This window comes from Triticum aestivum, chromosome 1D (assembly GCF_018294505.1).
Source record: "Triticum aestivum cultivar Chinese Spring chromosome 1D, IWGSC CS RefSeq v2.1, whole genome shotgun sequence".
NCBI lineage: Eukaryota > Viridiplantae > Streptophyta > Magnoliopsida > Poales > Poaceae > Triticum > Triticum aestivum.
In genome coordinates, this window is record NC_057796.1 from 465,024,344 (window position 1) to 465,095,094 (window position 70,751).

At 44.8% G+C, this 70,751-nt stretch overlaps 3 protein-coding genes, 7 non-coding genes and 2 pseudogenes across 11 annotated transcripts; 6 read left to right on the forward strand and 6 right to left on the reverse strand.

Moving 5' to 3' along the window:
* Positions 1-2,989: 2,989 nt before the first annotated feature.
* TRNAM-CAU (transfer RNA methionine (anticodon CAU)) lies at positions 2,990-3,076 on the forward strand. Its single transcript is given in 2 exon segments — positions 2,990-3,027; positions 3,041-3,076. It is a non-coding gene; the product is annotated as a tRNA-Met (tRNA).
* Positions 3,077-23,826: 20,750 nt separating this feature from the next.
* On the forward strand, positions 23,827-26,751 carry LOC123175958 (DNA replication complex GINS protein PSF2). The gene is made up of 8 exons (XM_044590401.1): positions 23,827-24,126; positions 24,241-24,315; positions 24,749-24,863; positions 25,120-25,219; positions 25,329-25,359; positions 25,447-25,539; positions 25,992-26,144; positions 26,468-26,751. The coding sequence occupies exons 1-8, from the start codon at positions 24,079-24,081 to the stop codon at positions 26,486-26,488; spliced, it is 636 nt and encodes a 211-aa protein (XP_044446336.1). The 5' UTR covers positions 23,827-24,078; the 3' UTR covers positions 26,489-26,751.
* Positions 26,752-27,249: 498 nt separating this feature from the next.
* Positions 27,250-27,336, reverse strand: TRNAM-CAU (transfer RNA methionine (anticodon CAU)). The gene is given in 2 exon segments: positions 27,250-27,285; positions 27,299-27,336. It is a non-coding gene; the product is annotated as a tRNA-Met (tRNA).
* A 2,103-nt stretch (positions 27,337-29,439) lies between these two features.
* On the forward strand, positions 29,440-29,513 carry TRNAV-AAC (transfer RNA valine (anticodon AAC)). Its single transcript has one exon. It is a non-coding gene; the product is annotated as a tRNA-Val (tRNA).
* Positions 29,514-29,570: 57 nt separating this feature from the next.
* TRNAI-AAU (transfer RNA isoleucine (anticodon AAU)) lies at positions 29,571-29,644 on the reverse strand. The gene has a single exon. It is a non-coding gene; the product is annotated as a tRNA-Ile (tRNA).
* Positions 29,645-33,059: 3,415 nt separating this feature from the next.
* Positions 33,060-33,146, reverse strand: TRNAM-CAU (transfer RNA methionine (anticodon CAU)). Its single transcript is given in 2 exon segments — positions 33,060-33,095; positions 33,109-33,146. It is a non-coding gene; the product is annotated as a tRNA-Met (tRNA).
* Positions 33,147-34,034: 888 nt separating this feature from the next.
* Positions 34,035-34,108, forward strand: TRNAV-AAC (transfer RNA valine (anticodon AAC)). The gene has a single exon. It is a non-coding gene; the product is annotated as a tRNA-Val (tRNA).
* A 54-nt stretch (positions 34,109-34,162) lies between these two features.
* On the reverse strand, positions 34,163-34,236 carry TRNAI-AAU (transfer RNA isoleucine (anticodon AAU)). The gene has a single exon. It is a non-coding gene; the product is annotated as a tRNA-Ile (tRNA).
* A 2,853-nt stretch (positions 34,237-37,089) lies between these two features.
* On the forward strand, positions 37,090-40,619 carry LOC123175967 (probable 1-deoxy-D-xylulose-5-phosphate synthase 2, chloroplastic). Its single transcript, XM_044590408.1, has 4 exons — positions 37,090-37,281; positions 37,451-37,633; positions 37,926-39,662; positions 40,048-40,619. The coding sequence occupies exons 1-4, from the start codon at positions 37,207-37,209 to the stop codon at positions 40,192-40,194; spliced, it is 2,142 nt and encodes a 713-aa protein (XP_044446343.1). The 5' UTR covers positions 37,090-37,206; the 3' UTR covers positions 40,195-40,619.
* Positions 40,620-48,539: 7,920 nt separating this feature from the next.
* On the forward strand, positions 48,540-51,085 carry LOC123183005 (F-box protein At5g49610). Of its 2 annotated transcripts, XM_044595726.1 has the most exons (3): positions 48,540-48,768; positions 49,046-49,119; positions 49,305-51,085. In XM_044595726.1, the coding sequence occupies exon 3, from the start codon at positions 49,359-49,361 to the stop codon at positions 50,757-50,759; it is 1,401 nt and encodes a 466-aa protein (XP_044451661.1). In that variant the 5' UTR covers positions 48,540-48,768; positions 49,046-49,119; positions 49,305-49,358; the 3' UTR covers positions 50,760-51,085. The 2 variants fall into 2 exon arrangements, with proteins under 2 accessions (XP_044451661.1, XP_044451660.1); XM_044595725.1 differs by lacking the exon at positions 49,046-49,119.
* Positions 51,086-53,022: 1,937 nt separating this feature from the next.
* On the reverse strand, positions 53,023-54,266 carry LOC123160782 (ATP-dependent RNA helicase DEAH13-like; annotated as a pseudogene).
* A 31-nt stretch (positions 54,267-54,297) lies between these two features.
* LOC123160792 (ATP-dependent RNA helicase DEAH13-like) lies at positions 54,298-55,695 on the reverse strand (annotated as a pseudogene).
* Positions 55,696-70,751: the final 15,056 nt, after the last annotated feature.

Here is a 70,751-nt window from a genome sequence, read left to right on the forward strand (position 1 = left end):
TGTGCAAGCCACTTGGCACTTACCCTTGTTGTCTCTGTACTAATAGGGCAAGTGTGCTTAATTCTCATCTTCTTAATTACAAAAGTAGTTTCACCTTTTATAACTGCTGCCACCATAAAGAAGTTGCAATGTTTTTGGTTGCATTCTACAATTATTCTTTGATCTGAGTTCCTATGATATCTGAAGTTTCTGCCTTGAGTGATGTGTAAGTTCAACAAAGCCTCTCTGAATTGATGTTGATCCAAGAAACACATCTTTAGACATAATTGCTCATGTGGTGCCTCCATTTTCTCATTGTACCATTTTTTAGGAGGCCTCTGCTTTGCCCTGCTCTTCCTTTTCTTTGGCAGCACAAATGACAATGGCTCATAACCATCATCATCAGCCTCCTTCAACAATCCTTTCTCTTCTTCATCAGATGAAGGTTTGAAATCAGGTTCCTCCTCTTGAACTACACTTGAATGTGTCCTTGTTGTAGGCCCTTTCCTAACTGGAAGCTTCTGTTTCTTCTTCTTCTCTTCATGTACAATTACAGTTTCTTCATCCTGTGAAACAACTTTGTCATCTTCATCATTTGAAAAGGTTCCTCAACCTCTGTGTCACCCTCATAATGCACCACTTCTTCCTCCTCAGATTCTTCATCATTTGTTTCTTCCTCTTCTATTTCATCATACTCTCTCTGTTTCTTTCCCTCATACATTTCTATATCACCAGCATCACCCATATAAAAAGGGTTTACATCACTGTCATCTTCACCTTCAAAATCAGAACCACCACTGCCATCATATCCCTCTTCTTCTTCTATTTCCAAAACAGCTTTCAGTTTTCCTTTTACATTCTTGCTCTCTTGTGTGCAAACACCAGTACCATGAGCTACACTGCAGCTGCTACTCTGAATTTCAAAGGCAACTCCTTCTTCATCAACAGCATAGATGGGTGGCTCACTGAGATCATATAATACAGACTCTTCATACACAACAGTGGACAATTCTTGCCTCTCAAACTGGCTGCAAGGAGGTGGACATGCCCTCACTAGCAAATTTATAACCCTACACTCCTCAACCTGCCTCTTTACTAGTTGCAACTCAGCATTACTCTCTACCATCTCCAATCCTTTCTCCCCTAAATCTGGATTCTCAATGTGAAACAGCATATCATATTCACTAAATCCTTGGGTTTCCATCACTGCAATCATATTCAGGTATGTTACATCTGAACTGCAGAGCTTCAGCTCAAACATTTCTGAAGCATCAAAATGGAACCTAACATCCAAAATGTCATCATACAAACTGCAAAATGAAATAACAGACAAAATTGGTTAATAAACAATTTTGCTTAACAGATAGGCTAACATATAAACAAAGCTTTGTTTAAGTTAACATATAAACAAAGCTTTGTTTATGTTAACATATAAACAAAGCTTTTATTTACCCTTGCAATATGAATAAACTAAACAATTACTACAAAATCAAACAATGTAAACAACTATCTCAATGCAACCCTAATTACAGAGTGGGTACTTAACTCACAGCAAACTAATGTTTTGTATTTTCAGATAAGTAGTTAACAGAATTGTCCACTAATGGTGATGTACTCTAGTTAGGACTCATTTAATCCACTATGCTTCTCTGCTCTGCTCTGCTCTAGCTAGGTAACACCTAATGCTGCTCTGACAATTTGGACTAAGAAATAACAATGTAATCCACTAATGCTGCTCTGCTCTGCTCCAGTTAGGTAACACATAATGCTGCTCTGACAATTTGGACTAAGAAATAACAATGTAATCCATTTGGACTAGTTAGGACTCATGTAATCCACTATACTTCTCTGCTCTAGTTAGGACTAGCAATTAGAGTGCTAAACATGCAGGCAGTAAACCCTAACCCTAATCCCCAATTTCAGTGAGCAAGAATGGAACAGTGGAGCACTTACAGAACACCACCGAAGCCATGAGTCCAGTGATGGGCGGTGCTAGGGTTGGCCACCCAAATTCGCGCCATCCGCAGCCTCTGCTCCATCGACAACGTTGGCTCCGCAAAATCTTCGTCCTCGCTACTGTACTCCGAGCTGGAGTAGCCGCCACTGCCATCGAGGCCTAAGCGGGGGAGGCCGCCGCCGCTCGCATCGCCCCGGCCATCGCCGCCTGCCAGAGTCGCCGAGGCCATCGTCGCCTAGGGAGGCACAGCAGCCGCGGGGGAGAGGAGGGCGCGAGGGAGGAGCAGCCACGGGGGAGGTGACAACGCCTAAGCAGTTCGATCCATGGCTACGGCGGCGTGGTGTGGCGGGCGGCGGGGCGGGCGGGGAGGCAGCCGCCGGCGAGGGTGCGAGGAGAAGGAAGAGGGCAGAGCGGGGTCGGGGTCTGGCTCGGTCGCACCAGCGAGACCTAAACGGTGCGAGCCGGCCTCGTCCTAGTCAGCGCGCGGGCACGCGCGGACTGGCCAGCGTGGCGCCTGACGGGCGGGCCCAACCGGTCAGCTTTTCTGTCAATACGTACAAAACGCACTTTTAGTCTTTTTTGCAACGGCTCGCCCCAATCTTGGTACTGACACGTAAAAATTACCAATCTTGGTACCAATCTGCTTCCAATGCCCCAATTGTGGTACTTCTCTGCAATTAACTCGGACAAACGAAACGTTATTTTCACTTAGCGGTGGCAACTCTTCGTAAATTTCATCAATTCCCGATCGAACGGCTACAGACTGCTAGGCTATACTGTATCAACGGCTGGAAGAATTCGGATGATGTGGCTTCATGAGGAGCCAGGAAAATAAGCTAGTGGGGTACCCCTATTTAGATATAGAAGAAACGGCTGGAAGAATTCGGGTGATGTGGCTTCATGAGGAGCCAGGAAAATAAGCTAGTGGGGTGCCCCTACTTAGATATAGAAGATTTGAGAGGAAGAACTCCCAAGGAGAAAACAAACACATAAATTGGAAAAATAGAATGTCCCCATGGAATAGAAGTAGTTGTTCCGATTTTCAGTCACATTGGGGTGGTGGCGCAGTTGGCTAGCGCGTAGGTCTCATAGCTAAAGCGAGTGATCCTGAGGTCGAGAGTTCGAGCCTCTCTCACCCCAGCCTTTTTTTCCCTCGGCCATTCCTGAATTTATTATTCCACCGACTAGTGGTTTTTCTCCGTGCTGCTGATGCAGTCATTGTTTCATCAACGAAAAATCGATGGAACGTGTAAATTTCACAACTCACAGCTCGCATTGTTCATCCGCCCGGTCGTGCAGGACACTGACGGAGGACGGGAAGCATGCAATGTGCAGCACCCATGGCCATGACGAACGAGCGCGTCTCTGGTCCTTTCAGCTCGCCCTGGGCATCGCCGCGTGCTAGGACGGATCCCAGGACCAGGAGGGTGCGCCTTGGCTCCATGCTGCTTGCGCTCGACTGCTCGTCGCTCCCCTTGGCCGCCTCGACCTGCGCGCGCGTATCGGGGGATGTTCTGCTGATCCTGTGGATTGCGTGGAAGAGCAGGAACTCGCGTAGCTTCGACTTGGAGACTCGCTCGCTCTCCAATCCTCGCAAGGTGCCACCCGCTGCAATCCTGCTCGTTCGTTTGCTGTGGCCGTTCCCTCTGTACCGGAACTCTGTTTTACGTTTCCCCACAACAAAAAAAGAAAAAGAAAGAAGACGAACTCTGTTTTACGTGCTATGAAGCTCACGTTTTTATTTGATGATCGCTCAAAAGAAGAACACGGGAAACCTCATGGGATCGGAGCGGCATAGGTTCACTCTATTTATGTGGACTGAAAAGGTGTCATTTTTAGTCAAGATCCATCCCAAGAAATCATCCATGTCATTACGTGGGCGGTGGTCTTGCAAGGAGTACATTAATATATATGCCAGAACGTTTGCTTTTCCAAATCTAAATCCCACTGGCTAGAACTAGGTCAATTAGATCATCAACTTTTCAAAGAAAAAAAAATAGTTCCACGAGCGGTTAAAATCTTTCGGCTAGAGCAATTAGGAATCCAATGACCCCTCTTGGTGGTGGCCGGCGGTCACAATTTGTTGGGTGGTCAGTGGCCTTCACCTGTCGGGCGGCACTGTCGTCCGGCTCGGGCCCTCTGCAGCTCTTCTCCCTCGGTCGATGGCTCGCAGCTGTCTACCTTGGATCATAGCTGCAGGGGTATTGTTGTTGGCGTCAGTGTTCGATGTCACATGCACTGGTTACTGGTAGATGGCGGCGGAGAGCCCGTGTGATCCAACCGTCGGTGGTGGCGGTTTGTCGCCTCGGTTATGGGGGCCGAGGCGATGAGCATGCCACGTTCGGTGATGAACACAAGGTGTGCGGCAATGGTGCGGGTGTGGCACATGGTTGCTCGGCTATGTGCATGATGGCGGAGGACATGAGGTATGCGATGACAGTTAGATGATGTGAGTGTCGCACATGGCGACGGACGGCGGGTGATAGGGTCATGCGAGGTTTCTCTGCCTGTTCTGTCTGCGTGCGTGCTCGGCAACCTGTCATGACCCGTCGTCATATGACTTGTGAAGATGGAGCGGGGTTTTGCCAAATGGCACCATGGTGGGTTCTTGGCGGTACTAACAGTCTTTGTACGCATCCTGCGTCAAATCACTGTCGAATAATTGGGGATGCTGGATGGCTCATTGAGTGGGATCTTGGTGGCTAAGATTGTTGATGCCGGTGGGGGTGGCAATACTTGGTGAATAAAGTTTGGTTGTGCTATTGAGCACAAGGCCTCGAGCTCCTTAGTGAAAACTCTAAGTGACCTTTACTGGTTGGACGTGGCAATGTGGTGTTCCACACCATAATTTGTTGGAGTCATTATTTGTAGTTTGCTCAGACTTTTTTTTTGAGAACCAAGCATACAAGTCATGCGTTGGTAGTGATGAGCTCAGATACCATAGTCTGCCTGACGTTTACATGCACGTTGGCTATCAGCATATGATCGCATGAAGCTCTGGCCACCGCTGCAATCTCATGCGCCAATTTGTTCTGAGTGCGCCTGACGACACTGACCTCCACACTGGGGAAGGTGGGTAGCATCATTTTTATGTTCAACAGCACAGCGGACCATGCCGATCTGCATGTCCCCTCGTTCAGTAGTTCCCGCCCAACTGTGTTGCAGTCAACTTCGACAATTATTGGTCCTCTGTAAAACATCGATAGTTCTGTCAGGCCAAGCTGAATCGCTGAAGTTTCAGCCTCCTCCACTGACGCACATTGCTCGAGACGGCGCCCAGTGGAAAGGAAAACGAAACCACGGTGATCCCGAGCAACTGCTCCCCCCCCCCCCCCCCCCCCAGCGTCTCCAGTCTCTGACAGGAAGGCAACAGCTTCGCCATGCCCGCCGGTGGTGCTACCCAATAATTGGGGACTGGGCGGCTTGGCCTGCATATCCTGTCAGCGTACAATGCCATGTGTTGTTTCCTTTCTGAGGTGTCATTTGCAAGCGCGACAACTGCCAGATCATCTCCCAGTCTAACTAATTGTTGCACCGCACCCGAAACTGTCTCCTTTCCATCCCCATGTATCACATTGTTTCTAAGTTGCCAAGCCTTCCAGAGGACCATCAGAATCTGGTTTCTGACCTCCTCGGGAAGTGGGATCAGGAGCATTTGCAACCAATCAGTACCAGTATTCTGAAAAGCTGGTTCTTTTGGGAGATCCCACGAACCCCTCATGGCACCTCTGAGGGCCTTACTTCTGGCGCATGAAATCACAGCATGGAATTCATCCTCCCTCTCCATACCACATATGTCATAGACATTTTCCTTAACTATTGTCCTTCTAAAAGTGCTATGTTTTGTCGCTAGGGTCTGGGTTGCCACTCTCCATCCGAAGATTTTTATCTTTCCCGGGATGTTTGCTTTCCAAATCACATCCCAAATACTTCTATCTCCCGGGTGAGGGAGTCCTCGACTAAGGGGTCCTCGGGCGTCCGGCCTGTTAGCTAGCCATGGGCCGGACTGATGGGCCGTGAAGAAACGAAGATCGAAGACTGCACCCATGTCCGGATAGGACTCTCCTTGGCGTGGAAGGCAAGCTTGGCGGCCAAACATGAAGATTCCTTTCTCTGTAACCGACCTCATGTAACCCTAAATCTCTCCGGTGTCTATATAAACCGGAGAGCTTAGTCCGGAGGAGAGACAGATAACCATAGTCATACAGGCTAGACTTCTAGGGTTTAGCCATTGCGATCTCGTGGTAGATCAACTCTTGTAATACTCATATTCATCAAGATCAATCAAGCAGGAGGTAGGGTATTACCTGCATAGAGAGGGCCCGAACCTGGGTAAACATTGTGTCCCCTGTCTCCTATTACCATCGACCTTAGACGCACAGTTCGGGACCCCCTACCCGAGATCCGCCGCTTTTGACACCGGCATTGGTGCTTTCATTGAGAGTTCTACTGTGCCGTCCCTTAAAGTTTGATGGCCCCTTCAATCATCAGCGACGATGTTGTCCAAGGCGAGACCTTTCTCCCCGGACAGCTCTTCGTGTTTGGCGGCTTCGCACTGAAGGAAATATTCCCTAGAGGCAATAATAAAGTTATTATTTATTTCCTCATATCATGATAAATGTTTATTATTCATGCTAGAATTGTATTAACCGGAAACATAATATATGTGTGAATACATAGACAAACATAGTGTCACTAGTATGCCTCTACTTGACTAGCTCGTTAGTCGAAGATGGTTGAGTTTCCTAGCCATGGACATGAGTTGTCATTTGATTAACGGGATCACATCATTAGGAGAATGATGTGATTGACTTGAACCATTCCGTTAGCTTAGCACTTGATCGTTTAGTATGTTGCTATTGCTTTCTTCATGACTTATACATGTTCCTATAACTATGAGATTATGCAACTCCCGTTTACCGGAGGAACACTTTGTGTGCTACCAAACATCACAACGTAACTGGGTGATTATAAAGGTGCTCTACAGGTGTCTCCGAAGGTACTTGGTGAGTTGGCGTATTTCGAGATTAGGATTTGTCACTCCGATTGCCGGAGAGGTATCTCTGGGCCCTCTCGGTAATGCACATCCCTATAAGCCTTGCAAGCAATGTGACTAATGAGTTAGTTGCGGGATGATGCATTACGGAACGAGTAAAGAGACTTGCCGGTAACGAGATTGAACTAGGTATTGAGATACCGACGATCGAATCTCGGGCAAGTAACATACCGATGACAAAGGGAACAACGTATGTCGTTATGTGGTTTGACCGATAAATATCTTCGTAGAATATGTGGGAGCCAATATGAGCATCCAGGTTACGCTATTAGTTATTGACCGGAGACGTGTCTCGGTCATGTCTGCATAGTTCTCGAACCCGTAGGGTCCGCACGCTTAAAGTTTGGTGACGATCGGTATTATGAGCTTTTGTGTTTTGATGTACTGAAGGTAGTTCGGAGTCCCGGATATGACCACAGACATGACGAGGAGTGTCGAAATGGTCAAGACGTAAAGATCGATATATTGGATGACTATGTTCGGACACCGGAAGTGTTTCAGGAGGTTTCGGACATTTACCGGAGTACCGGGGGGTTACCGGAACCGCCCCCCCCCGGAGTATATTGGGCCTAATGGGCCTTAGTGGGAGAAGAGGAGGGCGGCCAGGGCAGCAGCGCGCCCCCTCCCCCTCTAGTCCGAATTGGACAAGGAGGGGGGGCGGCGCCCCCCTTTTTCCTTCTCCTCCTCTCTCCCTTCCTTCCCTTCTCCTACTCCAACAAGTAAAGGAGGAGTCCTACTCCCGGTGGGGGTAGGACTCCCCCCTTGGCACGCCCTCCTTGGCCGGCCGCCTCTCCCCCCTTGCTCCTTTATATACGGGGGCAGGGGGCACCTCTAAACACACAAGTTGATCTGTTGATCTCTCCCGGCCGTGTGCGGTGCCCCCCTCCACCATATTCCACCTCGGTCATATCGTAGCGGTGCTTAGGCGAAGCCCTGCGTCGGTAGCAACATCATCACCTTCATCACGCCGTCGTGCTGACGGAACTCTCCCGTGAAGCTCTGCTGGATCGGAGTTCGCGGGACGTCATCGAGCTGAACGTGTGCTGAACTCGGAGGTGCCGTACTTAGGTACTTGGATCGGTCGGATCGTGAAGACGTACAACTACATCAACCGCGTTGTGCTAACGCTTCCGCTTTCGGTCTACAAGGTTACGTGGACAACACTCTCCCCTCTCGTTGCTATGCATCACCATGATCTTGCGTGTGTGTAGGAATTTTTTTGAAATTACTACGTTCCCCAACAGTAGCATCCGAGCCAAGTTTTGTGCGTAGATGTTATATGCATGAGTAGACCAGAAGTGAGTTGTGGGCGATACAAGTCATACTGCTTACCAGCATGTCATACTTTGGTTCGGCGGTATTGTTGGATGAAGCAGTCCGGACCGACATTACGCGTACGCTTACGCGAGACTGGTTCTACCGACGTGCTTTGCACATAGGTGGCTGGCGGGTGTCAGTTTCTCCAACTTTAGTTGAACCGAGTGTGGCTACGCCCGGTCCTTGAGAAGGTTAAAACAACACTAACTTGACGAACTATCGTTCTGGTTTTGATGCGTAGGTAAGAACGGTTCTTGCTCATCCCGTAGCAGCCACGTAAAACTTGCAACAACAAAGTAGAGGACGTCTAACTTGTTTTTGCAGGGCATGTTGTGATGTGATATGGTCAAGGCATGATGCTATATTTTATTGTATGAGATGATCATGTTTTGTAACCGAGTTATCGGCAACTGGCAGGAGCCATATGGTTGTCGCTTTATTGTATGCAATGCAATCGCCCTGTAATTGCTTTACTTTATCACTAAGCGGTAGCGATAGTCGTAGAAGCAATAGTTGGCGAGACGACAACGATGCTACGATGGAGATCAAGGTGTCGCGCCGGTGACGATGGTGATCATGACGGTGCTTCGGAGATGGAGATCACAAGCACAAGATGATGATGGCCATATCATATCACTTATATTGATTGCATGTGATGTTTATCCTTTATGCATCTTATTTTGCTTTGATTGACGGTAGCATTATAAGATGATCTCTCACTAAATTTCAAGATAAAAGTGTTCTCCATGAGTATGCACCATTGCTAAAGTTTGTCGTGCCGAGACACCACGTGATGATCGGGTGTGATAAGCTCTACGTTCATCTACAACGGGTGCAAGCCAGTTTTGCACACGCAGAATACTCGGGTTAAACTTGACGAGCCTAGCATATGCAGATATGGCCTCGGAACACTGAGACCGAAAGGTCGAGCGTGAATCATATAGTAGATATGATCAACACATAGTGATGTTCACCATTGAAAACTACTCCATCTCACGTGATGATCGGACATGGTTTAGTTGATTTGGATCACGTGATCACTTAGATGATTAGAGGGATGTCTATCTAAGTGGGAGTTCTTAAGTAATATGATTAATTGAACTTAAATTTGTCATGAACTTAGTACCTGATAGTATTTTGCTTGTCTATGTTGTTGTAGATAGATGGCCCTTGTTGTTGTTCCGTTGAATTTTAATGCGTTCCTTGAGAAAGCAAAGTTGAAAGATGATGGTAGCAATTACACGGACTGGGTCCGTAACTTGAGGATTATCCTCATTGCTGCACAGAAGAATTACGTCCTGGAAGCACCGCTGGGTGCCAGGCCTGCTGCAGATGCAACTGACGACGTTAAGAACGTCTGGCAGAGCAAAGTTGATGACTACTCGATAGTTCAGTGTGCCATGCTTTACGGCTTAGAACCAGGACTTCAACGACGTTTTGAACGTCATGGAGCATATGAGATGTTCCAGGAGTTGAAGCTAATATTTCAAGCAAATGCCCGGATTGAGAGATATGAAGTCTCCAATAAGTTCTACAGCTGCAAGATTGAGGAGAATAGTTCTGTCAGTGAACATATACTCAAAATGTCTGGGTATAACAATCACTTGATTCAACTGGGAGTTAATCTTCCGGATGATAGTGTCATTGACAGAATTCTTCAATCACTGCCACCAAGCTACAAGAGCTTCGTGATGAACTATAATATGCAAGGGATGGATAAGACAATTCCCGAGCTCTTCGCAATGCTAAAGGCTGCGGAGGTAGAAATCAAGAAGGAGCATCAAGTGTTGATGGTCAACAAGACCACCAGTTTCAAGAAAAAGGGTAAAGGGAAGAAGAAGGGGTGATACGTCTCCAACGTATCTATAATTTTTGATTGCTTCATACTATATTATATTCTGTTTTAGATGATTAACGGGCTTTGTTATACACTTTTATATTATTTTTGGGGCTAACCTATTAACCGGAGGCCCAGCCCAAATTGCTGTTTTTTGCCTATTTCAGAGTTTCGCAGAAAAAGAATATCAAACGGAGTCCAAACGGACTGAAACCTTCGGGAACGTGATTTTCGAAACAAACGTGATCCAGAGGACTTGGAGTCCACGTCAAGACATCAACCAGGAGAGCACGAGGCAGGGGGGCGCGCCTATCCCCCCTGGGCGCGCCCTCCACCCTCATGGGGCCCATGTTGCTCCACCGACGTACTTCTTCCTCCTATATATACCTACGTACCCCCAAACCAACAGAAGCATCCACGAAAACCTAATTCCACTGCCGCAACCTTCTGTACCCGTGAGATCCCATCTTGGGGCCTTTTCCGGCGTCCTGCCGGAGGGGGCATTGATCACGGAGGGCTTCTACATCAACACCATAGCCTCTCCGTTGATGTGTGAGTAGTTTACCTAAGACCTTCGGGTCCATAGTTATTAGCTAGATGGCTTCTTCTCTCTTTTTGGATCTCAATACAAAGTTCTCCACGATTCTCGTGGAGATCTATTCGATGTAATCTTCTTTTGCGGTGTGTTTGTTGAGACCGATGAATTGTGGGTTTATGATCAAGTTTATCTATGAACAATATTTGAATCTCCTCTGAATTCTTTTATGTATGATTGGTTATCTTTGCAAGTCTCTTCGAATTATCAGTTTGGTTTGGCCTACTAGATTGATCTTTCTTGCAATGGGAGAAGTGCTTAGCTTTGGGTTCAATCTTGCGGTGTCCTTTCCCAGTGACAGCAGGGGCAGCAAGGCACGTATTGTATTGTTGCCATCGAGGATAACAAGATGGGGTTTATATCATATTGCATGAGTTTATCCCTCTACATCATGTCATCTTACTTAAAGCGTTACTCTGTTCTTTTGAACTTAATACTCTAGATGCATGCTGGATAGCGGTCGATGTGTGGAGTAATGGTAGTAGATGCAGGCAGGAGTCGGTCTACTTGTCACGGGCGTGATGCCTATATACATGATCATACCTAGATATTCTCATAACTATGCTCAATTCTATCAATTGCTCAACAGTAATTTGTTCACCCACCGTAATACTTATGCTCTTGAGAGAGGCCACTAGTGAAACCTATGGCCCCCGGGTCTATTTTCCATCATATTAATCTTCCAACACTTAGCTATTTTTATTGCCTTTTATTTTACTTTGCATCTTTTTTATAAAAATACCAAAAATATTATCTTATCATATCTACCAGATCTCACTTTCGTAAGTGACTGTGAAGGGATTGACAACCCCTTTATTGTGTTGGTTGCGAGGTTTGTATTTTTTTGTGTAGGTGCGAGGGACTTGGGCGTGGCCTCCTACTGGATTGATACCTTGGTTCTCAAAAACTGAGGGAAATACTTATGCTACTTTACTGCATCACCCTTTCCTCTTCAAGGGAAAACCAACGCAGTGCTCAAGAGGTAGCAAGAAGGATTTCTGGCGCCGTTGCCGGGGAGTCTACGCAATAGTCAACATACCAAGTACCCATCACAAACTCTTATCCCTCGCATTACATTATTTGCCATTTGCCTCTCGTTTTCCTCTCCCCCACTTCACCTTTGCCGTTCTAGTCGCCCTTCTTCCGTTCGATCTTTTGTTTGCTTGTGTTACCATGTACCTTCTTTTTGCTTGCATCTTCGCTTGCTAAAAGTTTATGGATCCTCATCCACTTGCTAATCTCTTTAAGAGATCCAATTATCATGAACCTATTGCTAGTGAATTGAGTGCACTAGATTATCTTTATGAGGTTTTGCTTGAAATTCGTGAATCTAAAAATTATGATGAAGTACTTTATGAAACGATTCACGATAGATCTTTGAATAAAAAGCATGATTGCAATGATTTTACTATAAATTCTATTGATGTCAATTGTGCTAAAAATATGCAAAACCCTAAGCTTGGGGATGCTAGTTTTGCTATGTCCGCTACTTGTTGCAATGATCATGATTGGGGTGATAGTTCTTCTTATGATCTTGAAAATTTATTTAAGCCCCATGATGAATATGAGATTGATAATAGTGTTTGCAATATTATTGAAAGTGGGTTTGGAAGAGTGTCAACTTTAGATCCCACATATTTGGAGAATGTTCAATCTTATGATTTTTTTTATAAAAGTGAGTTTGGAGAGGTCATGACTTTAGTTAATGTTAATCCCACTATGTTGGAAGAGTGTCAACTTTGCATGCATGTGGATCGTGTTGAGAATATGTTATGTGATAGCTATATTGTTGAATTTTCTTATGATCCTACATGTAATTATTATGAGAGAGGAAAATTTGGTTGTAGAAGTTTTTATGTTACTAAATTACCTCTCTTCATGTTGAGATTACTATCGTCACTTTCTTCTTCCTTGCATATGCTAGTTTTTGCTTGCCTTGAAATTTTGTTTGCTTATAATTTGCCTATGCATAGGAAGTATGTTAGACTTAGATGTTTTTGTCACATGTGTTATGATGCTCTCTTTGCGCTTCAATTCTTGTCTTTCATGTGAGCATCATTAAAATTATCAATGCCTAGCTAGGGGCGTTAAATGATACCGCTTGTTGTGAGGCAACCCAATTTTATTTTAGTTTTTTTGCTTTTTGCTTCTGTTTAGGAATAAATCTTTGATCTAGCCTCTGGTTAGATTTGTTTTTATGTTTTAATTAGTGTTTGTGCCAAGTTAAACCTATATGATCTTCTTGGATGATAGTTATTTGATCTTGCTGAAAATTCCAGAAACTTTCTGTTCACGAAAACAATTGTTAAAAATAACCAGAACGTGATAAAATATTGATTCCAATTGCATAAGATCAATAAACAAATTGTCTAGGTCTTCCTATTTTGGTAGATTTTTTTGAGTTCCAGAAGTTTGCGTTAGTTACAGATTACTACAGACTATTCTGTTTTTGACAGATTCTGTTTTTCGTGTGTTGTTTGCTTATTTTGATGAATCTATGGCTAATAAAATAGTTTATAAACCATATAGAAGTTGGAATACAGTAGGTTTAACACCCATATAAATAAATAATGAGTTCATTACAGTACCTTGAAGTGGTGTTTTGTTTTCTTTCGCTAACGGAGCTCACGAGATTTTCTGTTAAGTTTTGTGTTGTGAAGTTTTCAAGTTTTGGGTAAAAGATTTGATGGATTATGGAACCAGGAGTGGCAAGAGCCTAAGCTTGGGGATGCCCATGGCACCCAAGATAATCTAAGGACACCAAAAAGCCAAAGCTTGGGGATGCCCCGGAAGGCATCCCCTCTTTCGTCTACTTCCATCGGTAACTTTACTTGGAGCTATATTTTTATTCACCACATGATATGTGTTTTGCTTGGAGCTTCTTGTATGATTTGAGTATTTGATTTTTAGTTTACCACAATCATCTTTGCTGTACACACCTTTTGAGAGAGACACACATGATTCGGAATTTATTAGAATACTCTATGCGCTTCGCTTATCTTTTGAGCTATATAGTTTTTGCTCTAGTGCTTCACTTATATCTTTTAGAACACGGCGGTGGTTTTGTTTTATAGAAACTATTATTCTCTCATGCTTCACTTATATTATTATGAGAGTCTTAAACAGCATGGTAATTTGCTTAAATTGGGAAATTAATCCTAATATGCTAGGTATTAAAGACTAGTAAAAACTTTCTTATGAGTGTGCTGAATGCTAGGAGAAGTTTGATGCTTGATGATTGTTTTGAGATATGGAGGTAGTGATATTAAAGTTGTGCTAGTTGAGTAGTTGTGGAATTGAGAAATACTTGTGTTGAAGTTTGCAAGTCCCGTAGCATGCACGTATGGTAAACGTTATGCAACAAATTTGAAACATGAGGTGTTCTTTGATTGTCTTCCTTATGAGTGGCGGTCGGGGACGAGCGATGGTCTTTTCCTACCAATCTATCCCCCTAGGAGCATGCGTGTAGTGCTTGGTTTTTGATGACTTGTAGATTTTTGCAATAAGTATGTGAGTTCTTTATGACTAATGTTGAGTCCATGGATTATACGCACTCTTACCCTTCCATCATTGCTAGCCTCTTCGGTACCGTGCATTGCCCTTTCTCACATTGAGAGTTGGTGCAAACTTCGCCGGTGCATCCAAACCCCGTGATATGATACGCTCTGTCACACATAAACCTCCTTATATCTTCCTCAAAACAGCCACCATACCTACCTATTATGGCATTCCCATAGCCATTCCGAGATATATTCCCATGCAACTTTCCACCGTTCCGTTTATCATGACACGTTCGTCATTGTCATATTGCTTTGCATGATCATGTAATTGACATCGTATTTGTGGCAAAGCCACCATTCATAATTTTTCATACATGTCACTCTTGATTCATTGCCTATCCCGGTATACCGACGGAGGCATTCATATAGAGTCATACCTTGTTCTAGTATCGAGTTGTAATCATTGAGTTGTAAATAAATAGAAGTGTGATGATCATCATTCATAGAGCATTGTCCCAAAAAAAGAGAAGAAAGGCAAAATAAAAAAAAGGGAAGGCCCAAAAAAAGAAAATAAAAAGGGACAATGCTACTATCCTTTTTTCCACAGTTGTGCTTCAAAGTAGCACCATGATTTTCATGATAGAGAGTCTCTTGTTTTGTCACTTTCATATACTAGTGGGAATTTTTCATTATAGAACTTTGCTTCTATATTCCAACAATGGGCTTCCTCAAATGCCCTAGGTCTTCGTGAGCAAGCAAGTTGGATGCACACCCACTTAGTTTCGTTTTGTTGAGCTTTCATGCATTTATAGCTCTAGTGCATCTGTTGCATGGCAATCCCTACTCTTTGCATTAACATCAATCGATGGGCATCTCCATAGCCCGTTGATTAGCCGCGTTGATGTGAGACTTTCTCCTTTTTTTGTCTTCTCCATATAACCCCCATCATTATATTCTATTCCACCCATAGTGCTATATCCATGGCTCACGCTCATGTATTGCGTGAAGGTTGAAAATGTTTGAGATTACTAAAGTATGAAACAATTGCTTGGCTTGTCATCGGGGTTGTGCATGATGAGGGCATTCTTGTGTGACGAAAATGGAGCATCACTAAACTATATGATTTTGTAGGGATGAACTTTCTTTGTCCATGTTATTTTGAGAAGACATAATTGCTTAGTTAGTATGCTTGAAGTATTATTACTTTTATGTCAATATTAAACTTTTATCTTGAATCTTTCGGATCTGAATATTCATACCACAATTAAGAGGGTTACATTATTAATTTTTTTGCCAAGTAGCATTCCGCATCAAAAAATCTGTTTTTATCATTTACCTACTCGAGGACGAGCAGGAATTAAGCTTGGGGATGCTTGATACGTCTCCAACGTATCTATAATTTTCGATTGCTTCATGCTATATTATATTATGTTTTGGATGATTAATGGGCTTTGTTATACACTTTTATATTATTTTTGGGACTAACCTATTAACCGGAGGCCCAGCCCAAATTGCTGTTTTTTGCCTATTTCAGAGTTTCGCAGAAAAAGAATATCAAACGGAGTCCAAACGGAAAGAAACCTTCGGGAACGTGATTTTCGGAACAACCGTGATCCAGAGGACTTGGAGTCCACGTCAAGACATCAACCAGGAGAGCACGAGTCAGGGGGGCGTGCCTACCCCCCCCCCCCGGGCGCGCCCTCCACCCTCATGGGGCCCACGTTGCTCCACCGACGTACTTCTTCCTCCTATATATACCTACGTACCCCCAAACCAACAGAAGCATCCACGAAAACCTAATTCCACCGCCGCAACCTTCTGTACCCGTGAGATCCCATCTTGGGGCCTTTTCCGGCGTCGTGCCGGAGGGGGCATTGATCACGGAGGGCTTCTACATCAACACCATAGCCTCTCCGATGATGTGTGAGTAGTTTACCTCAGACCTTCGGGTCCATAGTTATTAGCTAGATGGCTTCTTCTCTCTTTTTGGATCTCAATACAAAGTTCTCCATGATTCTCGTGGAGATCTATTCAATGTAATCTTCTTTTGCGGTGTGTTTGTTGAGACCGATGAATTGTGGGTTTATGATCAAGTTTATCTATGAACAATATTTGAATCTCCTCTGAATTCTTTTATGTGTGATTGGTTATCTTTGCAAGTCTCTTCGAATTATCAGTCTGGTTTGGCCTACTAGATTGATCTTTCTTGCAATGGGAGAAGTGCTTAGCTTTGGGTTCAATCTTGCGGTGTCCTTTCCCAGTGACAGCAGGGGCAGCCAGGCACGTATTGTATTGTTGCCATCGAGGATAACAAGATGGGTTTATATCATATTGTATGAGTTTATCCCTCTACATCATGTCATCTTACTTAAAGCGTTACTCTGTTCTTTTGAACTTAATACTCTAGATGCATGCTGGATAGCGGTCGATGTGTGGAGTAATAGTAGTAGATGCAGGCAGGAGTCGGTCTACTTGTCACGGGCGTGATGCCTATATACATGATCATACCTAGATATTCTCATAACTATGCTCAATTCTATCAATTGTTCAACAGTAATTTGTTCACCCACCGTAATACTTATGCTCTTGGGAGAAGCCACTAGTGAAACCTATGGCCCCCAGGTCTATTTTCCATCATATTAATCATCCAACACTTAGCTATTTTTATTGCCTTTTATTTTACTTTGCATCTTTATTATAAAAATACCAAAAATATTATCTTATCATATCTATCAGATCTCACTTTCGTAAGTGACCGTGAAGGGATTGACAACCCCTTTATTGCATTGGTTGCGAGGTTTATATTTGTTTGTGTAGGTGCGAGGGACTTGGGCGTGGCCTCCTACTGGATTGATACCTTGGTTCTCAAAAACTGAGGGAAATACTTACGCTACTTTACTGCATCACCATTTCCTCTTCAAGGGAAAACCAACGCGGTGCTCAAGAGGTAGCAAGGGGAACTTCAAGAAGAACGGCAAACAAGTTGTTGCTCAAGAGAAGAAACCCAAGTCTGGACCTAAGCCTGAGACTGAGTGCTTCTACTGCAAGCAAACTGGTCACTGGAAGCGGAACTGCCCCAAGTATTTGGCGGATAAGAAGGATGGCAAGGTAAACAAAGGTATATGTGATATACATGTTATTTATGTGTACCTTACTAGAGCTCGCAGTAGCACCTGGGTATTTGATACTGGTTATGTTGCTAATATTTGCAACTCGAAACAGGGACTACGGATTAAGCGAAGACTGGCTAAGGACGAGTTGACGATGCACGTGGGAAATGGTTCCAAAATCGATGTGATCGCCGTCGGCACGCTACCTTTACATCTACCTTCGGGATTAGTTTTAGACCTAAATAATTGTTATTTGGTGCCAGCGTTGAGCATGAACATTATATCTGGATCTTATTTGATGTGAGACGGTTATTCATTTAAATCTGAGAATAATGGTTGTTCTATTTATATGAGTAATATCTTTTATGGTCATGCACCCTTGAAGAGTGGTCTATTTTTGTTGAATCTCGATAGTAGTGATACACATATTCATAATGTTGAAGCCAAAAGATGCAGAGTTGATAATGATAGTGCAACTTATTTGTGGCACTGCCATTTGGGTCATATTGGTGTTAAGCGCATGAAGAAACTCCATACTGATGGACTTTTGGAATCACTTGATTATGAATCACTTGGTACTTGCGAACCATGCCTTATGGGCAAGATGACTAAAACGTCGTTCTCCGGAACAATGGAGCGAGCAACGGATTTGTTGGAGATCATACATACTGATGTATGTGGTCCGATGAATATTGAGGCTCGCGGCGGGTATCGTTATTTTCTCACCTTCACAGATGATTTGAGCAGATATGGGTATATCTACTTAATGAAACATAAGTCTGAAACATTTGAAAAGTTCAAAGAATTTAAGAGTGAAGTGGAAAATCATCGTAACAAGAAAATAAAGTTTCTACGATCTGATCGTGGAGGAGAATATTTGAGTTACGAGTTTGGTCTACATTTGAAATAATGCGGAATAGTTTCGCAACTCACGCCACCCGGAACACCAGAGCGTAATGGTGTGTCCGAACATCGTAATCGTACTTTACTTGATATGGTGCGATCTATGATGCCTCTTACTGATTTACCGCTATCGTTTTGGGGTTATGCTTTAGAGACGGCTGCATTCACGTTAAATAGGGCACCATCGAAATCCGTTGAGACGACGCCTTATGAGCTGTGGTTTGGCAAGAAACCAAAGTTGTCATTTCTTAAAGTTTGGGGCTGCGATGCTTATGTGAAAAAGCTTCAACCTGATAAGCTCGAACCCAAATCGGAGAAATGTGTCTTCATAGGATACCCAAAGGAAACTCTTGGGTACACCTTCTATCACAGATCCGAAGGCAAGACATTCGTTGCTAAGAATGGATCATTTCTAGAGAAGGAGTTTCTCTCGAAAGAAGTGAGTGGGAGGAAAGTAGAACTTGATGAGGTAACTGTACCTGCTCCCTTATTGGAAAGTTTTCATCACAGAAATCTGTTTCTGTGACTCCTACAACAATTAGTGAGGAAGCTAATGATGATGATCATATACCTTCAGATCAAGTTACTACCAAACCTCGTAGGTCAACCAGAGTAAGATCCGCACCAGAGTGGTACGGTAATCCTATTCTGGAGGTCATGTTACTTGACAAGGCGAACCTACGAACTATGAAGAAGCGATGGTGAGCGCAGATTCCGCAAAATGGCTTGAGGCCATGAAATCTGAGATGGGATCCATGTATGAGAACAAAGTGTGGACTTTGGTTGACTTGCCCGATGATCGGCAAGCCATAGAGAATAAATGGATCTTCAAGAAGAAGACTGACGCTGACGGTAATGTTACTGTCTACAAAGCTCGACTTGTTGCAAAAGGTTTTCGACAAGTTCAAGGAGTTGACTACGATGAGACTTTCTCACCCGTAGCGATTCTTAAGTCTCTCCGAATCATGTTTGCAATTGCCGCATTTTATGATTATGAAATTTGGCAAATGGATGTCAAAACTGCATTCCTGAATGGATTTCTGGAAGAAGAGTTGTATATGATGCAACCGGAAGGTTTTGTCGATCCAAAGGGAGCTAACAAAGTGTGCAAACTCCAGCGTTCCATTTATGGACTGGTGCAAGCCTCTCGGAGTTGGAATAAACGTTTTGATAGTGTGATCAAAGCATATGGTTTTATACAAACTTTTGGAGAAGCCTGTATTTACAAGAAAGTGAGTGGGAGCTCTGTAGCATTTCTAATATTATATGTGGATGACATATTACTGATTGGAAATGATATAGAATTTCTGGATAGCATAAAAGGATACTTGAATAAGAGTTTTTCAATGAAAGACCTCGGTGAAGCTGCTTACATATTGGGCATCAAGATCTATAGAGATAGATCAAGACGCTTGATAGGACTTTCACAAAGCACATACCTTGACAAAGTTTTGAAAAATTTCAAAATGGATCAAGTAAAGAAAGGGTTCTTGCCCGTGTTACAAGGTGTGAAGTTGAGTCAGACTCAATGCCCGACCACTGCAGAAGATAGAGAGAAAATGAAAGATGTTCCCTCTGCTTCAGCTATAGGCTGTATCATGTATGCAATGCTGTGTACCAGACCTGATGTGTGCCTTGCTATTAGCTTAGCAGGGAGGTACCAAAGTAATCCAGGAGTGGATCACTGGACGGCGGTCAAGAACATCCTAGAATACCTGAAAAGGACTAAGGATATGTTTCTCGTTTATGGAGGTGACAAAGAGATAGTCGTAAATGGTTACGTCGATGCAAGCTTTGACACTGATCCAGACGATTCTAAATCGCAAACCGGATACTTGTTTACATTGAACGGTAGAGTTGTCAGTTGGTGCAGTTCTAAACAAAGCGTCGTGGCGGGATCTACGTGTGAAGCGGAGTACATAGCTGCTTCGGAAGCAGCAAATGAAGGAGTCTGGATGAAGGAGTTCATATCCGATCTAGGCGTCATACCTAGTGCATCAGGTCCAATGAAAATCTTCTGTGACAATACTGGTGCAATTGCCTTGGCAAAGGAATCCAGATTTCACAAGAGAACCAAGCACATCAAGAGACGCTTCAATTCCATCCGGGACCAAGTCCAGGTGGGAGACATAGAGATTTGCAAGATACATATGGATCTGAATGTTGCAGACCCGTTGACTAAGCCTCTTCCACGAGAAAAACATGATCAACACCAAAACTCCACGGGTGTTAGAATCATTACTGTGTAATCTAGATTATTGACTCTAGGGCAAGTGGGAGACCGAAGGAAATATGCCCTAGAGGCAATAATAGAGTTATTAAGATCCAAATTCGAATTGGTTCCTGGTCCTGGTCAGAGACCACCGTGTTCGCGCCGGCGGTCCAACATTTTCTCATATCATGATAAATGTTTATTATTCATGCTAGAATTGTATTAACCGGAAACATAATATATGTGTGAATACATAGACAAACATAGTGTCACTAGTATGCCTCTACTTGACTAGCTCATTAATCGAAGATGGTTGAGTTTCCTAGCCATGGACATGAGTTGTCATTTGATTAACGGGATCACATCATTAGGAGAATGATGTGATTGACTTGACCCATTCCGTTAGCTTAGCACTTGATCGTTTAGTATGTTGCTATTGCTTTCTTCATGACTTATACATGTTCCTATGACTATGAGATTATGCAACTCCCGTTTACCGGAGGAACACTTTGTGTGCTACCAAACATCACAACGTAACTGGGTGATTATAAAGGTGCTCTACAGGTGTCTCCGAAGGTACTTGTTGAGTCGGCGTACTTTGAGATTAGGATTTGTCACTCCGATTGTCGGAGAGGTATCTCTGGGCCCTCTCGGTAATGCACATCCCTATAAGCCTTGCAAGCAATGTGACTAATGAGTTAGTTGCGGGATGATGCATTACGGAACGAGTAAAGAGACTTGCCGGTAACGAGATTGAACTAGGTATTGAGATACCGACGATCGAATCTCGGGCAAGTAACATACCGATGACAAAGGGAACAACGTATGTCGTTATGCGGTTTGACCGATAAATATCTTCGTAGAATATGTGGGAGCCAATATGAGCATCCAGGTTCCGCTATTAGTTATTGACCGGAGACGTGTCTCGGTCATGTCTGCATAGTTCTCGAACCCGTAGGGTTCGCACGCTTAAAGTTTGGTGACGATCGGTATTATGAGCTTTTGTGTTTTGATGTACCGAAGGTAGTTCGGAGTCCCGGATATGATCACGGACATGACGAGGAGTCTCGAAATGGTCAAGACGTAAAGATCGATATATTGGATGACTATGTTCGGACACCGGAAGTGTTTCGGGAGGTTTCGGACATTTACCGGAGTACTGGGGGGTTACCGGAACCCCCCCGGGAGTATATTGGGCCTAATGGGCCTTAGTGGGAGAAGAGGAGGGGCGGCCAGGGCAGCAGCGCGCCCCCTCCCCCTCTAGTCCGAATTGGACAAGGAGGGGGCGACGCCCCCCTTTTTCCTTCTCCTCCTCTCTCCCTTCCTTCCCTTCTCCTACTCCAACAAGGAAAGGAGGAGTCCTACTCCCGGTGGGCGTAGGACTCCCCCCTTGGCGCGCCCTCCTTGGCCGGCCGCCTCTCCCCCCTTGCTCCTTTATATACGGGGGCAGGGGGCACCTCTAAACACACAAGTTGATCTGTTGATCTCTCCCAGCCATGTGCGGTGCCCCCCTCCATCATATTCCACCTCGGTCATATCGTAGCGGTGCTTAGGCAAAGCCCTGCGTCAGTAGCAACATCATCACCGTCATCACGCCGTCGTGCTGACGGAACTCTCCCGTGAAGCTCTGCTGGATCGGAGTTCGCGGGACGTCATCGAGCTGAACGTGTGCTGAACTCGGAGGTGCCGTACGTTCGGTACTTGGATCGGTCGGATCGTGAAGACGTACGACTACATCAACCGCGTTGTGCTAATGCTTCCGCTTTCGGTCTACAAGGGTACGTGGACAACACTCTCCCCTCTCGTTGCTATGCATCACCATGATCTTGCGTGTGCGTAGGAATTTTTTTGAAATTACTACGTTCCCAACACGCATTGCGGGCCAACACGCTTGGCCATCTGGAGCAGATCGATAGCTACGCCCCTGGCCATCAGGTCAGATTTGGGAGCTTGAACTACGTCGCGGACATCCGTGGAGATTTGATCTTCGTCGGATTCGAGACCGCGGCGACTGCTCCTGGCCACCTCAGACTATGTTCACTAGTAGAGCTAGTAGTCATCTCGGTGCTCCTCTTTTTAGTGGTGAAAACCCAAGACCTTGTTGGATCTGGCGACATCGGCACTTCCACGGTGTTCCTTTCTTGGAGGTGTCGTTATTGAAGCAATTTTTTCATAGTCTGGGTGTTGTCATCGGTGGTGGTTGAGGAAGGTGATTTGTGGCACACAAGAACGAGGGCACCGACCCCATTTTTTGGCTTTGGAGTTTGAATCTTTTATATCTTTTGAACCAAAATCTAAATTATGTTTCATCTCACGTTCCTTGTGATGAGGGATTTGAAATAAAACCACTGTTAAATACATTTTGAAAAGTTTTAGAAACTTCATCAAGTTTCAACCGTTGAAACTTGACATGAATGAACAACAAAATCACAACCTTTCAGAAACTAGAACTTAAAACTTGGCGTGCCCTCGTGAGAAATCCAACGACTTTGCGGATAGCGAAGCAACCATGTGGTCTGGCATAGCTGGAAGGTGTGTGCCCTTTGCGAATTTATGTGATGGTTGATGTTAATGGTTATTGATATAGGCTTGAGTTTGCTTCGACGGGACATTCAGATGCCACTTTTTTGTTTTGTGTGTGCACAAGGGTTAGTGCTGATTATGTGCATTCTAATTTGTACATATCCTGGATCCATGGTGCTTTATATTCTCTTGATGTGACATTATGAATTAATAAAACCTATCTTTTATCGAAGAAAAATGCTATAATGAGGAGCCTCTCCTCAATTTAAAGGAAAGATAAAAACTCGTCTCGTGAAAAGGAAAGATAAAAACTACTCCCTCCGTAAACTAATATAAGAGTGTTTAGATCACTACTTTAGTAATCTAAACGCTCTTATATTAGTTTATAGAGGGAGTACAACGCAAGAAACTAGGGTAGATGGTTGTACTTTATTTTTTACGAATTTCTGCTGTCAAACCAGCTAGACCTTTTGTAATGGTTTAGTGTGAACCTTCCTTTTTTAAATATCTAAATCTATTATCAAAATTCATTTGAAGAAAAAAAAATTTAAACATAACAAAAATTATATCAAGGCCTTTAAACCACTGAATGACCACTATCACAGTGAAAACGAGCCGCTGACGCGACTTGACATTATGAACGCCTTTTCAATTTATATAAAATAATAGAAGTTTGGATTGAAGTAAAATATAGTATTTTCAACCGATCCAAATTAATTGACACAACTTTAGTATAACTCTGTATAAAAATAAAATAATTTTGTAAGTGAAACGTGCTCTGAAGTTTTGTTAGAATAATCCCATTTATATTTTAGCTAAAAAGGAAAAGCTATTTTTTTCGAGGAAAAATTAGAGCTCCCGCGGTGCCGCCCTAGCGACAGCGTCACCGCCGGCGCCCCAATCCCAATCCCACTCCCACTTCCACCCCTACACTCCCCGCCTCCCACCCCTCACGTGCGGCGGCGCCGCCGCCATTCCGGTTCTTCCTCGCCGGCGCGTCGCGTTCCCGCCGTCTCCAGTCCGTCCCGGTCTTCGGCCATCGGGCTTCGAGGCACCCGGCGCACCATCTAGATCCGCCCCCAAATCGCCATGGCGGGGCAGTCCGACCCGCATCTCTCCCTCTTCTCGCCCTCCGAGGTAATCGACCCCCGCGTCCATCCGTATATGTATGCATCCTTGTCGACCTAGGAGGGCCTGTTCCCCCGCTGCTGGCCCCGTTTGTGATGGCGGCTGGTTGGTTGGTTGGTGCAGGTGGAGTTCGTGGCGGAGGACGAGATCGTGGAGATCGTCCCCAACATCCGGATGGAGGCCCTGAACATGATCTGCGTGCGTGCTCTGAACTTACTGATTTCTTGCTTGTCAGTGTTCTCCTAGTTCACTCGTTATGTTCACCGCGCCTCCATTTCTCCGGGATTTTCTCCGGCCATTCGCTGTCTAGTGATTAGAACACTTTGAAGCTTTGGTGACTGTAGTGTTATGTAGGAATTCTTGAGAGCTGGGCCAATTTTAGAGTTTAGTCATGTACTCATGTCTAGGGTACGTTTGGTTTCTGGCCCTCAAATGTCAGTTGCCAATTTTATGGAGAGATTCCTCCACCCTGTATTGGCCAAAAAATTGGCAAAACAATTGTGAAGGGAACATCAAATAATCCTCAGGCAACCGAAATTTTGGCAACAGACCAAGCAATATCCAAAGTGCCAAGTGGTGCTACTCACATGGTTCAGTTTTGGCTAACATTGTACTCACCTCCATCATGTAGGGGGATTTCGGACCCTTCTTCCCACAAATTCCAAGCAAGGTCCCTCTGTGGCTCGCTGTGGCGCTCAAGAGGCGTGGCAAGTGCACCATACGTGCACCTGAATGGATGACTGTTGGTAAGTGCTCGCTCGCTTGCTTGTTTTAGTAGCTTCACGTCGTGTCATACCTGTATCGTAGCTTATAGGATTGTATGCTACATGCTGATGCATACATGATAAATCATACATGGGAGCTCTGTGCCTTTTAACTTTGTTAGCGATGTATGCAACCAGTGTGCACTTCTTTTCTGCCCATTTGTCCTTCAGTTGCACCATCTGTACTCCTTATATCTGATATATACTGAACTGCCTATTTTCACCCCTTTGTTGCTAGAACGCTTAACACAGGTGTTGGACGCAGAAAGAGAGTCACCTAGAGAATTTCAACCATTACCATTCCACTATATTGAAATATCTAAGCTTCTGTTTGATCAGTAAGCATACCAAGCGACTTTCTGATTGTTTTTCTTCTGTAATATGAACCTACAGAATCCTGCTCATTAAGCAACATGTATAGCCTAACTTTATTGTTTATTTGTACAGTGCTCGTGATGACATCACAGATGCATACTTGGTGAGTTATGAAGAATTTTGAAGGAAATCTTTACTGTCTAGTTTGCTTTGATGTCTTAAAAGATTCTTACTTGAAGTTCTGATACAGGTGAGATCTTTGATTGAGGATATCAGAGATGTCAGGTTCCATAAGGTCGAAACTGGATTAGAGACAATATCTGGCCGTACTCATGCTGTGAAGGTATCCTTTTGTCCTCCACTTCCAGCCATTGGCTCCTAAAATTCTGCTGTTATAGCTATTATGGAGATGTGTAATATGCCGTCTTTTTTCTCCATTACATTAATATTTCTGGTGTTTTCTCTTGAAGTGATCTTATAAATGTATCTATAGGTTAACCTTCTTATTTCCCATGGATTTAGTCAACAATACACTTGTTCAAAATTTGAATGCATCCAGGGGTTCTATGAATATACAAATGTTGATAATATGATTATCGGTTACAAAATTATGAGGGGTTCTGAATTTTGAATGAGCCTGGCATACTGCTTTACTTGTAGCATACCTTTTTGTTACAGTATTACTACACATTGTTTATTACTTGTGATACAGCAATCTGAGACTAATTTTGGGCTCTAGTTAATGCGCTTGATCTCTTGCTCATGGCCTTGCGCTTTTTTTCTGCATTTCGACAGCTCAAAAATCTCTCTGCAATGGAGGTGAACATTGTCCGTCCTTTTATGGTTAGAACTTTGCAAGCGTTCTACAAGCATGATAGCCCGCAGATGATTCAGCAGGCAGATAATACAGGGAGCAGATCAACACCAGTCACAGACCGCGGTCCGAGGGTAAGCCCTCTCTTTTGTAGACATGACTTCTACTTTCCTCTAGGAAGTAGCTTTCTTTACCAAATTTACTCCATGTTGCTCATGAGACATTGCCTACCACATATCTAGTTAACAGCATTATTCATCAAGTTGAGTAGGCCTATATGATGGATAACAACTTTGGATATTACAAGTAAACACAAGAATCAGTACTCCGTATCTGCTTTCTTGCTTCTGATAGCATACGCAATAAAATCCTTGCTTAAATCTGAGAGCTCCTAATAGTATGATTTGTCAGGAAAAGTTCCACATAACAAATTCCCCCTCCTCTTTTTCTTGTGCAGAGAGACCTAAGGCGCAGGTAACGAGCATATGCGGAGACCTAAGGCGCAGGTGATGAGCATAAGCAAGATATGCATGTACCTGTCACTTGTACTCGCAAAGAATTTTCTGCATAGAAGCGGATTGTAGTGAACAACGGTACCTGCGCTGTTGTGGTGTGCTGTATGTTCCTAGCTGAAAGCCATTTTAGTTCCCTCAGTGTGTGGCTTTTCTCCTACTGTATCAGATAATAATGGATGCATGCTTATCTATTAACCATAGGGTTTTATGATTGTTCTACTTGTCATGGTTGCATGTTAAGGAGTCCTTTGTAGTTTCCTGCAGTGTGTGGTTTGCCGTTTTATCAACCCTGAGGTATCAGGATTGTTCTAGTTAGGCGAGCATGAGGTACATTGATCAGTGATCGATGTAACGGGGGTCCAAAGTGTTTGATCCTCGACGTCGACTTCAGGAGGCGCTTTGAAATAGCGAGATGTTGATTCGTCAGTATCGGCATGCTGTTGGACTCGCTCCCAGTTGTCTGTGTTGGCATACTGAAGTAGTTCCTGAATGTGATGGCCCCGGAAATAGATGCTACAGTAGGTTTTTTGTAGGCGTGTACACAAAAAGATACAGATATGAGTGCTTCCTACAAAACGCTTGGACCGGCCGTTGCTGCTCCGGTTTTCATGGCAGCTGGGCTTGATGAAACAATCAAGCTCGTATTATGGCCAAACAACAAATCAATAGTCAGTGGAATATGTAATTCGGGAGCGGCTGAGGAAAAAGAAAAGACAAAAATTGTTGGGGTGAGAGAGGCTCGAACTCTCGACCTCAGGATCACTCGCTTTAGCTATGAGACCTACGCGCTAGCCAACTGCGCCACCACCCCAATGTGATTAAAGTTCGAAACAAACGTTTGTATTCGTTCATAACATTCTATTTTTCCATTTCATGTGTTTCTTCTGTCCTTGGGAATTCTTCTGAAATCGCGTATATGAGATCTATCAACCATGTTGCTCTTTAGTCTTTACTTTGGTAACCAAGGTCAAACAATCAGATACCACCACAATCTTTGGGAACCCAGCTTCCGCCGCAAATAACAGCGCATGACGCATTGCAATAGCTTCCCCTAGTTATGGATTTTCATCTCGGTCCACATATCGTCTGCAAGCAGCTAGTACCAGACCCACCAAGAGATTCTGAATTAAAACACCAATACCCATGCATTTTGATTCAGAGAAGATTGCAACATCTACATTGATCGTTGTCCATAGCCCCGCGCCTCCCCCTCCCCCTCGCGTCGCCTCCCCCCAGGCGGCGCCAGGGGCCCCGAAACCCTAGCGCCGCCAGCACCTTCTTGCCGCCGCTGCCGCCGGCGTGGGCCGCGGTGGCGGCGGGCCCGGTGCCGAAGATTTCTGGGCGGGTGGATGCGGCGAATCCCAGCTGAGGCGGCGGGGGCGGCTCCTCTCGTGCGATCCAACGGCGGCAGCTAGGACGGCGAATCCGGGCTGTGCGGCGGGGGCCGGAGCACCATCGCCAGCGGAGCGGCGGCCCTGCATGGACGGCGGCGGTGGCAGCGCCCCATCCGGCGGGGTGGGCTGTCCTGGTCGTGATGGTGATGGCGGTCACTGCGGATCCAACGCCCCGTTTGGATCCGTCGCAGGGAGGCCTTCCGCCGACCGGCGGCGCGTGGAGGGACCGGTGAGGAGATGCCGGATCTCCGCCGGAGTACCGACGGCGACATACGTCTTCGTGGTGAGGTTCCGCTCGGTTCCAACCAGCCATGAGGTCGGGAAGACGTGGCTTCCGGTGAAAATCGCGCCTGACTGCGGTCTTGGCGGACGATGGCGGCGTCTCAGACGTCGTTCTCTTCTGGAGGCATCGTCGTTGCAGGTCACATCAACCTGATCGGGAAGTTCCGGGAGAAACCCTAGATCTGGGTATACCGAATCGGACGATGACGGTGCCTTCGATATCGTTCTCCCTCATGGAGGCATCATTTTGGAGCAAGTGTCGGTTGGAGGGGACAAGAGGAGGAGCGGTGTTTCCTCTGCTCCATTGATGACGGCGGATCTCGGCGGCGTGGCGCAGTGGAGACTCGGCGCCTGATGAGCGGAGAAGGACTCACGCAGGAGGGTGACGCTGCCTGCGTCGTGGTGGCGTCGGCGGCAGTTAGACCGGGCAAGGTTGATGCAGCAGTACAGCTCTATATATGGATTGGTGGCAGGTGGCTGCGGCGGCCTCGTACCCGGCAGGCGTCCTGGTTGAGAAGCACGCCAGACTGATGGGTGCCCATACCCGGCAGGCGTCCTGGTTGGGACCTCGAGTCTTAGATGTTAGGTTTGGCTGCGAGGACTGTTTGGTATTAGGCCAAGACTTTCAGCGCCCCTACATCAACTGGATAGGGATAGCGACAGATGTTGCTTAGTTTGGTGGCTTTAGACTTATTGTTGTATGACTCTGTAAGGTCTTGTGTCAATAATTAATAAAATGGCCGTATGCATCGTCCAGATGCAGAGACCGGGGGTCGCCCTCCTTTTCTAAAAAAAAAACATTGATCAGAACTGACCCTTCCGGTGGCAGAGACCATTTTGGGATTTGATGCCAGGTTCTCACGACTGTTGGCACAGCCGATCTGAAATTGTTCGCCAATATGAAGTCAGCGTATGCTTTAATTTTCCCCACCACTTGAACAAGATAAGGAATGTTCTCTCCATTTCTTATATTGTTCCTGTCCTCCCAAGTATGTCATACTGCTGCAACTGTTAGCACCATAGAGTGGAAGTCTGAAGCATCAAAAATCCATTCCAGTAGCCATTGCTTAATGTAGATGAAATTCTTAAGTTTTTTTAATGTAATATCACACTTGTTCGTTTTCTTGTTGTGGGATCTCAATCTGACATGACACTGGTCTGTCTACCCAATCCAGTGGGCGCCACAGTAAGCAATAACCCCCTGTCTATATAACCTTCGTGGATAATTGCAGCACAAAGGTTTCGTGGTGTAGTTGGTTATCACGTCAGTCTAACACACTGAAGGTCTCCGGTTCGAACCCGGGCGAAACCAATGTATTTTTTCTCTTTTTTTTTATGCAATTTCAAGAGCGATAAAAAATAAGAGTAATGGCCCATGCAGGTCTCGAACCTGCGACCTTCGCGTTATTAGCACGACGCTCTAACCAGCTGAGCTAATAGGCCTGTTTGAATGTTTTCTGTGTCTTCCCATCTTTACAGAGTAATACTACCTACATGAATGTAGAACATGCTTGTTTTCGTCTTTTCAATTGGCAGGAAGAATGAGACCACACACCGACCTACTTCTATTAGTTGTAAACGTTCCCGATGGAGGGTTTGTAAAAAAAAATCGGCGTCCGTATCACGCCTCATATTTCCTTCTTTAAACGTCGAGCGGCGGAGGCGTCTGCAGCCGACGGTGGTGCGATCAGCTGGCAGGGGAGGCGGTGACGGTGGAGCGAGCGGCGGAGGCGTCTGCAGCCGACGGTGGTGCGATCAGCTGGCAAGGAAGGTGGTGGCGGTGGTGCGATGGTCGCAGGCCGCAGGGCGGGGGTCGGCCGGACCTCAAGGGGGCATGCACGAAGAAAAGGCGAGGTGAAAGTTCAGGTGGTTGGCTCCCGCGAACATGGATGACAATATAGGATGGGTTGCATCGAGTGCGGCGTTGCAAAAGACGGGCTAAACGTTCTAAAAAATGTCAAAAAAAAATCTATAAATACAAATGTATGTTCTTCAAGTATGGTGTATGCGTAAAGCTTCATCAAGTAATTTGATTATTTGTATGCCACAAAAAAAATGGCCCAAATACAACAAAGAAAAATCATATTTTAATCTACGTATTTGCCTTTTTGTGTACATCACGTATGGATATATGTGTTCATGAAATTTTGCACGTCTATATTTTTTTTTCTCAAATAGTTTGGATCTCTCACCACATGTGTCACATGGTTTTGTACGTCTATACTACAAGCATATGTCTATGTTTATATATACTTTTAAGCTGTGGAAATAGTACTTCCGCTGAAAAAAATAAAGATCTCTATAGAGCTCGCCCGCTGTGAATTGCGGTGTTTTCTGTGACCACAAAAACTAGTTAGAGAAATGGAGTCTGATAGAGCACGTTTTTTAGGCAACCTAGTTCATCTGAGCTGAAGTTGACGTGCGTCATCACAGTTGAAGAAGACAGACAGCAGATAGATTCAGTGTTGACAGTTTCAGTTTGTCGATGCTTTCGCAATTCATCGTGCATGACTGTCAGTCAAACCCTAATCACGTGTATGTTGGGGGCGCTTGGCGCATCTCATCGCACGGTGTCGTAGTGGTGCACAAATCACCAAGCAAGTAAGTTCATTTGGCCGGATATGCATAGTTTTGTTGATCAGTAGCCGGATATACATAGTTTTGTAGCCGAATATGCATAGTTTTGTTGATCGGTAGCCGGATATGCATAATTTTGTTGATCAGTAGCCAGATATGTATATTTTTGTAGCCGGATATGCATAGTTTTGTCGATCAGTAGCCGGATATGCATAATTTTGTAGCCGAATATGCATAGTTTTGTTGATCACTTGCCGGATATGCATAGTTTTGTAGCTGGATATGCATATTTTTGTTGATCACTTGCCAGATATGCATTCTTGACAATGTTTTAATGTGTAGCCTTCTCGTGCGTTTACGGTGTTCAAGAAGTTGGAGAAGAAAAACTTCACCGTCATGCATTGTTTGTTGAAGTTGAATGGACAATCGAAGTGGAACACATTCATAGCCATGACCGCCGCCCAAGCCACCGAGGAAGAAACCATTGACCCAACCGACCCAACGATAGAACCGCCCAAGAAGGTTAGAAAAGTGTTCCAGGCAAAGAAGTGAGAGTAGGAGAGGACGAAGCGAGAAGGTGCGGCGACCAAGATGACGAACATGTTCGAGGACATCTTGACCAAGAAGGAGGAGTCAAATGTCAAGTGCTCGGACAACGAGGAGATAAAAAGGGCGGATAGGTTCAAAGTGTTGATGGAGGCGATCGAGAAGAAGTTCAAGCTCGAAGAGAAGAGGGCCATGATCGAAGAGAAGAAGGCCATACTCGAGGAGAATAAGGCGATGCTCGAAGAATAAAGAGTGAAGATTGCAACTGATGTGGAGGAGCCAAGATGTTGTCCTTGAATTTGGACTCTTTGGATGCGGACGCAAGAATGATCGTGCGAGTCGTCCGCTATAAAATGTTGCAGCGGCAGAAAGTTAAGTTGGAGGCGGCGGACAAGGATGGGGAGGAGGCGACAGAGAAGGAGGCGGAGGCAGAGGCTGCCTACGCGCCGGCGACGGCACCTTGAGCGTGGATGCTTGGATTACCGGTCTGGTAGGGCAAAAAAAATTAATTTTCGGCACGAGCTATTGGACTCGTATTCTTTTCTGATCGGGCATGTGAAAATTTAAGCATACTTGTCTCTCTTTGGTTGTTATCGGACATGATCCGGCACTGGTGTGATCTGGTGCGCATTATGCATCGGACTTTATTAGAATTTTAAATTGCCATTTACTGACGGACATATATAGAATAAAATCGGATGACCGATTTACGTATTCGTGTTCGCAGACGGATGCGGGAGTAAATTTATGGGTCGGTGTTGAAGATGCGCTATGGCCTCTCTTTTGTAGACATGGTTTCCACTGTCTTCAAGGAAGTATTTTCTGCTTTCCTTACCAGATTTACTCAAATGTGCTAGCTGCTCTAGAGATGATTGCCTACCTCAAATCTAGTCAACATGACCATTCATCACCTTGAGTGGGCCAATACGATGCATAACAAGTTTGGATCAGTACTCGTATCTGCTTTCATGCTCCTGATAAAATCCTTGCTTAATTCCGTGAACTCCCTAACTGTATGCTTCTTGTCGGGAAAAGTTACACATAACAAATTTGCCCTTCACTTTTGCTTGTGCAGAGAGACCTAAGGCAGGCGACGAGCAAGATATGCATGTACCTGCCACTTGTACTCGCAGATACTAATTGTCTGCGTAAAGTGTGGATAGTTTTTTTTTTCGAAACAGATAAAGTGTGGATTGTAGTGCTCATTCTCCTAGTTGAAAGCCATTTTAGTTCCCTCAGCGTGTGGCCTTTCTCTCCTATTGTATCGGGTATTAATCGATGTGTGCTTCTCTATTAAGCATAAGGTTTTAGGATTGTTCTACTCGACATGATTGTGTTTTAACAGCGAGCGGTTTGTTAGTTTTATTGGTATGACGTTGGGCTCGCTCCCAGTCGTCTGTGTTTTACAGACTGAACGTAAAAGCGAGTTGAGTTACAGAGGGAACATCCACAGCAAACAAACGCCAAGGAAAGAAATGCTCAATCAACCTCAACGTAATCTCAGCAGAGCAGGATTGCCGGTGTGGCCATGGGTGATGAGCCCGGAGCATGGCGGCGCGGCGAGGGAGAGAGCCCTGCAGATCCAGGATCAGGAGACTGTGCAGGAAGATCAGCATTCTGGTGCTGATGGATACATGTATATTGGCACACCTTTAGCAGTCTCAGGCTCAGCAGCACGGAGAAAAACCACTAGTCGGTGGAATAAATTCAGGAACGGCTGAGATAAAAAAAATGTTGGGGTGAGAGAGGCTCGAACTCTCGACCTCAGGATCACTCACTTTAGCTATGAGACCTACGCGCTAGCCAACTGCGCCACCACCCCCTTGTGATACTGTTTGAAACAGTCGTAATATGTACTATTATTTGGTAGCTTCATCACTTTCTCAAGTTCGAGCTTCCAACTTGATGGGTTGCAACTTTCTTCTGCTGGGCTTGAAGCTTCCAACTCAACGAATTACAAACTTCCTATTTGTAATTCGATGAATCCTTATACCACACATTGATGTTTCTAACTTGGTGGACTTCCTACTGCCACCAAACCAAAGCTCCCAACTTGATGAAGTGCACCTTGGTACTTCCAAGACGATGAGTTGCAACTTGCTATCGTGCTGTACTACCAAACATACAAAAAGGTTGAATTGTCCTAACTCATCTAGCCTTGTCATTGAAACCAAAGACACCAAGGCATATGAGGTCTTGGCATGAGTTGCACAGAAAAATACATGAAGACATGATCATTCTGTTGAGTATATTTAAGAAATATTTCTCAATCGCTATTAATATGTCCTAGCCCTTCCACCCTCATCTCTCGATCCGAACACGCTTGAGGCATTGGAGATGTTGTGGGCAGACCTTGTCTATGCATGCCCGATATATCAGGAGATACTTTTCATCGATTAGAAACACAAATGAAAATTTATTTAATGTGAGTCATTGTTGAATATTGCACACTTTGTTCCGTGTTTTGCTATAGAATCTCAATCTGCTGCACGCTTGCCTCCTTAGTGAACGCCAAAAAAGATATAATGTAAGTCAGGTGGATCAAAAGGACATGAAGGTTTCGTGATGTAGTTGGTTATCATGTCAGTTTAACACACTGAAGGATCTCCTGCTAAAGTTTTGAAATAAATTGTAAAAGAATATAAATGGCTTCGTGGTGTAGTTAGATCGCTTTGGTTTGTTAAATTTTGACTCGAACAAATGTCATCATGGTTTCGTGGTGTAGTTGGTTATCACGTCAGTCTAACACACTGAAGGTCTCCAGTTCGAACCCGGGCGAAGCCAATGTATTTTTTCTCTTTTTTTTATGCAATTTCAAGAGCGAGAAAAAAAAAGAAATGGCCCATGCAGGTCTCGAACCTGCGACCTTCGCGTTATTAGCACGACGCTCTAACCAGCTGAGCTAATAGGCCCGCTGTGTCTCTAAATATTTTGCGATCTTAATTATAATTTATTCGATTTGGTTTTTATTTTTATTTTTGGGAAGGTTTCCAGTTTTTTGTTTGGACAGCGAAGAGCAGGCTGGTTTTGGATTGACAAGACCGTACACCAGGTACAACAGCCATCAATTCAATGCATCAAATTTGGCTCCCCACATATGTCCAGCACCTTCTCGTCTCCCATCCGCCTGAGAGCAAAACACCAGCCTTCCCTAGTTCACTTTGGGATCAGTCTCCCTGCAGCGACTTCTACGGATAATATTTCTTCTCCTTCTTCTTCTTCTCCTCCCTGCAGCAAGGTCATGCTGCTGCTCACTTCAGATCCAGCGTACCCTGGTGCCGGAGGCCGCCATCCAATACTACCCGCATACGTTTCAACAACTTTGTGAACTAACTGGACGAAATTCGTGCAAACAAGCGGATTTCATATAAACTGAACGACATTCATGCAAACACGGCGGATTTTCGTTACATTTAGAAGAAAAAAAATGTTCCGACCCTAAACCAATCTTACGGCAGCTGCCGGCGTGCAAGCCCTTGTTGTGCCCTTCTTGAGACCACATCCTCCATCCGTCGTCTCCATGAGCACGGGCGATAAGACCGATAAAGTGAAGCTGCGGTTTTCGGCGAGGAAGAGTAGAACACAGGAGACAGACCGGCCCACATGGGATACAAGGCCCTGCCGCCCCCATGCCCTACTCATTCTTGGAGGAGTCCTCGCCTTGTCCGCCGCCGGTGGACGTGAGGTCCACAATGGAAATGGTGGCATCAGCGCTCTCACCATCGATTTGGCCAGTCGGTGCTGCTCTAGGAGGAACATGTTGTACAGTTGTTCCTCCTGCGACTGCTGGAATGCCGACATAGGCGCCGACACAAGCTGCACCTCCGCCATGGCGTTGTTGTAGTGCGCCTGCGCCAGCTTCATGGTGAAGCCGGCTTGCACATGCATAGGTTCCGATGCGGTGTCTTCGGAGCTCATCTCCATTATGGGGTCGTCCCCGTCGTTAGAGACCTCGGACAAGCTAGCCGGCATGTCGACCTCAATCTGCCTGGCACGGCGGCTCTGCCAGGTGGCCGCACTCGTGCTTCATCTCCATCGAAAGGCTCTCCCACAGAGTGTTGCCGCCTGCAGTCATGGCAGATGTGCTGCAAAGGAGGAGGATGTGGAGCAGCTTGTGTTGCGGCGTGGAGTTAGCCGGGTGTGACCGCCTTGAAATAGCGGATTCTGGTGAGGCCAGACGTCTGGATGCGTCAATGCGCGGCGTCGGAGTGGGTTTCTCGGGCGGTGAGCCTGCTTGATGGCATCATACGGACGAACGGGGCATTGAATGTGCGTGGTAGATATCCGCCCTGTCCCATCCAGTAACGCGTCTCCGGCATTGAACAGGGGCGGACACCATGCACGCGTCACCGGAGGTGCCCTCGACAGATGCGCCGCTTCAATGCTGGAGCCAGTGAAAGGTTGTGTCCGCTCTGGACCGGCTTCAATGTGGACCAGCTGCTCTACAACAACATGAACGCGAGCAGCTGGCGCGCAGGCGAGGCGGGAGGGTTTTGGGTGGGCCAGGGTGGCCAGAAGCGGTTGTGGCGGCTGTCCGGATGCCCGCAAAGCTCCCCCTCCCTAGATTGTCATTGGTTTGCGGGAGAAAGTGCGTTTGGATCATCCTGCGAACCGATGCAGGACCGTGTTGGATGACACAACACGTCCGGACCGCGCGATCCGAACGGTTGCGGGCGGTTTGAGGGTCAGCGTTGAAGATGCCCTAAGACGACAAGTGAGGTATATGTGCTCAAAAAGGCATGTCATCAAATGTTTTCATGTTAGTCTTAACATATTTTTTTTTGTAACGGTTCAAATACTACTGTTATTGCACTTTTCCTTTGAAATCTTGTTGCGATCCATTCAAAGAAAACAAAAATTTGTTGGCTCTGTTCTGCGTCTTGCAGACTCACGTTTTACATACAATTTAATTATATCGTGCTCTATTATTTGGGGTAGGATTGTCTGACTCAAGTTGGAAGTGATAGGTGACTGTGTGTGTGTGTCGTTTAGTGCTGTTTCGCCCTGTGTGTGATGCAAGTGGTCAAGTACGACTGTAACCATTTAATTTCTTCATAACTAATTTTTATGATGTCATGACAATGATTTGAATTGTTTTTTATACTTACGTCCCTCTTGAAAAGATTAGCTATGATAGGATTTAAAGCTTTTGCAATATATTGGATTCACATACCAACCGAGAGATGACCTAAACCTTAATTACACCTTTTTTTTGTGAAATTAAACCTTTTTTTTGCAAATAGCAAAATTAAACCTTAACTAATACTCTGTTTATGCTATTTTGCGCAAACGGGTAATAGTGCTTTTCAATAGTAACATTTGATAGGCGAATTTCTTAATTTCTTAATATTTTCAGTGTGTACATATTCTGATTTACACAATAGGGTGTTCCAAAATGACTAGCCCGCGCGGATGAAGGGATTGATGACCGGTTCTCCCTCGTGGCTCTTCCTGGTCTTCTTCTGTAACGGTAGAAAAAGAGAGTGAAAGTTTGACGTCGGAAGGAAAAAGTCATTAGTCCACAACATGTGATTCCCGCTATCAAACTTCCAAACACACAGTCCCGATCGGCAGTGACCAGTGATTCACATGTTTTGCGTTCAACCATGCACGTTTGTTTCCATAAACATGGGGAAAAGAATCCTCTTGCTCCAGTCCAATACCGTCGCTTGTTTAGAAAAATATGTGGCGGAGCTGTGCTTGAGATTACAACATGTTGTCTCTATTTAATCAGCAGCTCCTACCCCTGTGTCACCTCATCTTCTCCTCCCTCCCATCGCCTCTACCGGCTGAGCTTTCACCTGTACCCGAAACAGTTCATCACAAGCTGCAACGAGTAGCTGCGCCGTGTGCGTGCACGTCCACGGTGTCTCTCTTCTCCAATGGCGCTCCAAGCATCGTTGCCTTCCGCGTTCCACACGGCCCCGGCCATTACTCACGCTTCTTGTCGGCGGCAGGTGCGTACGGCCGATTGATCGCCGGGAAAATGGCTTCGATCTCTTGCCTGTTAACGACTTTCGCATGCGGCCGTTTGCCTTCGGGTTACGTCTCCCGTGCCGGCTCGCCGGAGTATCTGTTTGATGGATGTGTTGCTGACGGGGTGATTATGATGTCGTATGTTTGCAGTTCCAATTGCGTGCGAGCGCTGCGGCCGCGGCTAGCAGCGCCGGCGCCGGCGACGGGAAACTGGCGATGAGGAAGGAGCCGACGACGGGCGCCTGGAAGATCGACTACTCCGGCAAGAAGCCGGCGACGCCGCTGCTCGACACCATCAACTACCCCGTCCACATGAAAAACCTCTCCACCACGGTGCGTATATTCTCCTCCAGCTATCTCTGGCTGCCTATGTCTGCGTGATCGTCTGATTGATAACAGCATGCAGTTAGCTAAACAAATTAGAGTGTGGTTAGGTCTCAGTCGACTGAGATTTAACCAAGAATCGGTCAAGTGACATAGCACGTAAGAAAGAGAAAGAAAAAACTGATAAATTTTTTTTCATGGATCTCAATATAACATCTTACGGATATAGCATCAACGAAGTCTTAGTCAACTAAGACTTAGCAAGACTAAATGAATTAATCTGGGTTGACGCGGCATGCAGGACTTGGAGCAGCTGTCTGCGGAACTCCGGGCGGAGATCGTGAACACGGTGTCCAAGACCGGCGGCCACCTCAGCTCAAGCCTGGGGGTGGTGGAGCTGTCGGTGGCGCTGCACCACGTGTTCGACACGCCGGAGGACAAGATCATCTGGGACGTCGGCCACCAGTCGTACCCGCACAAGATCCTCACGGGGCGCCGGTCACGGATGCACACCATGCGGAAGACCTCTGGCCTCGCTGGGTTCCCCAAGCGCGACGAGAGCGCGCACGACGCATTCGGCGCCGGACACAGCTCCACGAGTATCTCCGCGGCGCTCGGGATGGCCGTCGCGCGTGACCTCCAGGGCAAAAAGAACCACGTCATCTCCGTCATCGGAGACGGCGCCATGACCGCCGGGCAGGCCTACGAGGCCATGAACAACTCCGGCTACCTCGACTCCAACATGATAGTGGTCCTCAATGATAACAAGCAGGTCTCCCTCCCGACGGCCACCCTCGACGGTCCGGCCAAGCCAGTGGGCGCGTTGAGCAAGGCTCTCACCAAGCTCCAATCCAGCACCAAGCTCCGGCGGCTACGGGAGGCCGCCAAGACCGTCACCAAGCAGATTGGCGGCTCGACGCACGAGGTGGCAGCCAAAGTGGATGAGTACGCGCGCGGCATGATGAGCGCCCCGGGCTCATCGCTCTTCGAGGAGCTCGGGCTCTACTACATCGGCCCCGTCGACGGTCACAACCTCGAGGACCTCATCACCATCTTCGAGAAGGTCAAGTCCATGCCGGCTTCTGGGCCCGTGCTCGTCCACATCGTGACGGAGAAGGGGAAGGGGTACCCGCCGGCGGAGGCCGCCGCGGACAAGATGCACGGCGTGCTCAAGTTTGACCCGACGACGGGGAAGCAGTTCAAGACCAAGAGCCCGACGCTGTCGTACACGCAGTACTTCGCCGAGTCACTGATCCGGGAGGCGGAGGTGGACGACAAGGTGGTGGCGATCCACGCGGCCATGGGCGGCGGCACGGGGCTCAACTACTTCCAGAAGCGGTTCCCGGAGCGGTGCTTCGACGTGGGCATCGCGGAGCAGCACGCCGTGACCTTCGCGGCGGGGCTCGCCGCCGAGGGGATGAAGCCGTTCTGCGCCATCTACTCCTCGTTTCTGCAGCGCGGATACGACCAGGTGGTGCACGACGTGGATCTGCAGCGCCTGCCGGTGCGCTTCGCCCTGGACAGGGCTGGCCTCGTCGGCGCGGACGGCCCCACGCACTGCGGCGCGTTCGACGTGACATACATGGCCTGCCTGCCGAACATGGTGGTCATGGCGCCCGCCGACGAGGCCGAGCTCATGCACATGGTCGCCACCGCCAGCGCCATCGACGACCGCCCAAGCTGCTTCCGCTTCCCCCGCGGCAACGGCGTGGGCGCCGTGCTGCCTCTCGACAACAGAGGCACCCCCATGCAGGTAGGCAAGGGGAGGGTGCTCGTCGGAGGCAACAGGGTGGCGCTGCTAGGATACGGCACGATGGTGCAGGCCTGCCTGAAGGCGGCGGAGCTGCTGAAGGAGCACGGCGTGTTCATAACCGTCGCCGACGCCCGCTTCTGCAAGCCGCTGGACACGGAGCTCATCCGTGACCTCGCCGCCGAGCACGAGATCCTCATCACCGCCGAGGAGGGCTCCATCGGAGGCTTCGGCTCCCACGTGGCGCACTACCTCAGCCTCAGCGGCATCCTCGACGGCCCGCTCAAGGTAAGAATAGTACCCCTTCCGTTTCTTTTTAATCTGCATATAAGATTTTGTCAAAATCAAACTTTGTTAACTTTGACTAATAAGTTTATAGAAAAAATATTAAGATCCATAGTATGAAATCAATATTGTTAGATGTATCATGAAATTAATTTTCATACCATATAGTTTTAGTATTGTAGATATTGATATTTTCTTCTATAAAGTTGGTTAAACTTTATAAAGTTTGACTTTAACTACATCTTATATGCAGACTAAAAAAACGAAGGGTGCAGACAGTGGTACTTTTTTGGCGAATAGAATAGCGTTTCTTTCGGAAGAAGACGGAAACATTCCTGCTTGGAACTTTTCAGGGTCGGTCACTGATGGTTAGATTTGTTTGTTGCAGCTGAGATCGATGTTCCTGCCGGACCGATACATTGACCACGGCGCCGCGGAGGACCAGATGGAGGAGGCCGGCCTGACGCCGAGGCACATCGCCGCCACGGTGCTGTCCCTGCTGGGTCGGCCATTGGAGGCGCTCCACATCAAGTGATTCAATCAGCCAACCAGCATGTGTTAGTGTTATACGCCCACACCCACAACATGAATCAGCAGAGAAACGACATTGCTGCTGCTGCTCCCTTCTCCCTAACAGTTACATGGATCTTGGAAGGATTCGACAATGCTACAATACTAGGTAGCTGGAGTTGCCATGACAATGTCTGTCAGTGTGTAATTCTTGGCATGTTCTGATGCTTCCAAGTGCGAAGCAGATGAGTTGGAGCATTTCTTTGAGCCAGAGGATAAGTACTCCCTCTGTAAGTTTTTATAAGATGTTTAAGGTCACTAAAGTGCTGACATAGAACATCTTATAAAATTTTACAGAGAGGTAGTAGTACATATGCATGCATCCATCCCTTGGGTTTTGTACAGATGGTTATTACAAGTATATTAATTATTAAGACCATGTAATGTAATAGCCTGTCTTTAGTTTATGGATGTGACAATTACAACAAGTTCTTTGATCTCCTAGTAAAAGAGTCACCGCATTGCGGCTTATAGATCGCCTCCTGGTTTTTATCCTAGTGTAGTGCTTGTTTGGATGGAATCATGGGAATGGATGGGTTAACATCTGGATTGTCGAAGTGGCGCATACTAATTCCTCCTTTCCGTGACTCTAGTGATTTATCTCTGGCGTCGCATGTTGATTGATGCCTAGGGCCGTGTCGAGCTTGTTGTAGTAGAGTCCCCTGTGTGTTTGTGTTTTCTTTCTGAATTTGAAGGTTATTCTAGATTTGTTTCATCTCGTTCATATATATACAACTCCTTTTGCAGTTCAGCAATTTCAGATTTTGAAGACTAATGTGCGGTCATCGGTGGTTTTGTTGAGCCATCAATGCAGAATACTACATCAACTGCCACAATAGGACTTTGATTCCAAATATGCAAATAGATTTACCACAACATTTGGTTCAACATTCCATCTCACCAAATGCAGTTATGAACTGGTAAATTGTAAATACTACAACAAATCATTCATCATAAGATAGTCATCAATGATCATTCAATATAGCCTAGTCAAAAAAATGCTACAACAAACATTAATCCTTCAAGTTCAATATTCATCATTCAATAGTCATCGTTCAACATTCAATATAGTCTACAAATCATTAACATTCACTAGTCATCAATAGTTTCTAGAGGTCTAAGCTGCCCTAGCTGACAAAACAACATCTATGGTGAGTAGAACTGCGGTTCTGGGAACATGTTTGCCCTCCTCAGTAGACATGGCGCCTCATGAACAATCTTGACCATCCATAGTCCTTACATATCAAAATATTGTGATTTCCCAGGAATAATGCCTCCATGACCAAAAACATCCTCAACTCGAGTGAAGTAATGACTGACACGACCAGGGCCGGCCCCTAGGTCGGGCAAAGAGACGGCAACCGCCCGGGGCCCCAAGAGGAGGAGAGCCCCAAATATTATTAAATATAATACTAACCACTATACTATTAAGTCCAAAAGATTATTGCATATGTGTAGAATAAAATTTTAATTTTGTAGGACCAAATCTGCATCACATCAAAGTAAAACCTAATATAATAGGTGATTTGTGAATCTGATAGACAATGAGCTTAGTTAGCCTGCTATTCTCATCTCCGATGGACGTCCTGGCGGTTGTACTGAAATCTACGCAAAATACAGTTCTATGTGTAATCCGTACATAACCTTTTAGTTTAGAAACTGGCATGAGCTCTTATATACACCATAGGAAATTAAACGTCTAGATGAGTATATTAAATAAACAAATTGAATGTAATCATAACTGAATTAGTGATATGTTTACGCACGTCAATTTTTGGTGCTATTTCAATATCATGCATGTAATAAATTTATTACTCAATCTACCTTGCAATTCATTTGCAAAATGTACAACTTATACTCTACAAGGTTCTATAAATATGCACACCGAATAATACACTAGAAATCACTAATAACATATTAGTTGTATCTTCTTATTTGGAAACATGTATCATTATATTTACTAAAGCTAAATTATATATCAGCATGTGCACATGCATTCAAATATGTACATGTGCACTATATAGTTTTTGAAATTGACACAAATTAATTAACAAATAACTTTTACTTAATTTAAATTAAATATAAACATATTGGTTAGTGATATACATTACAATAAGAACAAAGAATATTGGTTAACTATACAAAACAAATTATGTGGTTAAATATAGCAACTAAAAAAATAAAATATATTAATAATATTATACTATGATAAAAACAAACAAGTATAAAAATTTGATATAAAACTTTATTCCGGTCCTGGTCTCATATTTGTTTCGACCGACCCAAGCATGATTCCCCACATGGGATGTGGCTACGAAAAGATGATGACTATGCGAATATTGAAATGGCTGAAATATTTGCACCCGTTGATTACAATGTCACTAATAAAATATCAGTCATACTTTACTCTTTAGAAACCTCTAACATAATATTTAGTGAAACTAAATAATACAAAATGTGCACAAAAATACAAATATGTACATGTGCACTATATGATTTGTGAAATTGTCACAAATCATTTGAAAGATAACTTTTATTACATCACTTAATTTAAATTTAGTATAAACAAATTGATTAGTGATATACATTACAACCTAGAATAAAGAACATTGGTTAATTGATTTACATAATCAATTTTAGCACTAAAATCATGATGAAAAATTTCATGGTTATCATTATTCTTTATATCATACATGTCATCACCATAATCATCATAGATAGCAAATTTGTTGTAAAAATCAATTGAAATCTCTTCCAAAATAGTGGTATCATCATTAAATAAAGTCATGACCTCTCCAAATCTAGTTTTATAATTATTACAATAAGATTCAACACCCTCCAAAATAGTGAGATCATTAGTACCTAGAGTTGACACTCTTCCAAACCCACTTTGAATAATATAATCATCAGAAATAGGAGGCATGCTATCATCATAACAAATATTCTCATCAAAACTTGGGGGACTAAAAATATCATCATCATCAAACATAGCATCCCCAAGCTTATGGCTTTGCATATCATTAGCATTATGGATATTCAAAGAATTCATACCAACAACATTGCAATCATGCTCATCATTTTTCATGCCAAATATTCTATTGAATTCTTCTTCTAACCACTGAGCACAATTTTCCTTTCCATCATTTTAAAAAATGACATGATAAAGATGAATAATATGAGGCAACCTTAATTCCATTTTTAGTTTTTTTATAAACCAAACTAGTGATAAACAAGAAACTAAAAGGTTCAACTGTAAGATCTAAAGATATACCTTCAAGCACCCACCTCCCCGGCAACAACGCCATAAAAGAGCTTGATGTCTACTACGCAACCTTTCTTCTTGTAGACTCATGTTGGGCCTCCAAGCGCAGAGTTTTGTAGGATAGTAGCAAATTTACCTCAAGTAAATGACCTAAGGTTTATCAATTCGTGGGAGGCGTAGGATGAAGACGGTCTCTCTCAAACAACCCTACAACCAGATAACAAAGAGTCTCTTGTGTCCCCAACACACCCAATACAATGGTATATTGTATAGATGCACTAGTTCGGCGAAGAGATAGTGATACAAGTGTAATATGGATGGTAAACATAGGTTTTTGTAATCTGAAAATATAAAAACAACAAGGTAACTAGTAACAAAAGCGAGCGAAAACGGTATTGCAATGCTTGAAAACAAGGCCTAGGGTTCATACTTTCACTAGTGCAAGATCTCTCAATAATGATTTTTTTGGATCATATAATAATCCCTCAACGTGCAACAAAGAATCACTCCAAAGTTCCTATAGCAAAGAATATAAGATGAAATTGTTTGTATGGTACGAAACCACCTCAAAGTTATTCTTTCCGATCAATCCATTGAGCTATTCCTATAAGTGTCACAAACAGCTCTAGAGTTCGTACTAAAATAACACCATATGACACGCATCAATCAACACTAATATCACCTAGATACTCCAATGTCACCACAAGTATCCGCGGGTTAATTATACGACATGCATCACACAATTCCAGATTCATAATATTCAATCCAACACAAAGAACTTCAAAGAGTACCCCAAGATTTCTATCGGAGAAAGGAATATGAAAACGTGTATCAACCCCTATGCATAGATTACCCCAATGTCACCACGGGAATCCGCAAATTGATAACTGAAACATACATCAAGTGAATCAATAGAACATCCCATTTTCACCAAGGATATCCCATCGCAAGACATACATCAAGTGCTCTCACATCCAAAAGATTCAATCCGACATAACAAAACCACAAAGGAATCAAGAAGGAGCATCAAGTGTTCATGGTTAACAAGACCACTAGTTTCAAGAAAAAGGGCAAGGGAAAGAAAGGGAACTTCAAGAAGAATGGCAAGCAAGTTGCCACTCCCGGGAAGAAACCCAAAGCTGGACCAAGCCTGAAACTGAGTGCTTCTACTGCAAAGGGAATGGTCACTGGAAGTGGAACTGCCCCAAGTATTTGGCGGATAAGAAGGATGGCAAAGTGAACAAAGGTATATTTTCTATACATGTTATTGATGTGTACCTTACTAATGCTCGTAGTAGTGTCTGGGTATTTGATACTGGTTCGGTTGGTCATATTTGTAACTCGAAACAGGAGCTACGGATTAAACGAAAATTGGCTAAGGACGAGGTGACGATGCGCGTCGGGAATGGTTTCAAGGTCGATGTGATCACCGTCGGCACGCTACCGAAGGAATACCTTGTGTGCTATCAAACATCACAACGTAACTGGGTGATTATAAAGATGCTCTACAGGTATCTCCGAGGGTGTTTGTTGAGTTGGCATAGATCGAGATTAGGATTTGTCACTCCGAGTATCGGAGAGGTATCTCTGGGCCCTCTCGGTAATACACATCATAAGCTTGCAAGCAAATGACTAAGGAGTTTAGTCACAAGGTGATGTATTACAGAACGAGTAAAGAGACTTGCCGATAACGAGATTGAACTAGGTATGAAGATACCGACGATCGAATCTCGGGCAAGTAACATACCAACGGACAAAGGGAATTATGTATGTTGTCATAACGGTTCGACCGATAAAGATCTTTGTAGAATATGTAGGAGACAATATGGGCATCCAGGTTCCGATATTGGTTATTGACCGGAGAGGTGTCTCGGTCATGTCTACATAGTTCTCGAACCCGTAGGGTCCGCACGCTTAACGTTCAATGACGATATTGTATTATATGAGTTACGTGATTTGGTGACCGAATGTTGTTCGGAGTTCCGGATGAGATCACGGTCAATGACGAGGAGTCTTGAAATGGTCGAGAGGTAATTGATATATAGGACGATATTCTATGCATAGAGGAGTCTCGACATGGGCCTTATGGGCCAAGAGGGGAAACGCACCAGCCACGTGGCTGGTGCGCCCCCCATATGGGCCGAACCAAAGGGAGAAGGAAAGAGGGGAAGAGAAAGGAAAGGGGGGATTAGGCCTCCCCCTTCCATTTCTCCCCCTCCTCTTTCCTTCCCCCTCCGGTAAATAACGAAGGGGGCGCCGGCCAAGGAGGAACCCAAGTAGGATTCGGTCCTATTTGGGGCGCCTCCAGGGCTCTCCCCTCCCCCTCCCACCTATATATATATGTGTGTGTGGGGGGGGGGGGGGCGCCCCTAGCACACACTAGACAATTGCCTAATCGTGTGCGGCGTCCCCCTCCACCGTTTACACCCTCGGTCATATTTTCGTAGTGCTTAGGTGAAGCCCTGCGAGGACCACCTCACCATCACCGTCAGCATGACGTCGTGCTGACGGAACTCATCTACTACCTCGACGTCTTGCTGGATCAAGAAGGAGAGGGTCATCACCGAGCTAAACGTGTGCAAAACGCGGAGGTGTCGTGCGTTCGGTACTTGATCGGTTGAAGCACGAAGAAGTTCGACTACATCAACCGCATTGAGAAACGCTTTTGCTTACGGTCTACGAGGGTACGTAGACACACTCTCCCCCTCATTGCTATGCATCTCCATGGATAGATCATTGCGTGTGCGTAGAAATTTTTTGTTTTCCATGCAACTTTTCCCAACAAGGGTGTGGTGCGAAGCTTCACTGTCTTGGCGGTGCCATGGGACATGTCTAAGTATAGATTTTCATGGCTTTGACAGTGGTGACGAAAGTCATGGTGATTGCGATCGGAGACTTGTAATGGAGGAGAGCAGTTTTGGTTGCTTTGAAGAATGGCGGCATAGGCTTTTTCCTGTGTGTCGGGTGTTGAGGACTTGCAGCGGCGGCCTTGGCAGGAGGGTGCGGCAACACAGATGGACAACATTTTTGGGGGTGCTATTCGAGTATCGAGCCGCGATCTTCAGGGTGAAAGTTCAAGGTTTGGCTTTCATTGGTTGTACCTAGCAATGGTCTTACGAAGGCATTGTTTTTGGGATCTCGGACTCTTTCCAGGGTGAAAACTCAAGATCCTTGATCGGGGAACGACAATGCTTGTGCATTGTTTTCTTCTTGGAGGCACCACTTTTGAAGATCCTCTTCTGCTGTTTGGGTGTTGTCTTTGGTGATGGTTAGATTGTTGTTGTTGCGAGTGTTTTGTCACTGCGACGGGGTCTTTGTTTTTTATATTTCTCTCTTTTTATTTTTGTTTTTGGTTATGTGTGTCTTTGATGTCTTTCCGTATCTTGTTGGCGCCGAGTTCGAGTGTAATTAGTATCTTCGTGATATTAATATATTTCCTTATTCTTTTTCCATACAAGCCAGTTTCGCAGCAACAGTGTTGGAAACAAACGTGCATGTTTCAATGCAAAACATGTGAGTCACTGGTCAGTGTCGACCGGGACGGTGTGTTTTGAAGTCTCGCCTGAAACGCATCTTGTGGACTAATGACTTGTTTCCCGGATATTTAATTTGGCTCTTGGGAGCACGCGCTCATGCGTGCCTATTATGTTATTTGCAAATAAAAAAAATGTTAACATGTTCATTGTCACACCCAAATGACCTACATATTTTCACGGAAAAGCCTAAGCATTTTGACCTATGCGAAAGAAAAATTAAATGCCAAATATTACCTTCAAATGTTACACTTAATTTAGTTTCTTCACCGATGTAATACTGCTATCCCATATCGCATGAAAATTGTCAAGCACACTTGCTACACTAACATATATATACATCTGTAAAAATAATCAGATATTTTAAATTTCATTTACTATATATTAAAATTTTACTGGTCATTAGGGAGCATATGCTCCCTAGAGCCAAAACAACACGTTCATATTTAAATCTTTTCCTAATAATAATAAAATATAGAGTGCTTCTAGTCGTCCGTCATGTCTTATCTTTCCCTAATAATAAAGCACAGAGTGTTTCTGGTTGTCCATCGTATCTTATTGCAGAAAACCCACCGCCTTATCCATTAACCGGCAATCCATCTTTAAGTGAGAACGAATCGTTTTTTTCTCCATGTTTTACACAAAACCCCCGCGTTTTATACTAATCAACCCACGATTCGTATTTAACTCAGCTGAATCGTTTTTTCGTTTTAACAGAAAACCCCCTGACTTTTTGGTTAATCAGTCCGTAGTTTATCAAAAAAAATACGTATCTTTAAAACCGTAACTCCGATTTTAACATGTTATATATGAAATTTGATTAGAAAATGTGTAGAATCTAAATATGATGTTATTTTTAGCTGTTAAATATTTATAAAATATTGTTTTTGGTGCAAAATTAATATATAGTGCATGATCCATTTTCTTTCGTACCAGCGGCGATTCGAATTGCAAAAAACACCCATTAAAACCAATTTGAGAGAAAAAAAACATCGATAACCACACATGCACACCTCTGAAAACCTCACGGGAAAAAAACATATTCCTCATATTATTCTGAATGAGTGTGCGTGTGCGTGCGCGCGAGAGAGAGAGAGAGCAAGGGAGAGAGAGACGCCTTAGGACTGACCACATTCAAACGTGTTTTCGTTGTGTGAGCATTGAGGCTACCGTCGGCAACATAAATATGATGTCATGTGAAAATAAAGGACGTGGACCCATTAGGGTCTTGAGTCATTGTTATTATCAGGTTAAGAGTGTGTGTTCCCGCAAAAGAAAAGGTTAAAAGTGTGTGTTATTTTCTCTCACGTTGTACCGCACGGGCTCTTTGCTAGTCTCATCAAAAAATATTATAACCATTTCCCGCGGCAACGCGGGAGCTCTAGTAATTTGAAAGAAAAAAGCAAGTTGTAACTAATTACCCCAATCCCGACTAATAATGTAATTAACGACAACGGGGAGGGTATATATACGATGCCAATCTTTGATGTCAAATCGGACGCCTGTAAGGGCATGCCGACAGACTACAGAAATCGGACGTTCCACTTCCGACAGACCTTCAAGTCTCTCGCCACTCAGTCTCACCGGTTCGTATCCAATTCCAACCTAAATAATCCCCTTCCCCTCGGTATCTCTCCGTCTCTCCCGGCAGAAAAATCGAGTCTTCCTTCCGCCGAGCCGCCGTAATAACCAATCCTCCAAGCTTCGCGGATTCGTCGCGGGCGCCGTCCAGTGGATTCGCTTGGTAAGAAACCCCTACCTCGCTCGGATCTGTTCGATGCCTTAATTCATCTTCTTGTCACACGGATCTCCTTCTGCTCTCGTCTTACTTTCTTGTAATGATGAAATCAGCTAGATCTGTCTTAGCTCAAGGTCGATCTGATCCCTTCTATTTTAGTACTAGCATTGTACATACTGCGGGGGGCATCTTCAGATGTATTTCGCTGTCTATTACCCTCAAACTTCTGCTGTTACTGTTTTCAGATAGTGTCACTAAGAGCAGTCATTTTATTCTTTTCAAGGTAAAAATCATAATTGGTTCGATCTTGCCTCTTCGCTTCAAAAGAAACACATATCTGTTCTGTCCAAGATGCAGGCGAGTCCTGCAACTTCTTTTGGTGCCTATTGCCCTCTCAGCTAATATAGGACTAATAGCAGTCAGTTTATTATTTAAACAAAGTTTGGGATTAAATTCTGCTTACCTTTTCCAAAAAAATTAAAATGCGTCGAGGTTCAGTGTACTAACACTCAAATTGTTCCCATGTGTGTATTTCACTGCAGAACATCTTGCTGAATTAGTAATATCGATTGGACGCAACAGAAGTTGGTGGTGAAATGATGGGTGGCAGCAAGAGAAAGAGTGCCATCCCATCCTGTGGCGAGGCTGGGAAGATTACGGCAGAGGCGTTCCCAAGCAGCAAGAGGAAGAAGGCCCTTCTAGCTCTTTGTGCACGGTTGCTTCCTGATGACATGATGTTGGAGGTGCTACTTCGTCTCCCTGTCAAATCCATTCTCCGCTTTCGGGCCGTTTGCCGCTCTTGGGCTGCACTCCTCTCCTCCAAGGATTTCTGCAGCCTCCACATGGCAACCTGTAAGGTGCTGCCACCAGCACCAAAGCTACTGGTGGTCTCACCCACAGAAAAACTGGACTCCGCCACAGTATGCTCATACTCACCGTCAGGCCCGAGAGATGATTTACTCTTCACCATTGACTCTGCACGTCCTGACTCTGTGGAAGTACTGACGCCCTCACCATGCTGTGGCCTCACCCTTCTATATGATGCCGCCGCGCTAGCTTACTATGTTTGCAATGCAGCCACACGGGCAGTCGCACGTCTGCCACCTTACTGTGATCGTGCACGTGATTTTACTGCTGGGTTGGGATTTGATGCCCGGACAAGGGAGTACAAGGTAGTGAGGTTGATCAATGGGCTTGCCCACGAGGACATCCTCAGGTGTGAAGTGTACACACCAGGGGCTGATTGCTGGAGGCCTGCAGCTGGAGGAGTACCCTTCAGGTGGTCCAAGTTTGCACATTCTGCAGTTGGTCATGCTATGATGAGCAAAATACAACCTGTGTTTGCCAACGGATTCCTGCACTGGTTGATCAGTCCTTCTCTTCTCATCAGAAGGCCAAGAGCTGCCATCATATTGTTTTCTGTCGCAGAGGAGACCTTCGGATCCGTCCGTTCACCACCGTTCTGGGGATCAAGAGAGCACGTACGCCCCTGGTCCCAGTCAGAAGGAGAGCATCTGGTCGTGATGGATGACCAGGTGTGTATTGTCCGGAACCTTCGCAACGGAACCCCTCATGGTAGTGCCCTGGAGATTTGGGGGCTACTGGATTACGGCTCTGGTGATTGGACGCTGAATCATCGAATCGATTTGTTCGGGCACATTAGAAGAGAATTAGGCGAGCCACAGGCTGTGAGAGTTATTGGTTCTCTTGGCAATTGCAGGTCAGGGAAGAAGATTGTCATTGCTACTAGCAAGCACTGGGTTTATGAAAAGTTTCATAAAAAGGTTTACACCTATGATCCTAGCTGTCAGGTTCTAGAGGGCATTCTTTCGGTCACTGAGACACACACCTCTGTTCCATGCTTCATCCCTGGTTCAAGATTCAGTTTATTTGAAGAGAGCCTTGCTCCAGTGCATAAAAGGGATGAAGAGGTTGCCCTGTCATCTACCCTGGCTAAGGCAACTAAAGAAACTACTACTTCCAAGCTAAAAGGTTAAAAGGCGAAAGGTCAGTATTGTGTAAATCAAGATCGGCATCTCCATGGCGTGTATTCTCAGGATATCAGTTAGCTGGTTTCGAATGTGTGCGGCAGAAATCAAGAGCTGATAATGCATATAGTACATGTAGAATGGCTCCAGCTACATGAAGAATCGGGTGTAGGCTTGTTTTGCTTTGTTCTAAAATTTGAGGAAGAGAATAAAGAGATAGAAATATATTGGGCGGTTCAGTTTTGCCTGAGCAAAACTTCTTTGTACTACATAGTTCCTTCTTGAAGTTCTTTCCCAATACAGTCGTCACACAATAGGTGCCACTAGTTCTGATTTGGTTGCATACTGTCCATATAGTCTTACATCTGAACATTTTTCCCTGCAAGAATCACCGTTAGCAACTGCATTGTACTCCTCGAGAACCACAGAGATATATCAACGGTTATGCACTGTGCTGCAACCGCCGGCCGCCCTCCTGCCAACATAGAATAATACTCCCTCTATAATTTAATATAAGACGTTTTTACAAGTTACAGAGGGAGTATGTTGAGAATGACACGGTTGGGCTAAATAGCAGTATTAATACAGTAAGATGAGACAAAGTGCATGGGTGATCTTTTGCTGTTTTGTTTGTTAGTTCTGTACATCTTTAAAATGGGCACTCTCAACTGACCCAAAGTATATGGTGCAAATTACCGAGCTGCACTTATCTTTGTATGATGGGCCTTTGCTTGTTTTTCAAGGTATTATGTCTTCTTCTCATCGGATAGGGCGAGCATACCACCCTTGACCACTGCCCCGATCATGAACCAAACTATGTTTAGGTACTGAAAGCTGCAACATAGATCGTCAAAGGTCCTTCTGTTGGAACAATTGGCCAGAAAAAGTGGTATTTCACATGATCATCACATTTCTCTTCTTGTGGCTGTTATCATAGCAATTTTTTGCAGTATTAAATGATCCCTAGTGAATTCGGATAATATTCAAAATCCACCAATTTCTTAGCTCAAATGGAATAATCATTTCCCAAATGCACACTAATATTCACAATCCTTCAATATTGCGTGAGATCTCTAGGCAGGCAGTGCGGTCTGCAGCCGCCAGACAAATAATTTAACGACCTTTTGATGCACGAACACAATGCACACTGATGTCTTGTGTATCACAAATGAATTTAGAAACAATATAACAGATTTGGGGACACAAAATGTCGAAGTCCTATATAGTGGTGGACTTAAGTATCAAGAATTCCTTGTGTGTTCCAGATTAATGAAAATTACATTTGCAACAGTATGGTAAGCAATGAAGTACACAGAAGATGCAACACCGTAGGTAAACAGAATCTAATGCTTGTACGTGCTTGTGTTAACTATTGAGACAATAACTCTCGTGTATTATCCTGATATTATTTGCAGGGTACTCTATTATTTGTGCTATTAAAGATACTCTGAAACTCTTCACGGCACATCAATTCAGTCTGGTCAGGACTCAGACATGAATTTGTTATAAGAACAAACAGAAAGTCCCGGTGCCGTGCGGCCGGGTAGCGGAGCTTGATGGAGGCAAGGCGCCACAGGTCCGTCGGCGCGGCATGCAGCAGCCAGCCAGCCAGCAGGCCCAAGCTGGGCTCCTGTGAGTTAGTGCTTCACTCCACCCCCCCTCTGTTTGTATATGCTGACTACAAAGAGCAGGCGCAAAATTGATCCATCAGACAACAACAATTGGCATATCTTTATATGCTGACTAAAAAGAGCAGGCGCACAAATAACTACTCCCTCCGTTCCTAAATATAAGTCTTTTTAGGGATTCCACTACAAACTACATACGGATGTATATAGACATATTTTAGATTATAGATTCACTCATTTTAATTCGTATGTAGTCCATAGTGAAATCTCTAAAAAGACTTATATTTAGGAACGGAGGAAGTATATCATCATGGTGGTGATGCAATGAATCAATAAATATAGTTTACATCAAATACAAACATCTGCGCTAGCTAAAGCCTTCAACGGCAATATATCCTAGCTACTCTGTTATACTCCCTCTGTCTCTAAGAGCGTTTTTTACACTAGTGTAAAAAACGCTCTTATATTATGGGACGGAGGGAGTACTTTTCATGATAGCTATCTCAACCTTACTTTTTCATTACAGCAAATGCTTCCCTGTTAGTACTTCATATCTATTTCACTACCAAACATGTGTTGTTCCACCAGAAATAAGCATAGTTGTCAAGCAATTGCAACATAACCTGTTTGAATCGACTACCCTTTTAACTCTCTTTAACCTCTTTGGGAAGCAAACTTGTTGGTGCACATATTGCTCCAAACTGTCTCAGATATTTATCCTGGAACCACGCCTGAATCTCAGGATAAAGAAAATCTGGATCCATGCATCTCTTAATGCCGCCCGGTTGTCTATTAATTTTTGTCAATCTCCAACTCTTCTTTGGCTGGGACAAACAGATGGTGACGGAGCCAGGAACATTTGAACCATCCTTAGGCATGGCAAGACATCCCCTTTAAGCAAAGCCCACGCAAATACCTGCTAGTCTGCAACCGACTGGTGGCATCTCTGATGGGTACACTACAATCTGCAGTGGAGGCTCCTGATTATGTCGAGAAAAGATGGGACTAACGTGCTGGTCATGCTGGGACTCATAGTAATACAGAGTAAACTACAAACTCTGGTGGAATTGAGGCAACAGAAGATGATTGGTTTAAATATGTTATAACATTGAGAGCACAAGATTGATAACATGCAGCTCGAGCCTTTCGATTATCTTTTGACAATCCAAAAGAAGTGTCGATCTTCTTTTCAACCCTATCAGCCCACCCAACACATATTCCTTGCCGCAGAAGTTCCTCTCATTCAGCATTGACTTTTTTTTTTTTGGTTTCATCCTCCAGGCCTGTTCAACATCCTCAGAAACTCCAAAATACCAAGAAAATCCATCACGGAATTTGCTATGGTGAAATATTAGTCGAACAAGTTGCTTTTTCAACGTCGACACCTCTTCCATTGTTTTCAGGTGAAGTGAGTAGTCTCTACAGAATTCCACTGGATTTCTTCAACACTCAAATGACCGCAAAGCAAGGGAAACGGTTCAAACGTCAGTGCGAAAACCTATTTCTGTGCCTCTCGAACCATGGCATTGAGCTTCTTCTGTCTCTTCCTTTCATGTCGATCCTTATCTTCTGGATCAGAACCAACTTCACTTGTTTCTCTACCAGTGTCGCCCTGAATTTGAAAAGTGGTATAGCTCAAAGCTGATGAAGCAGTTGTGTATCCCAATATGAGGTTGGATCTGGCACAGCCTTAATGACTCTTCAGCATTTTAATTATTGTCAGAAGGTATTGTGCCATAGCCTTTTCCATTGATGTAACGTTATCTTGGTTGTGAAGTGCTTTCAATGTCTTCAAGCAACGCTCAGATTCAACCACACTTTCCTTGTTAGGCCGCGTAGCTAGGTAAAGGAAAGCTTGCAACCTGTTTTGTTGTTGTTGGGTCGTCATTGTACTCTATGACTTTGTATCTCTTTTTTTTCTATATTGTCACATGCAGTTCTCTTGCATGGTTCGAAAAAAGAAGACAATTTAAGCACATTACCTTATCAATTTCCATAAACTTGAGCTGTGCAGTGCCATCAACTTGCGTTTTCTTGATCTCTGGTTCAGTCAATTCAGGAAATAAATAAGCTTTACCGTATGAAGCAAGTACAGCCAGTAGCAGCGCCCAGGGCCAGTTCTTTCAGCTCTCCCAGCACGTTGGGATGCTGACGCCTTGCTTATCCATAGCACATGTGTTATGCCAGGAATTGTTAAAGATGTTTCTGCAACATTAGTCACCACAACAACTAATCTTTACCCATCGGGAATATCGTGAAAGACTCTAAGCTGACGCGAAGCTGGTAGCATTGCATACAGTCGTAAAAAAACAGAGCCTGAGGCCTGAGCCTAGCATATGAAACAGGTGTAGGCTCTCTACATGTACTGAAACAAGAAACTGAAGGCCTGAATTTTCTGCAACTGTATCATTGCTCGATTCCTCAGCAGTTTCCGGTTACCCTGATATTCCTGATATAGCTTAAAAGGATGCCTTCAGTGCAGATGAACTCTCATCCCCTTTCAACAATGATAACATCAGTCCATCTTCTGCAGTTTCATGAGCAACGGAATCCTCCTCATCACTGTCAATATCCATCTCACTCTTGTTTCAGCATCAGAGGAATCAACATTTAGCTCATCATCCATTACATCTTCCCCATACAAGGAAAACATGTTGTCTCGGTACTCAGGTTCAGTTCTATCAATACCATATATGCCTTCTCGTCTATTTCTGGTCCTGAACCATACTCGTCTCGAACCATTTCAGGCTTCTTACCAATTTGTCGCTTGGATGCTCTTTGCAGCTTCTCAATAAATAATCGGCTTCTCCTTATCCAGTGAAAAATACAAGGATTCCACCTGGTGCTAGACTCTTGTTGATTGGCAGAACTTCCTTATAAGCTTTCACTAAATAATCATCATGTGTCCTCTTTGTGGAACAGACGTTAACTGGAAGCTGTCGTGTAGGTACCTCCACAGCTGGTGGAATCACATCAAACAATCTTTTGTTTGAAATAGTCTTTTAGCTGCTAGGTACCAATCATCAGCACTACATTCAACATACTAATCGTATGTGCTGGATAAAATGTTCATCCCAGAGCATAGTTTTTCCTGTTGTTCTACATACACATTCTTTCACATGCACAGAAGTTAGCAATGCCTGTTAAGTTTTATCTTCCATCAAAATGAAGATGAAGGTAAGCTCTTGATCAACAGTTGCAAGAGGACCCTGCCTGTAATATGGTTCAGTGTCAAACACTGGCTCTCCCTGATCGCTCTCAATGATCATATTGTGCAAGATGACACAACAAGTCATCACCTTGTTGTTGGAGTCCATTGCCGAACAGGCAAATAGCCCCCTACTTCGGCGTTGTGGCCTTGTGGGTGGGCAGCCGCCGATATTCCCGCCTGCGTGGTCGCGCCGATGAGCTGAATGGAGGTTGTCGCGGGGAAACCCTCTCTTTTCGGCGGGAAAATGGCCTTTCTACCGGCGCAGCGGCGGCTGTGGGCAGGTGGGCGGCGCCGGGATCGACATGGAGGCGAAAGGGGAAGTGGCGTCTTGCAGCGCGCGGTCGAATCTGGGCGGGGAAAAGGCATTTCTCGCCTGACAGTGGTGGCCCACGTGCCATTTTTCCTTCCGCCGGAGCCCCCAAGTGCCCCCTAGTGCGCTGGGTTCGGCCTGGGATTGCTGGACCAAAAAATGGGCCGAACCGGCGGAATTCGGTGTCCTGGAGGGGGGGGGGGGGGGGGGGGCTGGATTTTTTTTGGCGCCGGCAGAAAAAATGGCGTCTTGGGGGCTGTTGGGGGTGTGGCTGAAGATGCTCTAACCTTGTGTATCTCACGATTCTAGAAAGCATCCCAATAGTATATTTGTTTTCAAACTCCTTTCATGTGCCTCATCCAAAATGATCATCGAATAGGGCTTCAGAATGTCACTCTACAAATGATCACTTAAGCCATGTGGTAAGGAGTTTCAGTCTTATTACAGATACAGCTTCAATGAAAGAAACACAAGTGCATTTCAAAACAACAAAGTACTAGTTTTACAAAGAAACTGTGTAAATTGTAAAATTGCAGAAAACAACTAAGTGTGTAATGATACAATTATAGAAGACGACTAAATGAGTGATCAGATTAAACCACTGAAATAAATTTTAAGCCTCACTATAGTTATTTATAAATTAGAGTCATCGCATCTGCAGTTATGGCTTCGCTGTTTTCAGGACTCCTTTCTGATCAGAGTTATTCTTGAATAGCGAAAATTCTTCAAGAACATCTAAACCAACCTTGGAGAAGTGCAATAATTATACACTGCGAAAGTAACAAACCCAGGTGTTACAAAAAGATCTACTGTACTTGACCGAAGAGTGCACCAGTGAATACGCATCATCAGAACTCCAGTGCTTCCTCCTATTGTGCAGGGCCGGACGGATGCCTCCCCCTTCCCGCGAGCATCCGGGAGGCTAACCCTAGCGCCGCCGCCTCCCCTCCCCTCCCCCCCCGCCCCCTCCCCGCCGCCAAGGGGCGCGCGCGGGCGAAGCTCATGCGTCGCCGGCGGCGGCGGGGCTCCTTCGTCTCCTCGCGCAGGGGGTGCGGCACGGGCCGGATCTCGCGGGCTGGGATGCGGAGCTAGATGCCGGACGCAGCAACGCGGCGGCGCTCCAGAGCGAGCCGACGATGGTGGCGTGGCGGCGGTGCGATGGGCGACATGGTGGTGGTGCAGGCCAGCATGTGGTGATGGCTGCGGCGGCTTCGTGGCAGCGCGTCCGGATCCGCCTCTGACACTACGAGTCACGGGTGGCCTGGGCAGCGGGCGGCCTCTCTCACCGTGGCGCGATGGTGAGGGGGGCGGCGCGACAGCGGTGGAGGTGGGCGACCCCCGTCCAGTCAGGCCCTTGCAGCTGGATGGCGGCGTTCGGTGTGGGAGGGCATCCCTGGTGGGCTACCTTGGCAGCGGCTGCGGGTCAATTTGGTATCCCTGATCGGTGGACGCGCGATTGATGGTGGCCTCGCAGGGATGTGTGTCGGCTGCCATGGTGGGGCGACACTGGAGTGTGTTTGATGGGGAGCTCGGGAGAAGGGATGGGTGGCCTCGATGCGGTTGTGTCACCTGTCGCCGGCACAGGCGTGTGTCTGTCCGGATGTGTCCGCTCCTCCTTCTCATCCTTTCCTCGTGTTCGACGGGAGCTCGGTAGGAGGGATGTGGCCTCGATGCGGTCTCGTCACCTATCACCGGCACAAGGCTGTGTCTGTCTGGATGCGCCCGCTACTCCTTCTCCCCCTTTCCTCGGCCGCGGGTGGGCTGGCGCAGGTCTGCGGATGTCCGGGGCAGAGCGTCTGCTGGTGGCTCCGTCGGTGGGCTAAAGCCGGGGCTTTTGTATGGTCCCAGGGTTGTCTGGTTGCAGGACGGCACTTCTGGCATTGGGTGGCGCAACGCTTGGGGGCTAAGCGTGCATCTCAGGTGCGGGCGGGCAACCATGGTCACGCGGGTGGAGTGATTGTGGGTGGTTGACGAAGCTAGGGTGTGACGAAGGGGGTGAGCACTAGGGTATACCACTTGCCCAGTCCTTTGACGGTCCGACGGTGGCGGCGTCTGTTGATGCCGTATCTTTCCTGAAGGCTCCGTCGCGTCGTCCCCTCTCCGGTCATCTTGCTCTGGGTGAAAACCTGATCTTGGGGATCGGGCGGTGGCGGCTATCCACGGTTGTACTCTTCTCGGAGGCACAACTTTGAAGTCCTGACTTCGTTGTTGTCCGGCTCACATCTCTATTATGGTTGTTTATGGTGGAGGTCTTCGTCGACTCCAAGCGGTCTTCTTCGCTCATCTCTAGTTTGCTTGGTTGTTGGTGAGGTGGCGTGTCACTGCTGGGCACTTTTGTATCTTGCCTCGGGTGTGTGCTGGGTGTGGTGATGGTGTATGTTTTTATCGATCTCTCAGTTATAATCGGTGATGGTTGCTTTATAATCTAAAAAGGGAAAACTTTTTGGTAATCGTCAGAAGAAACAAAAACCACCGTAGAAAATAGACATGAGAATAAGTTAAGACATACTACAAGCCGTCGATGCTTCAGTGCCTTGTTTTGTTTTTCCTCATGTGAACAATATGACCGGCATCAATACTGATACCAATATCCACACTTACCTAATAATAATAAAATGGTCCGGGCGGTACGTCACCGAAATTATCTAATACTCCCTCTGTCTCATAATGTAAGACGTTTTTGACACTACGCTGGAATCAAAAAAACGTCTTACATTATGGGACGGAGGGAATAAAATATTATCCATCGAAGCCACCAATAAATGATTAAAAACGTCTCACACAGAAGAATCTGCGCCTTGGCCGGCCCATGTAGTAGATACCTTCTATATTGCACTCTGCGCGCTGAGAAAAGACACATGTGGTTATCCGGGCCGGCCCATTTCCGGTAGCCTCTTTTTTATTTTTTATTTTCCTTTTTCGTCTTTGTTTTTGCTACTTAAATAGTTTTGGACTTCATTTTTAATTTTTTTAGGAATTTTGAATTAAAATTTTTAATAATTCATAAATTTTTGTGTAATTAAAAAATATTTGGGAATTTAAAAAATGTTTGCATATTGAAAGTATGTTCGCAATATTTAAAACAAATGTTCTGAAAATCAAAAAATGGTCCTGATTTTTTTAAAAGTTCGTGTACTGAAAAATGTTAATTAAATTGAACAAAATTTCGGCAATACAGAAAATGTTCAAGAATTCAAAAATATCGTGAAAATTCAAAAATTGTTCATGAATTACGAAATAAATTATTGATTCAAAAAATATTCACCGATTCCAAAAATGATCATGCATTTTTCTAAATGTTTGTTAATCAAAAAAATGTTTGTGAATTTCAAAAATTGTTCCATCAATTTTTCTAAAAAATCATCGATTCTAGAAATGTGCGCTTATTCTGGAAAATGTTTGAAAAATGTTTACAATTCTTAATCAGTGAATATTTTATGAATCAATTTTTAATGTTTAAGTTTTTGCAAATAGTATAAAATGTTAATGAATTAAAAAAATGTTCATGATTTTAGAAAATGTTTGAATTCTGTAAAAATGTTTAAGAATTTGAAAAATATTCACAAGTTTTAAAAAAAATTCATGATTTTCAAAAATTATTTATGATTTTATGAAAATAAGAGTGATAGTGTATCTCGTTGATGTAGCAAAATGTGGTCATGTCACCAAAAATTATAATTCTTTTCTCCCATTGTAATACAATGGGCGTTTGGCTAGTAAACACAGAAACTAACTAGCAACAAAAGAAGTTCCACTACCTGCCAATTTCTACAGCTTTTTAGCCGGGTCTTGTTCTTTTTAGCCGGGTCTTGTTCATCTGAGGATCTGCATTGTTCTTGCTTTTCTGGCAATTCAGAGGCTGGGACAATCGTATTCTAGCAGCTGGTCAAAAGGAAAACAAAGTCACGGGGCTCAAAATAAAATGTATCGGAACCTTTGCTTTCCCTTGGCGCGCTGTTCTTCCTCTTGTTGTGGGCAAAATCAACTCCGTGCTCGAACTGAAACCTGAGAATTTCCTTATTAAAAGTGATGGCCTAACACGTCGACTCATTTTCAAAAGGCGTCCATTTCGCGTTCGTGCGGACTCATTTTCAGCCCAAATTTGCGGCTGAAATGCATAGGCACGGACGCGCCGCGCGTCCTTTCGGTGTCCGCCGCGTCCTCACATGGCGGCCGGCCAACTACCTCCCATGTCTTTATTAATGACGACCGCCGACCATGGGCCCACGAGTCAGCGACGGCCGGCAGCCTTTTTTAGTCCGAGCATGCGGCGGCGAGGGAGGGGGGGGGGGGGGGGCGTCCTCATCCTCTTCCAGAAGCCCGTCCCCATCTAGCCACCCCTCTGCTCCCCCGTAGGCGTCAACCCTAGCCACAATGGGCTTCTTCTCCGGCAAGAACAAGGGCAAGGCCCCCGCCGGCCCTTCGCACACGCTCCTCATGCCTCCGCCGACGTCTTTCCGCGAGCCTCGGCAGCGGATTAGCGTCCCAATGCACCAGGCAAAGTGGCACTGGGAGCACTGCATCCCCCTTTCGTATCCCGATGTCACGCTGCCACATGCTTGGCACTTGGATCCGGAGAGGATCCCAGTGCCGGTGGTGCCGCGATCGGCGCGGGCACACACGGTGGAGGTGCAGCGCCGGCGGCGGCAGCTGACGCCGGAGTATCGCCTCAACCCCGTCCATGCATCCGACTCTCCCGATTGGGAGGTCTGGTTCGCGCTCGAGCATGAGGAGCAGCGTCGGCGCGGCATCCGCGACGTGCGGGCTGGCTGCCTGCCGCCGCCCCTCGTCGTGCGCGACGAGGACCAGGAGGACGAGCGGCAAAAGGCGGAGGACGAGGAGGCGGCGTACCTGGCGCGCCTGTGGGAGGCCGTGGTGCTCTCTGCTGCCAGCGATTGCGTCGTGCCGCTGACAGTGCAACTAATCCTCGGGTGGTTTTGCTAATTCATAACAACATATAGCTCATTGAACTAATATCCATTCAAGTTAAATATTTCAGAAAGTTCAATGATTGGCATGGCATGGACTAGAGATGCGGACCCCTCAAAATACTAAGGACACATATTGGCAAAATCTCAAGACTCTTCATTTACATTTTAGTGATCCAAGATCACATTGAGTCCACAGGAAAGCCAATATTATTAAAAGGGGATGAGGTGTTGCTTAATGGTCTACTTGCTCAAAGTGCTTAGTGATATTGCTCCAAAGCCCTCAACCACTTTCTCATTTCCAAATATGTCCAAAACTCAAAGTCAAACTCGGCCCCACCGAAATGATCTATCCGACGCCACCGAGTTCACTTGACCTAGCCACTGCCACAAACCCTAACTCCTCAGTCACACTGATACGGATCTCGGTCTCACCGAGATGGCCCTGCAAACTCTCTGTTGCCTGTTGCAATTATTTCGGTCTCACCGAAATGTGCAATCGGTCCCACCGAGTTTGCTTGACCAACTCTCTGTTTGATCTTTGCTGAACTTGGCCTCTGAGTTCAAGCAATCGGCTTCACTGAGATGAGGTTTTGCCTTAACCCTAGCACATCGGTCCCACCGAGTTGTTCCAGTCGGTCCCACCAAGATTACTAACGTTCACATTTTGAACTAAATCGGTCTCATCGAGTTCTTTTATTCGGTCTGGCCGAGTTGGGTCAAATGTGTGTAACAGTTGGATTTTGTGTGGAGGCTATATATACCCCTCCACCCCTCCTCCATATGTGAGAGAGTCATCAGAACGTGCCTACACTTCCAGCCTGCATTTTCTGAGAGAGAACCACCTAGTCATGTGTTGAGATCAAGACATTCCAATCCAACCACAAGAATCTTGATTGCTAGCCTTTCCCAAGTTTCTTTCCACTCAAATCATCTTTCCACCATATCCAAATCAGTAAGAGAGAGTTGAGTGTTGGAGATACTATCATTTGAAGCACAAGAGCAAGGAGTTCATCATCAACACACCATCTATTACCTTTTGGAGAGTGGTATCTCCTAGATTGGTTAGGTCTCGCTTGGGAGCCTCCGACAGGATTGTGGAGTTGAACCAATAAGTTTGTAAGGGCAAGGAGATCGCCTACTTCGTGAAGATCTACCCGAGTCAGGCAAGTCCTTCATGGGCAATGTCCATGGTGGGATAGACAAGGTTGCTTCTTCGTGGACCTTTCATGGGTGGAGCCCTTCGTGGACTCGCGCAGCCGTTACCCTTCATGGGTTGAAGTCTCCATCAACGTGGACGTACGATAGCACCACCTATTGGTGTTGGGGAACGTAGCAGAAATTCAAAATTTTCTACGCATCACCAAGATCAATCTATGGAGTAATCTAGCAACGAGGGGAAGGGGAGTGCATCTACATACCCTTGTAGATCGCGATGCGGAAGCGTTGCAAGAACGCGGATGAGGGAGTCGTACTCGTAGCGATTCAGATCGCGGTTGATTCCGATCTAAGCACCGAAGAACGGTGCCTCCGCGTTCAACACACGTGCAGCCCGGTGACGTCTCCCACGCCTTGATCCAGCAAGGAGAGAGGGAGAGGTTGGGGAAGACTCCGTCCAGCAGCAGCACGACGGCGTGGTGGTGATGGAGGAGCATGGCAATCCTGCAGGGCTTCGCCAAGCACCGTAGGAGAGGAGAAGGGAGAGGGGAAGGGCTGCGCCAAGAGAGAGGTGTTCTCACGTGTCTGGCAGCCCCAAATACCTCCAGTATATATAGGGGAAGGGGAGGGGCTGCGCCCCCATCTAGGGTTCCCTCCCAGGGGTGGCGGCAGCCCCCAAACCCATCTAGGGTGCGGCCAAGGGGAGGAGAAGGGGGGCGCCACTAGGGTGGGCCTTAAGGCCCATCTGGACCTAGGGTTTGCCCCCTCCCACTCTCCCATGCGCCTTGGGCCTTGGTGGGGGGGGGCGCACCAGCCCACCTGGGGCTGGTCCCCTCCCACACTTGGCCCACGCAGCCTTCTGGGGCTGGTGGCCCCACTTGGTGGACCCCCGGGACCCTCCCGGTGGTCCCGGTACATTACCGATAACACCCGAAACTTTTCCGGTGACCAAAACAGGACTTCCCATATATAAATCTTTACCTCCGGACCATTCCGGAACTCCTCGTGACGTCCGGGATCTCATCCGGGACTCCGAACAACATTCGGTAACCACGTACATACTTTCCCTATAACCCTAGCGTCATCGAACCTTAAGTGTGTAGACCCTACGGGTTCGGGAACCATGCAGACATGACCGAGACGTTCTCCGGTCAATAACCAACAGCGGGATCTGGATACCCATGTTGGCTCCCACATGTTCCACGATGATCTCATCGGATGAACCACGATGTCGGGGATTCAATCAATCCCGTATACAATTCCCTTTGTCAACGGTATGTTACTTGCCCGAGATTCGATCATCGGTATCCCTATACCTTGTTCAATCTCGTTACCGGCAAGTCTCTTTACTCGTTCCGTAACTCACATCATCCCGTGATCAAATCCTTGGTCACATTGTGCACATTATGATGATGTCCTACCGAGTGGGCCCAGAGATACCTCTCCGTTTACACGGAGTGACAAATCCCAGTCTCGATTCGTGCCAACCCAACAGACACTTTCGGAGATACCTGTAGTGCACCTTTATAGCCACCCAGTTACGTTGTGACGTTTGGTACACCCAAAGCATTCCTACGGTATCCGGGAGTTGCACAATCTCATGGTCTAAGGAAATGATACTAGACATTAGAAAAGCTCTGAGCAAACGAACTACACGATCTTGTGCTAGGCTTAGGATTGGGTCTTGTCCATCACATCATTCTCCTAATGATGTGATCCCGTTATCAACGACATCCAATGTCCATGGTCAGGAAACCGTAACCATCTATTGATCAACGAGCTAGTCAACTAGAGGCTTACTAGGGACATGGTGTTGTCTATGTATCCACACATGTATCTGAGTTTCCTATCAATACAATTCTAGCATGGATAATAAACGATTATCATGAACAAGGAAATATAATAATAACCTATTTATTATTGCCTCTAGGGCATATTTCCAACAATTGGAACCACGCCAAAAATCTCCGTGTCATCATTGCGTTTGCACTCTCCAAACCCTTCCCTTTACCTTCATATGCAATGCTTTACTTCCCGCTGCTACACTCTTAGAATTGCATGTGTAGGTTGATTGCTTGACTTGTGCTAAGTTACTAAAATTTGCCAAAAACAAAATTTGGGAAAATGTTATATTTTTATTTGGTCAAGTAGTCTAATCACCCCCCTTCTAGACCTACTTTCGATCCTACAAGTGATATCAGGGCTCCGGTCTCCATTTGCCTTGATTCCCATAGCTTTGGTGATCATAGCCTTGGTTTCACAACCTAGGAGAGTATGGCGTCTAGCGAGGGAAATTATCATCGTAGAGGTCCTTACTTTGATGGTACTAATTTTGCTAGTTGGAAGCATAAGATGAAAATGCATATTCTTGGTCATAACCCCGCCGTTTGGGCTATTGTGGGCATTGGCTTGCAAGGTGATTTCTTCGAGGATGGTAAAGAATCGGATCGTGAAGCGTCCGTGGAAGAAATGAAGATGTTGCAATACAATGCCCAAGCTTGCGATATTCTCTTCAATGGATTGTGCCCCGAAGAATTCAACAAAATCAACCACCTTGAGAATGCAAACGAAATTTGGAATACTTCGGTTGATATGCACGAAGGTACCGAGTCCGTCAAGGAATCCAAATTGGATGTGCTTCAAAGTCAACTTGATAAGTTCAAGATGAAGGATGGTGAAGGAGTTGCTGAGATGTACTCTTGGCTTGCTCTCATCACAGATGAGATTGCCGTCTTAGGAAGCGAAGAGATGACCGACAAATTCATCATCAAGAAGATCCTAAGAGCATTGGATGGAAAATATGATACCGTGTGCACCTTGATCCAAATGATGCCCAACTATAAAGATCTCAAGCCCACGGAAGTCATTGGTAGAATTATTGCTCATGAGATGTCACTCAAGGATAAGGAAGAGCTCCACAACAAGTCTAGTGGTGCTTATAAAGCTTCAAGTGATTCTACTACAACATCAAGTGAGAAACAAGTCCTCAATGAAGAATTTAGCTTAATGGTGAAGAACTTTAACAAATTCCACAAGAATAGAAGAAAAGAAAGAAGCTCCAATTCAAGATCCTACATTGACAAAAGATCTTCTAGTCGGGATCGTAATTGCTACAATTGTGGAAGACATGGACACTACTCCAATGAGTGTACGGCTCCCTACAAGAAAAGAGAAGATTCACCTAAGAGGAGAAGTAAAAGAGATGAATGACCACCAAGAGAGAGAAGGAGTGGAGATGATCATTCTGAACGAAGACCCTCTCGTAGAAGCAAGGATTCGGAAAAAGGAAGGACAAGTCATCAAAGAGCTACACAAGACGAAGACATCAAGCTCACATAGGTGAATGGGTATCCGGTTCCGACTCTAACAACTACTCCGAGAGAAGCTATCACTCCGAGTCTGAATATACTAAAGATAAAGGTGTTGCCAGTCTTGCACTTGTGTTATCCAACTCCTATGACATATTTGACTCACCAAATGAAGGAATTGGAAGATGCTTCATGGCTAAAGGCCCTAAGGTATCACACCACGAGTATGTTGATTTCAATAGTGATGAAGATGATTTGCTAGGTGATGATGATTTACTTGTTGACAACACTAGTGATGAAAACTATGATGAACTTGCTATTAATCATCCTAATCAAGATGAAATGAATCACAATGATAAGAAGGAGAATGAGCGTCTAAATAAAGAACTAAACACTCTTAAGTTATCCCATGAAACTACTCTAAAGGATCATAGAGAGTTTCTAAGAACTCATGAGAAGCTATGCTTCGAGAAGCTAAATTTAGAGCAAGAGCATGAGTTCCTAAAAGCAATCAATGGTGATCTTCGAAAGAAGAGTTCTTCTTACATTGCCAAACGTTTACTCTTGTCTACTTATATGCCACAAGTAAAATCTAGCAATAAGAACAAGAAGGATTCTTCCTATAGTAGTAACAATAATCATGTTAAATCCAATATTGTTGCTTCTAGTAGTTCTCTTGATTCCACTAATGATTCTGTTAGCCAAGTCACACTTGAGAAAAAAAATAGCTTATTGAAGGGAATTATAGAGAAAGGTGTTTACAAGAGCCTTGCCGGAAGTAAGCAATTTGAGGAAATCGTACGCAAGCAAGGAAGGCACCGGAAGAATCAAGGTGGTGGTTTCGAACAAAAGTTCAATGCCAATGGTGTTGAGTGGGAAGAAGATCAATATCCCAAGACGAAGTTTGTTCCTCAACAAGAGAAGTATGACCTCACTTTTTTCAAGGGAACACAAGCTCAAGATGATCTTCCACCACAAGACCACAAGCTAAAAGGCAAGGACAAGCTTCAAGAAGAGATTGAATCATTTGAAGAAGCTCCTAAGGCCATGGTCAAGTGGGTTCCCAAGACTACATCAAAATCCACTACATCAAGTATGACTACAACTCCAAGGATTCCCATCAAGTTGATTTGGGTCCCAGAGAAGAAGAACTAGAAAGTTCTTGAGGGTGACTCCGCCAACATACTTCACTCACATTCTTTTTGGCAAGAACAAGTGCAATCAACTTTCATATCTTGCACTAGTTCATGGAGTCAAAAACTGATGAGGACATGACTACCTTGGATACGACCAAAAATATTGCATACATGTATATTTGTGAGGTGATTTTTAATGCAAACTATGCATCAATTTATTTATGTCATCCAGGACAAAAATACTTCACAGAATTTTGTGCCATGTCTAATTTCAGGTGTATGGGATATTTGTACAATCCACATATGAAGATAAGAGAAAAAGAGAAGTTTAGGTGCTGTTCAAAAAGTCCTCTCACGTCACTTTTGAGCGAAGAGAAGATAGAGTCCAAGTCTCTCATGTTCTGGATTCAGATTCGGACTGCACAGATATACCTGACTCAAAACGCAAAGAACTCTTTCATACAGACTCCGAATTGGGTGATTCTTTTCTTGTTGGAAACTAGATTTCGTGCTCTTTCCAACCCAATTGGATTCACCTTCAAATTCGTCCGGAGCGTTGAGATAACGATGAAACAATCTGACGCTGCTGCAGAATCCGATTCAAACTACAAGTCCAAAGGTGTTGCATCACCTCCACTTGGGCCCATGAGCCTTGTATGACCTAGATTTAATTTTAGGCTGCCTTGGGACGACCTCCCACTTCCTTGGCCGCCACCCCTTGCTCCTATATATGTAGATCCATCTAGTAGCTTTTTCCTTGGGATTTGTTTAGTTAAAAGTTAGCCAACGCACCTTCGTGTACTTCGTTTGTGTCCAGCGACCAGACCAAGACCGCTTTCGGATCCCCACCTTTATCAATACTTCATCTATATTCGCAATATTCAGATTGCATTATCATATTCTTGCTTGTTTTTTGATTGCGTGCAGGAATAGACCTTCATGGTCAGGCTGATCGTGCTTCCGGCATCGTCTGTAACCTCGAGAGATTGGTTTAGCGATTGCTAAGGCGCAATGTCGTGCACGTTTGTAGTCGGATCGTCAAAGTCGTATCCACCAACTCGATAGTTATCATCTCATCGAAAGATCGGGACCCTCGCCTCTATCAAGTGGTATCAGTTTTCAGGTTGCTGGGTGAGAATTTTTTGTTTTCCCTAGATTAGATTTATTTTCTTACCTATTCTCCAAGAAAAGGCCACAAAAAAAGTTAGATCTATTCATCCTTTGTCCAAGCCAGTCTGACCCTTTGCAATTTTCTTTTCATTGTTTGCATTATTGAATTATCGGTTGCATCGTCGTGTCGAGTTGCTGGTCTTAGTGTCTAGTTCGTTTAGAGTTTTTCTGCCGTCCACCACCCATCCATCAATTTCCACCACGTGTTACCCACCGTTCATTGTCGTAATCATAGTTGAGATTGTTCACATCTTCGCTTGATCCAATCCGCATCTTATCTAGTTTGTTTTGGAAAGAGGGAGAGAGAAAAAAAAGACAGAGAAAAAAGAGGAAAAAAGTAAAGAAAAAGTCAAAGAAAAAAGAGAAAGAAAAAGAAAAAAGTGTGAGAAAAGAAAGAGAGAAGAAAAAAAAACAAAATTCGGATTTATCTAGACTCAATCTCGTAGTTGAATTCGGATTGGAATCTGTTTTGTGCACTGTTCAGTAAAACAGGCATAACTTCCTCATACGAAGTCCGTTTTGGCTCCGCGAGTTCTCAAACGAAAGCTAGCGACGAGCCGCATCTAAATAGTTGCAGAAGCTAAATCAATATTTGGCACCTCAAAATCGGCTTCTAAATATGTCTTTTTTGCCCTCCGAAGTTCGCGAACATAGCTTATTCCAGTTTCTTAGGCCAGTTTTAGAATTTTTTGACTCCTCATATCAACTCAGAATTGAGTGATCCTTTTTGCGTTTGAAAGCTTGAGTCAGTGCCATTCTTGAGAAAAATTATTAGAAAATTGGAACAAACTTTTTTAGAGAAAAGTTGGAGAGAAAGTTGTTGATATATCCTGCTTGGCTGTTGTTTCACATCATTATCTTTACCGCTATTGTGATCTTCACTTATATCTTGCAGTCCAAAGCTACTTGATATCCTATTGATACTAGTTGTGCTACGTCGTGACCTCATTAGTGTTCTAGGCTCGCGTCTCTAGTCCGGTCTTGCCTAGGACCAGCACAGTACCGTCGTTGAGCGTTTATTTAACATTGCATCTCTCAATTGATTATTGCTAATCTTTTGCTACCAAATATTTAAGCCTTCCAAGCTCCACATATTTCTACACCATGTATACGTATGTTCCCCTTGGAATCGCTTTACTCAATCTTCGGAGTTATTTGACACCGCTGGTTGCCTGTCACCACATGATGAATTGTAAGAACTTGTAAGATATTGATATTTGCAATAGTATGAGCGTTTTACCACCACATCCTAGTAGTTCATAGGAACATTATTCTCAGGTTTTGTTTCTTGTTTTCTACTAACTATGATAGGTTCCGGAGTTGTTAGTTCTTGGGCTTCATCGATCGTGGGAGATTTTCCACCACCTAAGAAAATACAAAAAGCGTCACAAGAGGAGCAACAACATCAGAATGCACACAATCAGGTTACTGTTTCCATGCCACAATTTAATGGCCGTTTTAGACCAGCTTCATATATTGCGTGGGAGTTCGACATAAATAATATATTTGCTTCCCATAATTTTGCTGATTGTAAAAAAGTGAAGGTCGCGGTTGGTTCATTCACTGGTTATGCTTCAGTTTGGTGGAGTGAATACTGTCGGTTAAACCCTGATTATATACCTACTACTTGGGATGGTTTAAAACATGTCATGAGATATAGATTCGTAGATGTTTATTATACTCGTGGCATGATTTAAAAACTACAACATTTAAAACAAGGTAGTGACACCGTAACAAAATATTATGATGATTTACAAACTACCTTGTTGCACTCATTTTTAGAAGAAAGTGAAGAAGATTTTATTGATAGATTTTGGGGAGGATTAAACCGTGATATTCAGGAGATACTAATTCATAAAGAGTGTTATCTTATGGACCATTTGTTTAGTCTTGCTTGCAAAGCTGAATAGAAATAAAACGACGTGTTGCACACGAGGAGAACAAGCGCAAGGTGCACATTGCAAGTGTTGATACAAATGTTTCTTCAACTACTATTCGTACGATGACAACCACATCCGTTGTTGTGAGGACTATATCATCTCCACCATGTGACACATCACCATCGAGAGTGCCTACATCACCGGAGTTGATCATAAGAGGTAATGACAAAGGTACAGATTTTCCACTTTCACATGAGAATGATGCATGCCTAGTTAACTTGAATACATCATGTGTTGAGTTACCTATTGATTTGAACACACCACCTATTTTAGAGAATTGTGTTACTGTCATGAATGTGTCATGTGATCAAACAGCTGAAATACCAACAATTTTGAGTGCACCCATTGAATTAACTGTTGATGCAAAATAACCAATGTTTAATCATTTTGATATGACCTATAATCTTGGTGATGATTCTATGACCAATGAATTATTGCATGTTTGCTTATTTAAGCATGTTGTAGAATGTAAATTTGATGCAAGTAAGGTTTATTCACCAATGTTGGGATGGTTTAATGATGAACATTTTCAACCTTTTGAAATGAATAAGAGCTTCACTTATATGTGCAAACTGAGTTGCAGTATTTTCATGCCTTCTACTTCTTGTGATAATAGTTTGGCTTCAGATTTTAGGAACTATGAAAGTTACTCATGTATACATGTGTCATATGTGCAAAAACCAAGGGAAGTAAAAATGGATGACATATGCATGTACAACATGTACGCATTTTCTCTTTTGTTAGCCACATTTCAGATTAAGCAACGCCGAGGACAGCTTTGTTTTCAAGAAGGGGAGGATTATGAGGACATGACTACCTTGGATACCACCAAAAATATTGCATACATGTATATTTGTGAGGTGATTTCTAATGCAAACTATGCAACAATTTATTTATGTCGTCCAGGACAAAAATACTTCACAAAATTTTGTGCCATGTCTAATGCAGGTGTATGGGACATTTGTACAATCCACATATGAAGATAAGGGAAAAAGAGAAGTTTAGGTGTTGTTCAAAAAGTCCTTTCACGTCACTTTTGGGCAAAGAGAAGATAGAGTCCAAGTCTCTCACGTTCTAGATTCAGATTCAGACCGCACAGACATACCTAACTCAAAACGCCAAGAACTCTTTCATATGGACTCTGAATTGGGTGATTCTTTTTTTGTTGGAAAGTAGATTTTGTGCTCTTTCCAAACCAATTGGATTCACCTT

Coding starts and splice junctions, on each gene's coding strand:
- LOC123183005 (XM_044595726.1), top strand. CDS start 49,359: ATGATGGGTGGCAGCAAGAGAAAGAGTGCCATCCCATCCTGTGGCGAG.
- LOC123175958 (XM_044590401.1), top strand. CDS start 24,079: ATGGCGGGGCAGTCCGACCCGCATCTCTCCCTCTTCTCGCCCTCCGAG. Junction 24,127..24,240: donor CCCTCTTCTCGCCCTCCGAG/GTAATCGACCCC, acceptor TGGTTGGTGCAG/GTGGAGTTCGTGGCGGAGGA. Junction 25,220..25,328: donor TCTAAGCTTCTGTTTGATCA/GTAAGCATACCA, acceptor TTATTTGTACAG/TGCTCGTGATGACATCACAG.
- LOC123175967 (XM_044590408.1), top strand. CDS start 37,207: ATGGCGCTCCAAGCATCGTTGCCTTCCGCGTTCCACACGGCCCCGGCC. Junction 37,282..37,450: donor ACGCTTCTTGTCGGCGGCAG/GTGCGTACGGCC, acceptor GTATGTTTGCAG/TTCCAATTGCGTGCGAGCGC. Junction 37,634..37,925: donor TGAAAAACCTCTCCACCACG/GTGCGTATATTC, acceptor CGCGGCATGCAG/GACTTGGAGCAGCTGTCTGC.